This window comes from Dama dama, chromosome 11 (assembly GCF_033118175.1).
Source record: "Dama dama isolate Ldn47 chromosome 11, ASM3311817v1, whole genome shotgun sequence".
NCBI lineage: Eukaryota > Metazoa > Chordata > Mammalia > Artiodactyla > Cervidae > Dama > Dama dama.
In genome coordinates this window covers 56,724,169-56,796,257 of record NC_083691.1, presented here as the reverse complement: position 1 = coordinate 56,796,257, position 72,089 = coordinate 56,724,169, and the positions used below count along the sequence as shown (strand labels likewise).

General features: G+C 45.4%; 1 protein-coding gene and 1 pseudogene across 5 annotated transcripts; both read right to left on the bottom strand.

Moving 5' to 3' along the window:
* Positions 1–32,830: 32,830 nt before the first annotated feature.
* Positions 32,831–33,297, bottom strand: LOC133065541 (ubiquitin-ribosomal protein eS31 fusion protein-like; annotated as a pseudogene).
* A 19,369-nt stretch (positions 33,298–52,666) lies between these two features.
* THNSL2 (threonine synthase like 2) lies at positions 52,667–71,666 on the bottom strand. Of its 5 annotated transcripts, XM_061155305.1 has the most exons (10): positions 71,540–71,666; positions 69,887–70,115; positions 69,544–69,778; positions 67,059–67,253; positions 65,865–66,017; positions 62,384–62,614; positions 58,635–58,783; positions 58,411–58,536; positions 55,421–55,572; positions 52,667–54,916 (listed from the first exon to the last, which is right to left on the bottom strand). In XM_061155305.1, the coding sequence occupies exons 3-10, from the start codon at positions 69,764–69,766 to the stop codon at positions 54,691–54,693; spliced, it is 1,455 nt and encodes a 484-aa protein (XP_061011288.1). In that variant the 5' UTR covers positions 69,767–69,778; positions 69,887–70,115; positions 71,540–71,666; the 3' UTR covers positions 52,667–54,690. The 5 variants fall into 5 exon arrangements, with proteins under 5 accessions (XP_061011288.1, XP_061011290.1, XP_061011292.1 ...); XM_061155307.1 differs by lacking the exon at positions 58,411–58,536; XM_061155309.1 differs by lacking the exon at positions 62,384–62,614.
* Positions 71,667–72,089: the final 423 nt, after the last annotated feature.

Here is a 72,089-nt window from a genome sequence, read left to right as displayed (position 1 = left end):
TGACTACTGAGTCCTTGCACCCTAGAGCCCGTGCTCCGCAGTAGGAAGCCTGTGCACCACAACTGGAGAAAACCTGCACACAGCGACAAAGACCCAGCACGGTCAAAAATAAGTAAATAAATAAATAAAAATTAAAGAAAGTGCTCCTGGTTCTCTTTCTCTACGGACTCCCTACCCTATCTGCTTACAACACAGGTATATGGTTTTCTTTCTTATTTCTGTTTTTATTTTATTGAAAAAAATTAATCAGGATCATGTTTTTTTCTGTTTATACTATAAAATTTAGCAATGAAAGATGACTTGCTTATCAATCAGGAATTTATTTTTGTCAGATTGAATCATACTGACCAAATCTTCTAATATTATCATCTTTGTTTTGTGATTTTATTTTTACCAAATCTAATTTTCCTAGTGAGAGTCTAAATTTTTCAATTTTGCCAGGAAAGTTTAATTCTCCTGTCAGTTTTTAATCCATAACAAATTTCACCATATATGGCTTTATCTGTTGACAGTTTAAGCACATGTTGAACATTCTTACATAGACTAATTTTTCTTGGATTAAATTTTTGCAGTTCTGATGTTTACCCACAACATGTGTGTGACTTTATGATATAATAAGCAACATAAGCAATAAGACTAAAATATATTTAGTCATCGTACCCTTGTAATTTCCTAAGTTATTAGGGTGATTAAGAGCGTCTTTTGTTTTAATACTTGGGTTTTGTCCTCAGTTCCTAAAATAGCTTCAGAGAGCTAAAGATAAATAGATGTCTTTTATTTGTGATAACTACTGCCCTTCAACCACACCTGAGTTTATGTTAATAAGATAATTTTTAGAAAGCCCCTAGATAACCGCAGATGGGGGCTGGTTGCCAGAGGAGCCAATCGAGTGATTACAGGGTTGCAAGTTCAGCCTCTCCTCCTATCTCTGAGAGAGGAAAGAAACCAGTTGTTGAATTAATCATCAGTGGCCAGTGATTTAAGCAACCATGCCTACATAATAAAGCCTTTATAGAGACGTCCCTGATGGTCTAATGGTTAAGAGTCTGCCTACCGGTGCTGGGGACATGGGTTTGATTCCTGATCCAGGAAGATTCCACATGCCACAAGTAAGCCTGCGTGCCACAGCTAGTGAGCCCACTCCCTAGAGCCTGTGCCCTACAATAAGGCAAGACACAGCCTCAGCCCTGCAACTAGAGAGTAGCCCCCACTTGTTGCAACTAGAGAAAGCCTACATGCAACAGTGAACACCCAGCACAGCCAAAAACAAATAATTAATTTTTTTAAAAATCCTCTATAAAAACTCCAAAAGATAGAGTTTGGCAAACTTCTGGGTTGGTGAACAAGAAACATCCATGTGACACAAGAGGGATGAAACTTGACTCCATGGGGACAGATGCCCCTGTGCTTAGAATCCTTCTGGACCTTGTCTTGCAAGTTATGGGAGACATGGGGACCCACCACTTGTGACTAGTGTTTGAAGTTGGAAGGAGGCAGGCTTGTGGGACTGAGCCCTTAACCTGGGGAGTCTGCACTAATTCCAGTTAGCATCAATATTAAATTGAACTGTAGAACACCGAGTTGTAGGTGTTGCAGATCGTTATTCTGTAGGGGTTACAGAATTGCTTGGTGGAAAATCCACTTATGTGGTGCCCAGAAATGAAGCATTCTGTGAAGTGTGTTGCAGTAGAAGAAAACAGAGGAGTTGTTTTTTTGTTTTGTTTTGTTTTTTCCCCAGTGTCATGGTTCAGTTTTTAGAGTTCACTGTTTTGGGGCTTGCCAGGTGGCTCTAGTGGTAAAGAATCCACCTGCCGAAGCAGGAAACTAAGGTTCGATCCCTGAGTCAGGAATAGCCCCTGGAGGAGGAAATGGCAACCCACTCCAGTATTCTTGCACGGAGAATCCTATGGACAGAGGAGCCTGATGGGCTACAGTCTATGGGGTCGCAAAGAGTCGGACACAGCTGGGCACATATGTGTTCTATTTTAGTTGATGTCAGATTTATTTCTTGGTTATAACTTGTACAGGTCAATTCTACCAGTAATCAATTCAATAAGTGAATTAATTGTATACAGATCAACTCTTTGCATGGTTTCTTAATTGAAGCAAAGTACATCAGAACAAAAATGTAGAGGATGCATGGGCATAGTCAGCTCATAGTATTCCTATCTTCAAAAAAATTCCTGCTTGTCTGATTTCCTTAACTATATAACATACTTGTCCTGAGGATTAAGTTAAACAATAGGTCAAATGCTTAGCACTATATCTGGAGCAGTAAGCGCTCAATAATAATCAATCCCTGTTATACTAACTCTAAGTGTTTGTGAGTTAAAAATAAACTTGGAATCCTGTGAGAAGAATGCTATTATAATCATCCCCATTTTACCATGAGGGAGGATAATGGAGAGGTGGTTGGGTCACGTGATTCTAGAACATGAGACCAGGTCTCCTGACACTGGTTATCAAATCCTTTCTCCCGCCCTACACAGTTCTGCAGGGGAAGGAATGGTTCTGTCCCAAGAGGAGGCAGACAGCCCCGTGTTGTGCCAAGTAGACACAATGGTGGTATACATGTCAGATCATTGCGGGAATTCAAATTGAACACTAACAAGGACTTCCTTGGTGGCTCAGATGGTAAAGTATCTGCCTGCAATGCAGGAGACCCAGGTTCAATCGCTGGGTGGGGAAGATCCCCTGGAGAAGGAAATGGCAACCCACTTCAATATTCTTGCCTGGAGAATCCCATGGACAGAGGAGCCTGGCAGGTTATAGTCCATGGGGTCCCAAAGAGTTGGACATGACTGAATGACTAACACTTTGGATAATGCAGGATAATCTCTCTATTTTAGGGCTTCCCTGGGGGCTCAGGTGGTGAAGAATCTGCCTGCAATGTGGGAGACCTGGGTTCGATCCCTGAGTTGGGAAGATCCCCTGGAGGAGGGCATGGCAACCCATTCCAGCATTCTTGCCTGGAGAATCCCCATGGGCAGAGAAGCCTAGTGGGCTACAGCCTGTGGGGTTGCAAAGAGCTGGCTGTGACTGAGTGACTAAGCACAGCACAATCCCCCTATTTTAAGGTCAGTCAACGAGCAGCCTTAATTCTATCTGTGCCTTAATTCTGTTTGGTCATCTAACCTAACATATTCACAGGTTCTGGGGGATTAGCACATGGACATCTTTGGGACCCAATATTCTGCCCACCCAGCTTCCCTTGAAGCTCAGTCGGTAAAGAATCTGCCTGCAGTGCAGGAGACCCCCGGGTTTGATCCCTGAGTTGGGAAGATCCCCTGAAGAAGGAAATGGCAACCCACTCCAGTATCCTTGCCTAGAAAATCTCATGGACAGAGGAGCCTGGTAGGCTGCAGTCCATGGGGCCGCAAAGAGTCGGGCACGACTGAGCGACTAACACTTACTTATTCTGCCCACCACAAGCCTGTAGAAGCCTCCTTGGGGGAAAGTAAGGCATAAGAGGGCCCATCATTATGGAAAATTGGTCAGGTCCCGCATTTCATTCTAACTGTTGGGCAAATTCCTGGAAGATGGTGTGATGTGGCTTTGGTGTCAAGCAGATCTGAATTAGAAGTGTGGGTTTAACACTTACTGATTAGTTACTCAGACACTGAGTTATCTTCTCATCTTCAGGGTGACAACAGTAATACTTGAGGCACATATTTTTAGCAAGAGTTCAATAAGACAACACCTGTGACTCTGCCTAACACATTCCAAGTGTTCAATATCCTTCTACTGTCACCCACTTTACGATATGTAGGATCTCTTATCACCTCTTGACACTTATTTACTTAGCAAATATCTATGGAGCATGAACTATGTGTCGAGTATTGTATTAGGTGCTGAAGGGTAACCAGCACCTGGATCTGCCTTATGTGACCTTCAAAAACACAGCGGGGACAGCGCTGGGTGATGGATCATGCAAGGAGCAGCAGCAGAGAAACCAGAGGGTGGAGATGCTTCCTCCAAGATCTATGTCTGTCACCCTTTACTAGGCAAGGCCCAAGAGACCCCTGAATTACAGGGCAAGGCTGCCAGGAATGGGAGAGAGTAGGTGTCAAGAAAATGAGGTTTGAATTCAGACCTAGATTTTTTTTAAATACTTTTCATTATGAAAATTCCAAATATTAACAAAAGAAGAGAATATAAAACTGTGTTGTTTGATTCCACAGCCACTAACCACATGTGGCTATGGAGCACTTGAAACATGACTAGTCAGAAATGAGATGTTCTGTAAGTGTAAAATACCCACCAATTTCAAAGAATTAGTTTTTAAAAAACATAAAATATCTCATTAATAATTTTTTATATTAACCACATTTGGTATGGTGGAGCAAATTGTATTTCTGTAACTAATAACACATTTCATTCCTTTTTACTTTTAAAATAATTTTTTAAATTTATTTATTTTTGGCTGTGCTGGGTCTTTTTTGTTGTGCAGACTTTTCTCTAGTTTTGGTGAGCAGGTGCTACTCTTCATTGTGGTGCACAGGATTCTATGGTGGTGGCTTCTCTGCTACAGAACATGGGCTCTAGAGCATGTGAGCTTCAGTAGTTTCAGCATAGGGACTCAGTAGTTGCGATTCCCTGGCTCTAGAGCACAGGCTTAATAGTTGTGGTATACGGGCTTAGTTGCTCCAAGGCCTATGGAATCTTCCTTGATCAGGGATCTTACCTGTGTTTCCTGGGTTGGCAGGTGGATTCCTTATCACTGAGCCACCAGAGAAGCCCCATTCCTTTCTTTTTTTTCCCTAAATATTTATTTGGCTGTACGAGGTCTTAGCTGCAGCATGCGGATGCTTAGTTGTAGCATGTGGGATCACTTTTCCTGACCAGGGATTGAATCTGGGCCCCTGCATTGGGAGCACAGAGTCTTAACCATTGAACCACAATAGAAGTCCTACCTCCATTCCTTTTTAAATGTAGCTAAAATATTTTTAAATTATGTATATGACTCACCTTAAATTTCTATTGAGTCAAGCTGATGTAGAATAAATCCCAATTTTGAATGAATCATTCAACTTCAACAATTACCAATTTCTGAACACTACTGTTTCATCTATATCCCTACCAACCTCCACCCCACTGAATTAGTTTGCAATAAGTTCCAAATATTATTCATATGTAAATATTTCAGTATGTACCTCTAAAATGACTATTATTTGAAATAGTCTCATTATTACACTTAATAAAAACTAACCTATATCAATTATATCTCACTAAAGCTGGAAAAAAACTGACAGTAATTCTTTAAGGTTATGATACAGAGATTTCTGGTTTCAGTAAAGATGGAATAGACTGATTTCTTCCTCTTTCCAGTATAGCTAAAAACCCTGGGCTTAATTAAACAAATTGGGCTTCCCTGGTGGCTCAGTGGTAAAGAATCTGCCTGCCAATGCAGGAGATGCAGGAGATGTAGGTTTAACCCCTGGGTAGGGGAAGATCCCCTGGAGGAAGAAATGGCAACCCACTTCAGTATTCTTGCCCGGAAAATTCCATGGACAGAGGAGCCTGGCGGGCTACAGTCCACAGAGTCACAAAGAGTGACTGAGCACACATGTGTTTGTTTGTGTTAACATGCAGTTGGAAGCATACTTGAAGCAAATGAAAAACACCTCAGCAAAGAAACAGAAGATGTATATAATGAAGAACCAAATGAAAATTTTAAAACAAAATAAAATAACTAAAAGAAAAAATCACTAGATGGACTCAATAGCATAATGTTGTGACAAAGGAAAAAACATCAGTAAACTTCAAGATAAAATGAATTATCCAATAAGAACAACACTGAGAAAATAGACTGAAAAAGAACAGAATTTCAGGAATCCCTAAGACAATAGCAAAAGATTTAGCATTTGATGTCATTGGAGTACCACAAGAGAAAATAGACTGAAAATAGACTGAAAAAGAACAGAATTTCAGGAATCCCTAAGACAATAACAAAAGATTTAGCATTTGATGTCATTGGAGTACCACAAGACGAGAACGAGTAGGGGGCTGAAAAATATTCTACAAAATAATGTCTGAAGTTGTCCCAAATTTGGCAAAAGACATAAACAGATTCAAGAAACTGATTAAACCCCAAACAGTACAAGCCCAAAGAAGTTAATGCCAAGACTCATCATAATTAAACTTTTGAAAACTAAAAGCAAAGAAAAATATTGAAAGTATCAAGTGAGAAATGGCACCTTCAACAACAGATTTCTCATCTACAATGATGAAAGAAAACTCAGAATTCTATGTCCACAGAAATATCATTCAATAATAAAAGGGATATTAAGACTTTCTCAGATGAAGAAAAACTAAGAGAATTTGTCACCAGCAGACCTGCCTTAGGAGATAGCTTACCTATGTTCTCTACAAAGAAAGGACTCTTAGAACACAAGAAAGATGAAAGAATATGGGAAAAGTAAAATGTGAGTAAATACAAAAGATTTTCTTCCCTCCTTGAGTTTTCTGAACTATTTCATGGTTGAAACAAAATTATAACATTGTGTGATCTGTTTCTCAAAGTATGTATAATAAATATCTAAAACAATTATACATGCAAGAAGGTAAAGGGACCTAAATGGACATAAGATTTCTACATTTCGCACAAACAAAACAATAAAATGCTTGCACTAATAGACTGCAATATTACATATATATGTATATATGTGTGTGTGTAATATGAAGAGCAACTACAAAAAAAAACTATACATAAAGATACATCCCAAAACACCGGTGATACATGAAAATGAAATTCAAAAAATATATACACATAATCCATAGAGGGGCAGGAAAAAGGACACAGAAGAATGGAAAACAGAGGGAATAAGCAAAAAAAAAAAAAAATGATTCATAAGCCCTAATATATCAATAATTACAATAAACGTAAGTGGTCTGAATACACCAGTTAAAAAAGAGATTGATCCAGGGGATTAAAAATATATATGACCCAACTATATGCTGTCTACAAGAAACTCACTTCAAATATAATGATATAGGTAGGTCGAATATAGAACAATACCCTGGGAATTCTTTGGCAGCCCAATGGTTAGGACTCCTTGCTTTCTCTACCAAGGGTGCAGGTTTGATCCCTGGTTGGGGAACTAAGATCCTACAACCACTTGTTATGGTTAAAAACAAAACAAAAACAAAAAAGGGATACCTCCAAAATACCATGCAAACATTAACCAAAAGCAGGGCCATGTGGAAATCTTGACTTCAGGCTTCTAGTCTCCAGAATTATGAGGCAATGTAGTTCTCTTAAGCAGCCCTGTTTGTGGTATTTGGTTATAGCAACCCCTGGAAACTGACAGACTCCCCCTTCAGAGCTAAGCATACAACTCCCCCTGGGGAGCCTTCCCCTGCACCACCTTGCCAACCAAACCCCAACTGTGCTTGTCTCACTCACTTATCCGTCTCCTCCACTAGTCAAGGGGGTCACTTCCACAGGGGACACAGCAGAGGCTTTGTGAGGGCAGGGAAAATGCCTCCCTTTCTTCTGCCATTCATTCCTTCACAAACTAGTTTTTGATCACCTGTTTCTGGCCAAGTATTGTTTTAAGCCCAAAGGATACATCATTGAACAAGACAAGCAAAACTCCTACTTTCAGGGAGCTTGGGTTCCAGTGGCACAAGGGAGACAAAAGCTTCCAAGCATGTTAATCAAATAAAAAAATGTCACTTCAAAAAATGATAAGTTTATGAAGGAAAGTGATAGGCAAGAGAAAGATGACTCTGGAGAAAGGAGAGGTGGGGACTTAGGGAGAAGGCTTGCGGTGCCCTTATAAAGGCAGCAAGAGAGACTTGAATGGAGCCAGCCGTGCTGTGTAAAGCCCATCTTCCTCACGAAGGTCTGCATTCCTTGAGACTTGGGATGGTGTCTGTAGAGCTTGTCGCTTTGTTCTTAGCATCTGTGATGTATTTAAACTGGCACTGACCCCGACCTGGAGCAGGTGCCCAACAAAATCATGTCTTGTTGAAGGAATGTCTGAATGGGGGATGTTATGAGAAAAATGTTAGAAACCACAGAAGGGTCCTGGTATACCTTGGGTGTTCCGTAAACACCCCTGCCCCCGCCCTTGTCTCTCATTGTTAGCAGCACACATGAACTTGGAGCCCATTGGCCCCATACAACTTGACCGTCACATCACCAAAGATGCCCCTTTCCAAGAGACTGCCAGCCAACATGACTCCATTCTGCAAACCCCACATGCAGGTCAGAGCAGACTTACTGCCTCCTCACAACACAAGCATTTCATCCTGGCAATAAGCAGTCATACTGATACAAGTGTTATAACTTTACAAAACCCTCTCACATCCACCATATCTCTTCAGTTTTTCCAAATCCCTTTAATGCAGAAGGCACCATCTCTGCCATTTTTATGGACAAATATCCACTCTCAGAGAAGCAAAGAGATTCCCCAAAGTTCACCCACGGAAAGTTGGGGGAGACTCTGACTTCAAATCTCTCACTCCTCTGGCTACACTACAAGGCCAGGCTGGGAAGAAAATCTAGTTCATGACTCACCAGCTGAGGGAGGTGTCAGAAAAAGGAGACACTTTGTTGTGCAAAATCAGACTATGCAATCCAGGGACTTCCCTGGTGGTTCAGTGGTTAAGAATCTGTCTTCCAAGGAGAGAGAAGAAGGTTTGGTCCCTGGGTAAATAAGATCCCATGTGCTGTGCAACTAAGCCTGCGCATGAAAAAAAGACCTAGCAGAGCCAAAGAAAATGAGAGAGAGAGAGAGAGACTATGGGGTCCTGAACCACATATTGTCAGCAAATGTTATTATTGTTATTGATGGCAAAAGCTCCAGAAGCAGTGAAGTCCTTTGTTGTCTAGAAAGATACTGCCGAGTTAGGGGTCAGAAGCCCTGCAAGCAAGACACCGCTCCCCCCTCCCCTGCACAGCCACACCCCCGCTGCCCGCCAGCTGGCTAGGTAACCTCAAGCACATCAGTGAACCTGTTGCTTCATTGGGCTTCCCAGGTGGCACTAGAGGTAAAGAACCTGCCTGCCAATGCAGGAGATGTAAGAGACAAGAGCACGCTTTTGTTTATAAAACAAAGTAACAAATTAAAAAACAAAAGGAAAAACAAACAACAACAAAAAACAAAAATAAACAAAATAAAAGAACTGAGTTTCCTTCCTCTCCTCCATCAGAGGGTGACCATGAGGGTAAACTAAGGAAAGGAAGCGGTTCTCAAGCTGTGAGGGGAGGCCTATGAGCCCCTGGAGTTTTGCCCAATATTTGAGTAAAGATTTCCATCCAGAGAGAGGGAGAAACAGACAGACAGGCGAGAGATCTCCCTTCCAGACAGCCCAGAGATGAAAGGCAGATGATGGGCTGGTTCTCAAACCCTGTAGCTGTGGCAAAAATCAGTGGCCCACTACATTGCAGTTCCTCCGGGATCCTCAGTCAGGGGACCACGGGGCAGGGGATGGGAGTGGTTCCTCTCATTGTCAACTCTGCTGATCCACAGCCAGCATTTGGCTTCCCACCTCCACATCTCTGGGCCTTGCTGGTGAAGAGGTGTCAGTCCCCAGGGGGAGATGTCCCACAGGAGACACGGCACAGGGGCCACTGAAGAGGAAGCCAGGATGGCCACCAGGCCACGTTGCCTCCTCCCTCCAGTGAATCAACAGGAAAGGAGGTCACTGTACTGTCTGGAGTGATTGATCCTGACTCTCAAGAGGTAATCAGGCTGCAGCCACATAGTGGAGGTCAGGGGGAATATGTATGGAATGCAGGGGTTTCCCTGGGGTCCTCTTAGGCCTCCTGTAGGCTGTGATAAAATTCAGCAGAAAACCACAACAGCTCAGTGCAGGTAGATTTGCTATCCGCCCAGGCCCTTGAGGAAGAAAAAGGTTCACGTCACCCTCCCAGGGTTTTCCCAGGTGTTTCAGTGGTAAAGAATCTGCCTGCCAATGCAGGAGACACAGAAGACCCAGGTTCATTCCCTGGGTCGGGAAGATCCCCTCGAGTAGGAAATGGCAACCCACTCCAGTATTCTTGGCTGGAGAACCCCTTGCACAGAGGAGCCTGGCAGGCTACAGTCCACAGGGCCGCACAGAGTCAAACATGACTGAGCAAGTGAGCAATAACAGCAACAATATCCTCCTAAGCAAGGAGACTCAACCACCCAAGGTATTTGCCCAGGGTGGATGGATATGGAATGGGCAGTGGAAGAAGAGAATTATGAACACCAGCTATTACAAAACCAGTTTCAGAACAAGCACTTTAATATTTGCACAGCTTACCTGCCTCCTGAGAAACCTGTATGCAGGTCAGGAAGCAGCAGTTAGAACCAGACATGGAACAATGGACTGGTTCAGAATTGCAGAGGTTCTTGCACAGGTCTATGGGGTGGCCCCTGAAGGAGTGAAACTGCAAGCCAAGTTAAAGGACATACAATGGCTAAGGATGTGGGCACACTGGGACATGCCCATGAGTCTCTATCTGGAGTTTGGGCAGGAAGGAGCCAGCCTGCCATTAGGGACCCTCTGGCAGCCCCGCAAGAGAGAGGGAACATAGGCAGAGGTCACGTGAGTAGATTGAAATGGGCATGTACCCAGTCCATTGAACAGATGCTGGTGGCCCCATCTGCAAGCTGCCAGGCTCCATGCAAGATCAAACCCCAGCCCCAGCACCTGTGAGCCAGGCAGCTGGCCCTGCTGCGACAAGTAGGGACCCAGGAGCCAGGTGCTTCCTCCCACGTGACAGAGCCCAGAGCCTACAGCTGTCAGGGATTAGGGTGCACTGCCTTGGGGCACTAAGGGGTTAAACTCCAGGCAGTTTCCTTCTTCTGCACCCAGCTGTCTCCTCTGCCTTTTTGTCTGCTGCCTTCCTGCTCTCCCTGGCTGATTGGTCCATTGGAGGCTCTGGGATTGCTACGGCCTTTTCATCGGGCTGGTGATACCTTTAGGATTCATTTCTAATGAACACAGTCAGCCTCCAGGGTTTTGAGCATCCTGACCCAGGAGGCCAGAGGCCTGATGGAGAAGCAGAAACAAGAAAGAAACTCCTGTGTGCCAGACTCAGTATAACTGTTATTAGCTGTGCTCCTGCTATGTGCCAAGTGGGTTGACAGTTACAGTCTCAGCAACTCTATGAAGCTGGTCTTAGCATCCACATTTTCTAGGGACTTCTCAAAGGCTCAGAGGAGTTAGGTAACTTAACAAAGTTCACACAGGGACTAAAAAGCCAATAGGAAAATCAAAACCCAGTTAGTGTGACTTGAAAGTCGTTTCTCATCTCAATCCCAGAGGTTGCTGTTGGTTAAATCTCCCTCTTTTAGTCCAGATGGGGCTTGGGTGGGGAGCAAAGGGGGAGAAGCATGATGTATCACAGTTGTTCTCAAAGTGTGGTACAAAATTGGCAGCCTCGGCATCACCTGGGACCTGGCTAGAAATGCAGAGTCTCAGGCACCCTCTCCACCGTCGACCTCCTGAGTCAGACACCTGGGATGGGACTTAGAAGTGCACATTTAATTTCCAAATAAATGGGGTTTTTTAAGTACCTTTGATATTAATTTCTCATTCTGAGATTAATTTCTCATTTAAATGCATTTTTCTCTGCAATCACCCTCTATGTTTTTTCAGTCTTTTTAACTTTATAGAGGCTTTCAATGGCTTAGTCAAAGATCTCTCTTGGTAAATGTCACACTGCACTTGAAAATATGTGGGTTATTTTTCAAATATCTTTTGATATTGATTTCTAACACAATTCCAGTGATAGGAGAACAAACTCTGTATGATTTCAACATCTTTAGACCATGAAATTTTTGCACCTTGTTTTGCACCCTGGTTATGTTCCAGTGTCTCCTGGTTTATAGTCTATGGGAACTTGAGTAGAATCTATATCCTGCTGTTGTGTGAAAAATTGTATAAATCTTAATTATGTTGAATTGTTTCATAGGACTTTTCAGGTCTACTATATCCTACTTTTCTGTCTACTCATTCTAGCAATTTTTGAGAGTTTGATATTGAAACTCCAACTAAAAAAGCTTAATTTACCTACTTAAAAAATAATTGTAATCTACAGTGGAACTACATGTAACTTTGTTCTGTATTTTCCAAGTCTTCTGTAAACATGTTTTCATACTTCCATAACTTAAAAAATAAAAAAGAAAGAAGAAAAAAAGAAACCTTGGGGTGGGGCCCAGGCATCGCTGTGTTAATGAGTCCTGCAGGTGGTTCTGATGTGTGCTGGAGTTGGAGAACGTGGGTCTAACTAAGGCTTGTGGCCCTGTAGGCCTGGGCTGGGGTGCCCTGGCTGAGTGGGGGCTCCCAGGTTGGGAGGGCTGAGTGCAGGCCCAGTGGCAGGACACTAACCAGAATGAGTGGTCCAAACCACCTCATGGTGATTCATTCACAAACCACCTCTCCTGACCTCAGCTATTTTAGCCTCTGACCAACCACAAGGATGCATATCATCTCCCTCTTGCTTTTTTTTTTTTTCTTTTTAACTTTTTATTTTGTATTGGAGTATAGCCAGTTAACAATGTTGTGATAGTTTCAGGGGACCAGTGAAGGGACTCAGCCATACATATACATATATCCATTCTAAAAGATGGGAATACCAGACCACCTGACCTGCCTCTTGAGAAACCTGTATGCAGGTCAGGAAGCAACAGTTAGAACTGGACATGGAACAACAGACTGGATCCAAATAGGAAAAGGAATACATCAAGGCTGTATATTGTCTCCCTGCTTATTTAACTTCTATGCAGAGTACATCATGAGAAACGCTGGACTGGAAGAAGCACAAGCTGGAATCAAGATTGCCAGGAAAAATATCAATAACCTCAGATGTGCAGATGACACCACCCTTATGGCAGAACGTGAAGAACTAAAGAGCCTCCTGACGAAAGTGAAAGAGGAGAGTGAAAAAAGTCGGCTTAAAGCTCAACATTCAGAAAACTAAAATCATGGCATCTGGTCCCATCACTTCATGGCAAATAGATGGGGAAACAGTGGAAACAGTGGCTGGCTTTATTTTTCTGGGCTCCAAAATCACTGCAAATGGTGATTGCAGCCATGAAATTAAAAGACACTTACTCCTTGGAAAGAAAGTTATGACCAACCTAGACAGCATATTAAAAAGCAGAGACATTACTTTGCCAACAAAGGTCCATCTAGTCAAGGCTATGGTTTTTCCAGTGGTCATGTGTGGATGTGAAAGTTGGACTATAAAGAAAGCTGAGCACTGAAGAATTGATGCTTTTAAACTGTGGTGTTGGAGAAGACTCTTGAGAGTCCCTTGGACTGCAAGGAGATCCAATCAGTCCATCCTAAAGGAGATCAATCCTGGGTGTTCATTGGAAGGACTGATGCTGAAGCTGAAACTGCAATACTTTGGCCACCTCATGTGAAGAGTTGACTCATTGGAAAAGTCCCTAATGCTGGGAGGGGTTGGGGTCAGGAGGAGAAGGGGACGACAGAGGATGAGATGGTTGGATGGCATCACTGACTCAATGGACATGGGTTTGGGGGTACTCTGGGAGTTGGTGATGGACAGGGAGGCCTGGCCTGCTGTGGTTCATGGGGTCGCAAAGAGTCGGACACAACTGAATGACTGAACTGAACTGATTCTCCCCCAAGCTCCCCTCCCATCCAGGCTGCCACATAACATTGAGCAGAGGTCCATGTACTGTACAGTAGGACCTTGTTGGCTATCCATTTTAAGTATAAGAGTTGTACACATCCATCCCAAACTCCCTAACTATCCCTTCTCCCTATCCTTCCCCCCAGTTGCCCTCTTGTTTTTGATGACATTTTGGGATAAGCACTGGCTGCAAATCCTGACTCCACCACTTCCTGGCTGTGTGACCTTGGCCAAGACACATCCTTGATCTGAGCCTTATACTCCTTCTCTGTAAAATGAGATGATTGTGTCTCTACCTCTGAGAGATGAGTGCCAGGAGCTCAGCGCCGTGCCTGGCATGTTGTTGGCATATGTTACTGCTGTGGCTGCTCAGGGTTCTGATGACTAGCCCAGGTCTCCTCTCCAACTGTTGAGGTCTGACCCCCTAAGAAGCCCGAAAGAAGCAGAGTCCCACAGCCCTACCTCTGTTCCCAGCGACTAGAGCATTACTCCCTCAGGAATCCTGGAGAGGACTTAGGTCTGGGAGGCTTTGCTCATGCCTGCTCTGGCGGCATGACGCTGGATTCATTACTCACCTGCTCTGGGCCTCAGTTTCCCATAAAGAGAAGATATGCTCAGAGGTTTTTTTTTTTCTTTTTGTTTTGTATTTGGTTATTGCTGATTAACAACATTGTAATAGTTTGAGGTGAACAGCAGGGGACTCAGCCACACATAGACACATATCCATTCTCCTCCAAGCTCCCCTCGCATCCAGGCTGCCACACAATATTGAGCAGAGTCCCCTGTGCTGTACAGGGTCCTTGTTGATCATCCACTTTAAATAGTGTGCTCAGAGTTTATCCAGTTGATTTCAGGACTCCCTGGGCTCTGTGTGGAGAGGGGCTGCCAGGGGCATCTGGGCACTGATGGAGACTGATCCATCATTCCACAGAAAGTACAATGTAGAAGACAGACCACACCAAATGCCCTCATGGATTGCAACATTTCAGAAACAGTAAAGTGTGAATTTCCAAAGTGAGACAGTACAGCAGTGCTGAGCAGGTTGTTGGCAGAGCTTTTGGCCACCTCCTGAGTAAGACTGATAGCTTCTCAGAGAAGAAGTTCCATCACAGACTCCTGGAGGCAATTTTCCCACTGGAAACCTCTCCTGTGAGCCCTACAGGGGTTCATCTGCCTCTCTTTGAATAAAGTAATTCCCCTGTATACAAACTGTAAGTTGTGAACTTTCAAAGATGCGAACATGCGTTCCATCAGCATCAGGGATCAGTGAAACTGCAGCTTGCCCTCCATCTCTTATTGCTGACGACCCTTCAGCTCTACCATCTCCCACCTCCTCTCCCTCCTCCATCAGTAACTCTTCTTGCCTCTTCACTCGATGCCAGCCCCTGTGTGCCAGCCGTTGTACTAGACTACTGTACTTTTCAAGGTACTGTACTGTAAGACTAAAAACATCTTCTTGTGTTTGTATTATCTGTGTAAAAAGTGTGAGAAACCTATTACAGTACAGTACTGCATAGTCGATTGTGTTGGTTGTGTTGGTCGTTAGGCTAACTTTGCTGGACTTACGAATGCGCTCTCAAACAGAACACATTCATATGCAGGAAACTTATTGTACTTCCAGTGATGGGAGCTCGCCTCTGAGGATAAACTCTTGTCTTTGGTCTCTCATGGCCTCCAAGGCCCCAGGATAAGTCTAGGCCTGGAGCCCTCTGGGTATTTGCAGACAAGTTCCAGAGTCTCCACCAGCAAAGTCTCATGTTTGTCTTGAGTCCTCAGCCCTGGCACCTATAACCATCTTATTCCCAGAATATTCTGGCATAGTCTAAAAAATGAAGTTAATTAAAATCACATAGGGAATTTCATAACCCCTATGAAACCCAGGCTCACACACCAAAAGGGCAATAGTAATAACATCCCCACCCATTCCTATGTGTTTAGTGCTTTTCCTTCAAAGCAGCTCCTCATTATTTACAAACTTATAGGAGTCAAGAAGTGACAGTAAAGGTGGCAAGTGGATTTCACTTGCACACTGAGGCATGATTCCCTGGATTTTGGGGTGGCCCTGATTTGGGAGTTGCTTTGGAAGTTATGTGCTTAGCAAGTCTATCTTGGTTCATCGAGGACTCCAAGAATCTGTCTCAGACAACTTTGTCCCTAAAGTCTAATGGGTGGATCGTATAGAGATAATGGATGGATTGATTCTTCGGTTCATTCACTGAATATCTGAGAATGTGAAGATGAACAGGGTCTATACTGTCAAGAAGCTGATGGTCTGTGGAAGGGAAAAATACCAATAATGATATGTGTGCATGCTCATGCTTATCCTATTCTTTGCAACACCATGGACTATAGCCCACTAGGTTCCTCTGTCCATGAAATTTTCTAGGCAAGAATACTGGAGTGGGTTGCTCCAGGGGATCTTACTCTTCCAGGGGATCTTCCCGACTCAGGGATCGAACCTGTCTCCTGCATTTCCTGCATTGGCAGGTGGATTCTTTACCACTGAGCACCTGGGAAGCCCATACATATACACACATTCTTTAAAAATTTATTTTCCATTATGGTTTATCACAGGATATTGGATATAGTTAGTCCCCTGTGCTATGCAGTAGGACCTTGTTGTTTATCCATTCTATAAATACTAGTTTGCATCTGCTAATCCCAAATTCCCAATCCATCACTCCCCACCCCTACTCCCCTTTGGCAACCACAAGTCTATTTTCTGTGTCTGTCTACACAGCTTCTAAAACAGAGTAAGTGATTCATGTATATTCATAGGAGTCATGTGTATCCTGTTTGGCTGAGTCATGTAGTGTTGAGTGGGAGTGAAATACATTTTTTTATAAGGTAGATATAATTTTCTATTTTAATTTCAGAAATATATGTGTGTGTGTTTTAGATGTGCAAAATATTTATCAACAGAGGTGATCTTTTATTTGTGTGTGGGAAGTAGGGAAGGTCAAGGGTTATGAGTAAAAGGAAGGTTTACTCCCTGCACTTCCCTGATTTTTTTTTTCACAATGCAGAAAGTTAGAAAGATCATAGGAGTCTTTCACTTTTACATTACAGATTTTTATTTTGTAATAAAGAAATGTTTTGCTTGAAAAAATATATATACACCAAAGCATTACCAGAAGATGGTATTGATTTCAAAACCCAAACATTTCAGAGTTCCGGTTAAGTGTATGCTAACTTGGTCTTCACTGAAGTATCTATCTCATTCTCAGAGACTGTACATTACAATTTACAGAGATGCCTCTCTTAGATCCACAAGCAGTCTCACTACGTGGCAGGTGGGGGCTCATGAGGCCTGATGGTTAATCGTGTTAATGGGGAACTCTAACAGGTGTTTGAATTTTAAGAGGAGAACAGAAAAGACAGTTATTGAAGACTTACACTACTAGTTAAAATGAGGGTAACACTCCTAATAACAAAAGATATTATTCCTGCTGTTGTGTGATTTGAGGCTGCCTCGGCTGGTGAGGAAGCACGTCCATTCTGGCTGCTTCTGTCCCTCCAGCATTTAAGGGTGCCTGGAGCTCAGAAGAGGCTCAATGAACTTTTTTGGAAATATCAGTTGAAGAAATGAATGAAAATTCTGTTTAGATTCTAAGTCACACTTACCATAAGCAGTTTGACCTGGTGACGCTGGCTCAGGAGTTTTAAAGCAAAAGGACACAGCGTGCCAAAAATGACCATATACGACTTCCTCTAGATGTTCTGGTGATTGGTCCTGATTCCACTTCCATGGTGATGTTTACTAAGCCCAGGGTTAAGGAAGACTTAGAACTTTTCCTTTAAGAATATCTACCTCATCTTTCATTGTATGTCCTGAATTTCATAATCAAGTCATACTCTGCATCCTGATGTTTGGATGATGTCCTTTAATTTCTAAGTAGAGGCCGGAGCTCCCTACGTCTTGCCCTCAATTTCTCTGGGCTCTGCCTTTCTTCTTTCTTTTTTTAAAAAGCTTTACTGGAGCAGAGTTGCTTTAGAGCACTGTGTTAGCCTCTACTGTACAGCAAAGTGAATCAGCTAAACATATACATACACCCTCTCTTCCACGATTGTCTTCCCGATTAGGCCATCCTGGTCTCTGTTCTCTTGCCTTAGATGGTTCTGAGGTATTGACTTGTCTGGTTGAGGGTGGGCTGGGGAGGGGTTTCCTCTTGATTAAGGGCTGACCACTGGGAACAGATGTGAGCAGCCATGGTGTAGACAGCATGATTCCTACTCCAGCCTAAGACCTATAGTAACAGGCCACATGGGGTCCTCAAGTCTCAGCCCAGCTCACCATTCCAAGCCAAGCGGCCAGAGTGCCTCTGGGCCACAGAACCCCAGGATCCTAAACACATCTAAGGGTTTCACCTTGTTCCATTTAGTAACAGGCTTTTTGGTGATTCATTTAAATGGGGCCATTTGGGATCTCTGGCTGTCCTAGGGTCTTTGGTGAAGCATCTTCATCCACCTGGTCCTCCAACAACTCCAAGGCTGCCATAGCCTGGCTTCACTCCTCTGCTTTGCTCCTGAGGAACTATGTAGAAATCTTGTCTGTGTAGAAGAAATCCCATAGACCATCCATATTTGAGGAAGTCTGAATCCCAGTTTTGTAATCACTGATGGTTGCAAAATGATAGTACAACAGACTTAGCAATTAAAACAACACACATTTGAGGGACATCCCTGGTGGTTCATTGGCTGAGACTCTGAGCTCCCAAGGCAGGGAGGCTTGGTTCAATCGCTGGTCGAGGAACTAGATCCCACATGCTTCAAATAAGAGTTCTCATGCTGCAGCTAAAGATCCCACTTGCCACAACCAAAAAGATCTCACATACTCACATACTACAACTGAAAAACAAAACAAACAAACAAACAAAAAAACTCGCACACCATAACAAAGACCCCGCATGCCTCAACTAAGAACTGGTGCAGCCAAATTAAAAAAAGAAAAAAACTCACACATTTCTTACCTCACAATTTCTGTGGGTCAGGAGATGGGACATAGGTTAGCTGGGCTCTCTACTGTGGGGTCTCTCATGGGGCTGCAAATGAAGTAAGTGTCTGCCAAGGCTGGGTCTCTGAGGCTCCAGGTGGAAAAGATCCACTTCCAAGTTCATGTGGTTGTTGGCAGGATTTAGTTCCTCACAGGTTGCCAGACTGAAAGCTTCAGTTTCCTCTTGGCAGTGATCCAGATAGCCCCAGTTTCTTGTCTCATGGGTCTCTTCATAGCACAGCATATAACACAGCAGCTGGCTTTGCCAAAGGAGAAAAGGGAGAGAGAGAGTCTGCTAGAAAGATGGAAGTCACAGTGCCTTGTCACTCATGGGAGTGACAGCCTTCAATGTATTTATTGGTTAGAAATAAGGTTCACCCTCCCTCAAAGGGAAGGATCCACAGAGGCATGAATACCATGTAGCAGCCAACAAGGTGGGGGGTGGCTAGGGGAGGGAGTCTGTTCACCACAGGGGTGACTAAACCTGTATAAACCCTAGAGAGTACACATTTCTATCACAACCGCTTATCTCTGCCATCATAATGCAAAATCAGCTATGCATGCAAGCATGCTTAGTCCCTCAGTCATGTCTGACTCTTTGAGACTCCATGGACTGCAACCTGCCAGGCTCCTCTGTCCATGGAGATTCTCCAGGCAAGAATATTGGAGTGGGTTGCCACGCCTTCCTCTAGGAGATCTTCCCAACCTAACCATAGACAGGATGTCAACAAATAAACAGGTTCGAATAGAACTTTATAAACACTGAAATTTGAGCTTCTGGTGACTTTCACATGTCGTAAAATACTAGTCATCTTTTGATTCCCCGCCTCCCCACTCCTGAATTATTTAAAAATGAGCATATCAAGTTTTATTAATCTGTGTTGCTCCAGCATCAGATGCTTTTGGATAACCTCTCTGCATGCAGTCAGTTCCTATTGTTGGATTTTAGAGATTGTTTGGTTTAAATCTCTTCCCTTCCACTTCTTCTTTTCTTTCTTTCTTTTTTTGGGCCACCTCACAGCTTCTGGGATCTTAGTTCACTGATCAGGAATTGAACCAGGACCCTAGCAATGGAAGTGCAGAGTCTTAACCACTGGACCACCAGGGAAGTCCTTTCCCCAGACTATTTTAAAGGAGGTTAAATAGTCCCTGAATTTGTTGAGCCTCAAATTCCCTCCTTAATTTTACTCTGGGAAGTCAGAGAAATGCTTCTTTGTCCTGAACTGACTTGTCCTGGGACTGGAAAGCATCCTTTGACCAGAATATACAGGCCACTGATGAGGACCCTAGGTTCAGAGGAACAAAGAGACTGCTCCCCACTTCTGAGGCTGCAATTGGACACTACATGTCCTACCTCCCAGTCCAAGGAACTCTCAAGAGTCTTCTACAGCACAATTGGAAAGCATTGATTCTTTGGTGCTCAGCCTTCTTTAGGTCCAACTCTCACATCTCTACATGACTACTGGGAAAACCATAGCTTTGACTATACAAACCTTTGTCAGCAAAGTGACACCTCCGCTGTCTCAACTCTAGAGTGCTCTTTTAAAATGTTAATGGGATTCTGCCCTCCCTTGCCTGAAAGCCTTAGATTAAAACCCCAATTCTTCCCTGCAGCCCATGGGCCCTGCCTGCTTCTCCCACTTTTCCTCCCCCAACCTCCACGTTTGCTGCAACCTCTCTGGCTTCCTCTTTGTTCCTCTAGCAACCAGGCCCGTGCCCACCTCAGGGTGCACCTGCTGTTCCCGCTGCCTGCTGTCTTACAGGCTCTTTACTGGGGCTTTTGAATTATTGGTTCCTCCCAGTCAGGTCTTGACTTCAGTGTTGCCTCCTCCAAGGGGCCTCTGCCAGCCTCCTTTCTAAAGGAGTCACACGCACTCTGGCTGCCAGTCTGTTTATTCCTTTTGCATTCTTTATCACCCCTGCAATCATCCTCTGTATTTACAGGTTGATCGTCTTTCTCTAATTTACCGCTGCATCACCAATACTTACCGTAGAAGCTGGCACATGGGGCAACTCCTCTAAAATTTATTGAATGAACCAATAAATGGGTTCCCCAGGTGGCTCAGTGGTAAAGAATCTGCCTGCCAATGCAGGAGATGTGGGTTCAATCCCTGGGTTGGGAAGATCCCCTGGAGAAGGAAATGGCAATCCACTCCAGTATTCTTGCCTGGAAAATCCCACGGACAGAGGAGCCTGGTGAGCTACAGCCCATGGGGTCTCAAAGAGTCAGACATGACTTAAAGACTGAGCACACCCATGGGAACCAATAAATGCTTCTCTTCTCTTATCAGGAATAACCGCAACCCAAATTTCCTTCAGAGAGTGAATGCTTGAACAAATAGTGATATACCCACATCATGATACTACCCAGCAAAGAAAAGGTACACACTGTTGATACATGTAACAACTTGTGTGGGAGCTTGCTGCTGTTGCTAAGTGGCTTCAGTCATGTCCGACTCTGTGTGACCCCACAGACGGCAGCCCACCAGGCTCCCTGGTCCCTGGGATTCTCTAGGCAAGAATACTGGAGTGGGTTGCCATTTCCTTCTCCAATATGTGAAAGTGAAAAGTGAAAGGGAAGTCACTCAGTCATGTCCGACTCTTAACGACCCCCATGGACTGCACCCTACCAGGCTCCTCTGTCCATGGGATTTTCCAGGCAATTGTACTAGAGTGTGGGAGCTTAGGGGAACTAAGTTGGGTGAATAAAGTGAACAAAGGCAATTTCAAAAGGTTACATACCATATGATTCCAGTTATATAACACTTGAAATATCAAAATTATAGTGATGGAGAACAGATGAGTGGTTGCCTGGAGATGAGAATTGGGTAGAGGAGAGTGTGAGTCTGTTAAGGGGCAGCAGGAGCGAGCCCTGGTGTGTTAGACCAGTTCTGGATCTTCTTTTTTTTTTTTTTTACGTTTATTTATTTGGCTGCACTGTGTCTTAGTTGTGGCATGAGGGCTCTAGCTCCCTGACCAGGGATCGAACCCTGGGCCCCTGCATTGGGAGCTCAGAGTCAAAGCCACTGAACTACCAGGGAAGTCCCACTGTCTGGATCTTGATTGTGGAGGTGGTTACACAAAGTTACATGTGGGATACAATTATGCAGAACTATTATGCATATACACAGAAGAGTATTTGTAAAACTGGTGAAATAAGTTCCGTGCACTATACCAACGTCAATTTACTGGTTTTGATACGGTACTATAGGCAAGCAAGATGTTCCCCCTGGGGGAAGCTGGGAGAAGGGTGCCTAGACCTGCCTATTCATTTTTTCCCCAGCATCCTATGAATTCACAATTGTTTCAAAATAAGATATGTTCCCTACAATTAAGAAAAAAAGACATGGACTTCCCTGGTGGTCCAATGGTTAAGAATCCACCTGCCAATGCAGTCGACATGGGTCCATCCCTGTTCCAGGAAGATCCCACATGCCATGGCGCAACTAAGCCCCTGAGCCACAACTCCTGAGCCCATGTTACACCACAAGACAAGCCACTGCTATGAGAAGCCCAAGCACTGTAAATAGAGAATAGTTCTCTCTCACTGCAACTAGAGAAAGCCTGAGTGCAACAGCAAAGACCCAGAACAGCCAAAAATAAATATTAAAATAAAAAGATAAGTTAATATGTTTTTAGGGCTTCCCTGGTAGCTCAGCTGGTAAAAAATCTTCCTGCAATGCAGAAGAACCTGGTTAAAGATCCCCTGGAAAAGGTATAGGCTCTTCACTCAAATATTCATGGACTTTCCCTGGTGGCTCAGATGGTAAAGAATTTGCCTATAATGAGGGAGACCTGGGTTCAATCTCTGGGTTGGGGAAGATCCCCTGGAGGAGGTCATGGAGACTCACTCCAGTATTCTTGCCTGGAGAATCGGACAAAGGAGCCTGGTGGGCTACAGTCCATGGGATCACAAAAAATCGGACACAACTGAGTGACGAAGCGCAGTGTACATGTGTGTGTACACTATGAATATGCTTTTAAACCTATTTCCATAGGCAATGTTGCCATTGCAGTATAAAGTATGTGGTATTCAACTAAAAGCTTTTTTCAAAAATAATTCATCAATGTCTTTTGCCTTTAATATCAATGAACAATTCTTTTCTTTGGGGACTGGTATTTCTCCCTGATTAATACTTGACATGGATGGTGCTTTACGGATCACACAGACTTCCACAGGCATCATTTCCCTGGAGACTATCAGTCCTTCGATCAGAATCTCTGTTTTATGGATGAGAAAACAAAGGCTCAAACCTTAAAATCACACACCTTCACTAAGAGGTGGAGCATGAGTGATTCAGGACCCAGTTCTCCTGATTCCAAATTTCCCCTCTTCCCCCTTTCCACCAATGACATACATTTGAACAACTGTTTGGAAATTCTTTGTTGTTGTTCAGTTGCTAAGTCATGTCTGACTCTTTGCAACCCCACGGACTGAAGCACACCAGGCTCCCTTGTGCTTCAGTATCTCCCAGAGTTTGCTCAAATTCATGTCCATTGAACCGGTGATACTATCTAACCATCTCATACTCTGCCACTCCCTTCTCCTGCCTTCAATCTTTGCTAGCCTCAGGATCTTTTCCAGTGAGTCAGTTCTTTCCATCAGGTGGCCAAAGTATTGGTGCTTCAGCTTCAACATCAGTCCTTCCAATGAACATTCAGGGTTGGTTTCCTTTAGGATTGACTGGTTGGATCTCCTTGCAGTCCAAGGGACTCTCAAGAGTCTTCTCTGGCACCACAGTTTGAAGGCATCATTTCTTCAGTTCTCAGCCTTCTTTATGATCTAACTCTCACATCTGTACATGATATCCTAAATTAATCTACGTTTCTGCTGATATTCAGACTCTGAGACCTGTATCCATTCTCTCTCTCCTATAGAGGGCTGTGGCCTCCCAGCTTCCACCAGCTCCAAGAAGCTAATTAGTACTGTTTTTGAAAAACTCAATGTGGACTAAGAGAGAAAAGAAAAAATGTGTTGGTTGTTGCTCATCTGCGGATGTTTCCCTTGCAAAACCACATCAAAGCAGGGAAGCCCACCGTGGACTTGGCCAGAAACCAAAGCTAGCTGGCCAATCTGAGAAGCGGCAAGTTCAGTCAGGCAGAAAACTATTTTATCTTCTGGGCCCAGATTCCTCACTGAAAACTGATGGAGGTAGAACATCCCCCCAGCAGCAAAGCCCTCTCTAAGCCCTGAGTCGGCTTAGGGAGCCCCCCACTTAGGCTTGCCCCACACAGGCCTGATTGCATTGGAAGAAGAGGCTGCAAACAAACCCCACAGAGTATCACTGGGTGCCTACTGGACGTGGAGCACATGGTGAATGTAAACTTGGTAACAGCCTCATCATACTTTGAGTAGTAAAAAATGAAAATGTGTTCCATCTTCCTGAGAGGCATTACCAAACCTGTGTTCATTTGGGGAGGAAGAGAGATATCAGAGGGGTCATCCTATTAGCCACTGAGGGTGTGTTCTACAGGGCATTGCTGGAAACTCACAGTAAAGATGCCCCCTCCCCATATAGCTCTCTGGGGGGATTTCAGCATTCAGAACACATCAAGCCATCTAAGATCTCCCAAGGAGGAACCTAGATTTGATTTTTTTTTTTAGGGTTCACTTTTTAAAATTAATCTTTATTGGAATATAGTTGCTTTATAATATTATGTTAGTTTCTACCATGCAGTAAAATGAATCAGCCGTACATATACATATATCCCCACGCTATTGGATTTCCTTCCCATTTAGGTCCCCACAGAGCATTAAGCAGAGTTCCCTGGCTATACAGTTGGTTCTCATTAGTAAATCTGATTTGAAGGAAGTACAAGATTCACAAGGTACAGGTATGGGGATGGGTGGGGGCCGGGGGCTGCAATCCTGCGGAGGGCATTTCAGCAAGGGGCATCAAGGACAAGCCCTGGGTGCTCCATCTCTCCAAGTGTGATTGTGTTCCTATCTGTCTCCTTGGCTACACCCTGAGTCTCCTGGTGGCTGGACGCATGCCTTTCATCTTTATAGTTCAAGTGTCTAGTCTGGTAGGCTACAGGGGTCACAAAGAGTTGGACATGACTGAGCAGACTAATACTTTCACTTTTCCAGCACTGTACCTGGCACATAATAGGTACCCATATGCTTTGAGTGAATGAATGGATTACCAACTGAGTAAGGAATGGAGTTCTTTTTTATTTTTTTTTAAGAAAGCACAATTTTTAATTAATTAATTTTTTGCTGTGAAGGGTATTAATTGTTGTGTGCAGGCTCAATAGTTGCATCGGTCAGGCTTAGTTACCTCATAGCATGCAGGATTTCAGTTCACTGACCAGGGATCAAACCCATGTCCCCTGCATTGGAAGGCAGATTCTTAACCACTGGACCACCAGGGAAGTCTCTGAGTAAGAGAGATTAATCAAGGATTTCCAAGCTGTGGAGGTAAAATTCAAAATTGTGTGAAAACACAATTTTACCTGTGTTTTAGAACGATCACCTTGACGGCCCTGTGTAAGCCCTGGATATAGGGTAAGAGTTTGGGGATTTTAGCTGGGCATTCTAAATCTGAGAAGATATGGCAAGTCACATCAATCTTTCTTCACCACCACCACCCCAATTTTTTTTAAATCCCCTGTTGGCCATGTTCCTTGTCATGCAGAGTCCTGGTTCCCCGACCAGAGATCAAACCCACACCCTTACAGTGGAAGCACAGTTTTAACCACTGGACTGCCAGGGAAGTCCCCTCACCTCCCAGTCTGACCTCTGGTCATGTAAATGAAGAACCCAGTTAAGACATATAGGAACTGAAAGGTCTTGAGCTCTTTGGAGATCTGAGGTTTCAACTAAATGTGATAGTCACCTTTGCATTCGCTGTGCCTTACAGGGATCTTGGACTTGATAAATATATGTTGATTCATTAAACAAAAAGACCTGGGGAATAGCATACCTATGGAGGTATGGGCATTTTCAGTTCATCGCATCTGTTCTCTCTTCCTACGTTGGAAGAGTTCTCATCCTTGTAAATTTTGATGAGAGAAGCCCACCTCACAACAAGGAAGCAGAAACTCATGAAATTGCTTGCCCAGCTTTCCTTATAAGCCAGAGCACTGGCATGGGACCCAAGCAAGCCAACTAGAAACCCCCACCTTCCTTGGCTTTAATGAGGTGCCAATGACACCATCTCATACTCAGCGATGAACTTCCTACAGGGCACATGTCCCCTGGGTGGACAGGACATCACCAAAGATATCAGTGATGATCCAGAAGGCCGATGACAGATCCAATCCTGCCGCCAAAAGGCCATCATAAATGACAGCCCCACCTCCACACCTCAGAGAGGCCTCCATAAGTGAGGAGAGGAACAGACCCTTCACAGCCATTCAACCCAGGAGCATGGCCTTCGAATGACAAATGAAGATGCCTTGATTCCATATTTTAGACTCTAGACAACGCCTCACTGTCAAAAGCTGAGGGACATTTGAAAGTTTTTTCTTAAACCAATGGTTTCTGAATGTTCTGAAGAGATAAAACTTTGAGCTTATTTCATATTAGAGGGGAGGTTAAAAGCATAATATAGAGGCCAGAAACATAGACCCCAGAATCAAACTAACATTTGGTTCTAAAATCCTGCAGTCCAATAAATAACAAATAAATGTGTAAAAAGAAAAGAAAAATAAATAAAATCCTCCAGTCCAGCAGTGAAAGAAATTATACAAATGAATTTACTTGCAAAATAGAAACAGACTCACAGACTTAGAAAACAAATTTGTGGTTACCAGGGGGGAAGGGATAGTCATGGAGTTTGGGATCAGCACAAACACTCTGCTATATTTAAGATGGATAATCAACAAGGACCTACTATATAGCACAGGGAACTCTGTTCAGTGCTATGTGGCAGCTTGAATGGGAGGAGGGTTTAGGGGAAAATGGATACATGTCTGTGTATGGCTGAGTCCCTTTAATGTTCACCTGAAACTATCACAACATTGTTAATTGGCTATGGTGAAGGAGTTAGTCACTCAGTCATGCTCCACTCTTTGCAACTCTGTGGACTGTAGCCCACCAGGCTCTTCTGTCCATGGAATTCTCCAGGCAAGAACTCTGGAGTCTGTAGCCATTCCCTTCTCCAGAGAATCTTCCCGACCCAGGGATCGAACCCAGGTCTCCCAAATTGCGGGCAGATTCTTTACCACCTGAGCCACCAAGGAAGCCCCTAGCAGGCTACTCTTCAACATAAAATAAAAAGTCTAAAAAAATTAAAATAATAAATAAAGCAGAAATAAAAGAAAATCCTCCAGCTGTGTGACTTTGATGAGTTCAGCTAAGTGTGGCTATTATTATTACTGTCATCATCATTACTATTACTGTCTGGGGAGACGATTTGAGGAGTCAGGATTGGGGAGACAGAGGGAGACAGGTTGACTCCAAGAACTCCGCCTGAGCACCTGGCTAAGCAGAGGCAGATGGGTGTAAAAAGGATTAAATTTGCTCAGTGTGACCCTGGGGGCAGAGGACCAACCAATGGTGGACGCTTCAAGATGACATGTTTGGCCTCAACACAAGACTTTCTAATAATAATCTGAAGATATGCCAGGGTCATTTAGTGGATAGTAAATCTTCAGGATGGGAGGCGTTAAAGCCAAAGTTGGAGGAATACTTGGTGAGCTGTTGGAGAGAGGATTTAAACAGATATTAGATTTGATCAAAAGTTTTAGCAGGGAAACTTCCCTTTTAAATGAAATGTACTGTGAAACCCCAGTCAATGCTATAATTACCCAAAAGGCATACTAAGCATAGGCTCAGAGCAGCAGTAAAGTAGCAAAAGGGAGAGAGAAAAGTTCCACTCAGATAAACACAGTGAAAATGTTTCCATCAGCAAAACAAGAAACGGGCTACTTTAATGTCAGGGACTAAAAACAAGTTCTATGTCGGCATGGAGGCATAGTAGTTTCTCAGTATTTGGGGCCTTTAAAGTCTTAATCTGGTCCTGAGCTGATTATAACAAACAGATCAAAGCCGAAATGCTTTAGAGACGACAGGAGTAAGAGCCAGGAGCCTCCTCCCGACAGGCCTCCCACTGAGGCCCCTACAGGGACTCTGAGGACCCCTAGAGAGTCCTGGAGCCCAGCCTGAAAAAATCCCAGAGCATCCTTCTAGTCCTGGGATTAAGGGCAGTTCTTCCCATCTGCACACAGTGGCTCAAGTCAAGCCCCTCTTAGAGTTTCATCTACCATATTGTTACCAGAAGAGTTGGTGGGGGATGGTGGGGGTGGGGTCCGGCTGCTCATCACTCAAAAGCCAATAAACAGGCCGGGTTGGTAGAAACGAAAGTTTGCTTTCTTTCCAATGCCTGCAACTGGGGTGGGGTGGTGGATGTCTGACCAAAGAACAACCCTGACCTCCACCTGTCCCAACAAGCAGGCAGAGAGAGCTTTCATAGACAGAGTGTGTGTGTGTGTGTTGGGGGGGAGCATTTACATGTAGAAACAACACAGTCATCTTCAAATTGGTCATCAGGGGTCTGACTAGCATCATCTTGGTTGTTTTAGGTACAGTTAATCTTCAATTCCAGGGTCCATTTGTTCCCATTTCTTGGCAGTCAGGTCTTGGAATTGTGGCAGCTCATGTCCCGGGTACAGTCTGGTCATCATGTAGTTAATTTCTCCACCTGGTGTTTTAGTGTCTATAAGACAGCTCACAGGATGTGGCTCAGAATATTATCTGTAGCCCTTGAGAAAGAGCTAAAGGTCCTTGATTGTGCTTAATAACTACATTATTATTATTTAGTCTACTTTGATGGTTTTCCATTGTTTCCACATTTCTTACTTCTCTGTTAAACTTATTCTTTGACTAAAGTTTTCCACAGACAAAAAGCAGGCAGAGGTCACGGGGTGGGAGGGGTGGGCAGAAAAGGACCATAAGGTCTTGCTCCTTTTCAATATTATTTCATTTTAATTTGCTTAGTCATTTTAACTTTTCAAATTCCACCCACCACTCATATCTATTATCTTAGTTTACTCACCCAGTATTTCTTGATGAAGGCTGGAGGATGTCTCTTGTATCTTTATTTTATAGGTAAGGAAACACATCTTGATCACACAACTAATTTTTAGTTGGAGAATTTCTTTTTTTTTTTTCATTTATTTTTATTAGTTGGATGCTAATTACTTTACAATATTGTAGTGGTTTTTGTCATACATTGACATGAATCAGCCATGTATTCCCCATCCCGATCCCCCCTCCCACCTCCCTCTCCACCCGATTCCTCTGGGTCTTCCCAGTGCACCAGGCCCAAGCACTTGTCTCATGCATCCAGCCTGGGCTGGTGATCTGTTTCACCCTAGATAATATACATGTTTCGATGCTGTTCCCTCGAAACATCCCACCCTCGCTTTCTCCCACAGAGCCCAAAAGTCTGTTCTGTACATCTGTGTCTCTTTTTCTGTTTTGCATATAGGGTTATCGTTACCATCTTTCTAAATTCCATATATATGTGTTAGTATACTGTATTGGTCTTTATCTTTCTGGCTTACTTCACTCTGTATAATGGGCTCCAGTTTCATCCATCTCATTAGAACTGATTCAAATGAATTCTTTTTAATGGCTGAGTAATATTCCATGGTGTATGTGTACCACAGCTTCCTTATCCATTCGTCTGCTGATGGGCATCTAGGTTGCTTCCATGTCCTGGCTATTATAAATAGTGCTGTGATGAACACTGGGTTGCACGTGTCTCTTTCAGATCTGGTTTCCCCAGTGCGTATGCCAGGAGTGGGATTGCTGGGTTATATGGCAGTTCTAATTCCAGTTTTTTAAGAAATCTCCACACTGTTCTCCATAGCGGCTGTACTAGTTTGCATTCCCACCAACAGTGTAAGAGGGGTAAGTGGAGAATTTCTAATGTGCAAAAAGTAAGGGACCTCCTTGGCAATCCAGTGGTTAAGACACTGTGTTTCCACCGCAGGGACATTGTGTTCGATCCCTAGTCAGGGAACTAAGATGCCACATGCTACAAGGCATGACTAAACTCCAATAAACATCAAACCATATAGTTCAACCTTATCTGTACCTTATCCATGTCCTCAATCTGGTTTGATCTGAAACAAATTCCCGTCATCATAACATTTCATCCATAAATATTTCTGTGTATTTCATTAAAAGGTTAGGATTCTTCTCTCACTCTTTAAAACATAACCGCCATACCATTATCATATTTTAAATGTTAAATATAATTCTTTAGTATCAAAAAAATATCTATTACATTTTCACATTTCCAATTATTTGATAAATGTCAGAATTATTCCCATTTAAAAAAATCATAATCCAAGTAACGACCTGACTTTACAATTTGTTGAGGTTTTAAGTAATCTTTTAATCTCTGCTCTCTCGGGCACTTAGTCCCTCAGGCGTGTCCAACTCTGGACTGTAGCCCACAAGGCTCCTCTGTCCATAGGATTTCCCAGGGAAGATTACTGAAGTGAGTTGCCATTTCCTCCTCCAGGTGATCATCTCAACCCAAGGATCAAACCTGAGTCTCCTGTATTGGCAGGTGGATTCTTTACCACTGAGCCATCAAGGAAGCCCCCATGCTGTTTCTAATCTTGCAGTTTATTTGTTGAAGAAATTCAGGCATTTTTCCTATGTGTTCCCCACAGTTTGGACTTTGTTGATTGCATCCTTCTGGTGTGATTTAAAGTGTTTTTCTCTCCTCCCTCTTCTGTATTCCCTGGAAACTAGTATTCGGATCCAGAGGCTGGATTGGATGTAGATCACAAAGTTATTTATGGAGAGGAGGGAACTGTTTGGTGTGCTGAAGTCCATGCTACTGGGTCCATGCATGATCTACTCTCTGCACATGAGCCAGTATGCAAACACCAGGGAGGATGAGAACAAAAGTGGGCTGACAGCTTTGACTGAAGTCCTAATCACTCAGTTGTTTATCTCCTTCTCCTGCAGAGAATGTTCTCTGATGGGCATTAATGGGTCAATACAAAGATTCTTACGCTTAGCGACCACCCCCAAAGGTCTATCCACAGGGCTCCTCTCCAAACTTACTTCTCTTTCAGCTTCCAATTTTGCTTTTCCAGGCCCTTGACAAACCATCCAAGCCATTGACCACAGCCCGGGAGTCTATCAGGGCTATCAGGTGGTGTTAGTGGTAAAGAATCCACCTGCCAATGCTAGAGACACAAGGACGTGTATTCAATCCCTGAGTCGAGAAGATCTCCTGGAAAAGGAAATGGCTTCAGTGATTTTTGCCTGGAAAATTTCATGGGCAGAAGAGCTTGGCAGGATACAGTCTGTGGGGCCACGAAGAGTCGGACACGACTGAGGAAACAGCACAAACACCAGGAGTCTATGTTGACACTTTTCTCAGGCAACTTCTCTGTCTCACAGAGGATGATCAAGTGTCCATGGGTAGGTCTTCTTACCATTACTGTTCAAGGCCACCCCTGAGAGAGGCCATGGTGTACTTGCAGTCCACTTTGGGCTGGTAGCTATCATTCAGTTGACCCATCTATGATCCACACCGGGCTCTTTTTCTGCTTTGCCTGTCAGCTGGTCATAAGGAGCACTTCCTCCTTACATAAGATCACAGATGTAAACTAAGGAGGTGCTTTAGAGCAGTAGCAGGAAATGGCGTGGATGTCCAGGCCATCCACTTGTCTCCTCTAAAGCCCAATCCCCAATGTAGCACTTTCATTACGGGATAGATTTCTGCTGCTTCCTTTACAAGCCTATAACTTGTTGGTTCTCTCAGTATCCAGCTTCTGACAGCATGGCCACTTGACTTCCCATGGTCAGAAGCTATATTTCTACAAGAGCACAGGTATATGTCAGGAGTTATTTTTGCAATAAAGGTACATAGTTCTCTGCTGTAAATGCCTCTACCTGTTTCCTGAGCCCTCATATTGTGCTGTCGCTCTTACTGGGATGTACAGAAGATCGACCTGGCATCTTTCTCTATCACAGAAAAGTCTGACGCTGTGTGATCTCCCAGGTTGTACAAACCAGGGAGCAAGGCTACCTGTGCTATAATCTGGAGCTGCTGGAGAATTGCTTTTGCTCTGGGCCCCACTCAAAACTAGGGCTTCCCGCATGGCGCTGTTGGTAAAGAACTCGCCTGCCAATGTAGGAGACATGAGACACGGGTTCCATTCCTGGGCCAGGAAGATCCCCTGGAGGAGGGCATGACAACCCATTCCAATATTCCTGCCTGGAGAATCCCACAGAGGAGACTAGCGGGCTACAGTTCACAGGGTCGCATAGAGTCAGACTTAGCATGCATGTACCGCACCACTCAAAACTACCAGTTTTCTGTATCTCCTGATAAAGGGATCTTAGCAGGATTCCCAAGTATAGAATATGTAGCCTCCAAAATCCAAAGAAGTCTGCCACTTGTAACTTCTAAAACCCAGTCTGCCAAGCATTACGTTTCTTTCTCAGTAGTAGGACTTCGAGATGGAACAAGTTATCTTTGCTTGGGAGAGTTAGCCTCACCATGGCTCAAATCACTGGACCCTTAATAACTGTATCAATAAAGCAGTTCCCTGAATCTTTTCTGTTTTTTCTCCAATATATCTACTAAAAAAATACTGGACGCATTTACATAAGCGCCATTGATAATAGCATGTGATAACATGTTTTTCAAAAATGATGAAACTTATTGAAGGATGACAGGAAACTACCTAATTGTACACATATGACATCTAACACAGCCTCCACTAGTGTTTTGTATTCAACAACCGACTTTTTTAAGTGGTTTTTAAAAATTAATTTATTTTTTATTTATTTATTTTTGACTGTGCTGGGTCTTCATTGCTGTGTGCAAGCTTTCTCTAGCTATGGAGAGCAGGGGATACTCTCTAGTTCTGGAGCAAGGGTTTCTCATTGCAGTGGCTTCTCTTGTTGTGGAGCATGGGCTCTAGGGCACGTGGGCTTCGGTAGTTTCGGCACCCAGGCTTTGTTGCCCCACTGCGTATGGAATCTTCCCAGACCAGGGATTGAACCCATGTCCCCTGCACTGGCAGGTGAATTCTTAACCACTGGACCACGAAGGAACTCCAGGCTGTGGGGCTGGCAGCTTTGGCTTCCTCGGGAAGGTCTTGTTTTGTCAGCGCTCTGGATTTTGCCTTCGTGTCTCCTAAAACTGCCTGTCCTATTCTGCCAAGCTGCCAGATTGCCCCTGGCTTTGCTCCTCTCTGTCTTGTTTTGTTAGTTCGTTAATTTATGTCTTTTATTAACCTGTATACAATTACTTGTCTTCTGGTTTATTGAAACAATAGGTCAGACAACATTTGCCATAATACTGTCTGTCAAAGTGACTGGTCATAAAAACTTCAGCACATTATTCATCTGAAGGACACTCCCCATGAAGGCGACTGATTCTGCCATTCTCCTCCACCTTATAGTATTTCAGGACAGCCAGCTTAACCTTTTATCTCTTATGCTTGTTCTTCTTGGGAGTGGCATGAGACTTCTTCCTTCTCTTAGCTCCCCCATGACGTCTCAACACAAGATGAAGAGTGGACTCCTTCTGAATGTTGTAGTTAGACAAAGGACATCTATCTTCCAGTTTCTTTCCAGCAATGATCAGTCTTTGCTGGTCAGGAGGAACTCCTTCCTTATCCTGGATCTTGGCCTTTACATTTTCTATCATATCCAAGAGCTTGACCTTGAGAAGATGCTCATCCCTGTCAGGGTCTTCACGAAAACCTGCATCCTGGTGACAGTTCCACCACAGATGGTGTACCCTAAAGTGGCTTTCCTCCTCTCCAATGAGCTTCAGGACAACCCAGCTAGGGTCTCCTTCCCGCGTTTGTCTTCACAGAGGCCACTGGTAAGGTTTCTCCAGGGGGTAACTGTCTTGTACTGTTTGGAATTTTTTATGTTTTTTTTTTTTTTTTTTTAATTGGAGTATAGCTGCTTTAGGGCTTCCCAGGTAGCTCAGATGGTAAAGAATCCGCCTGCAATGCATGAGACCCTGGTTGGATTCCTGGGTTGAGAAGTCCTCCTGGAGAAGGGATAGGCTACCCTCTCCGGTATTCTTGCCTGGAGAATCCCCATGGACAGAGGAGCCTGGAGGGCTACAGTCCATGGGGTCGCAAAGAATCGGACATGACCAAGAGACTAAGCACATCACAGCACATAGTTGCTTCACAATCTCGTGTTAGTTTACTCACAGCAAAGCAAATCCGCTATAGGTATACATTATCCCCTCTGTGGGGGATTTCCTCCCCATTTAGGCCACAACAAAGCACTGAGTAGGGATCCCTGTGCTCTCCAGTAGGTTCTCATTAGTTACCTGTCTTATACACAGTATCATTAGTACCTACACTTCATTCTCGGTCTCCCAACTCATCCCATCCCCCTTTTCCTCCTTGGTGCCTGTACATTTGCTCTCTGCCTTGTTCTGCTTTTAGACTTTGGCCTTGGTGAGCTCCAGCAATCCAGTCTGTCACCCTGGCTGTCTGTCTGTCACTATTTCTCTCATACACACACCCTGGAGGACTGAAGGGCACACAGTCTACACCCCAGCTGTTGGGAGCTCTACTACAGACAACCCTGAACCCTAAGCTTAAGCAGAAATTGTCTCAGTGGAAAGGCATCACCTCACCAGTTTCCCTCTTCCTGGGGCTAGCCTATAACCAATGACTAGTTGATACAGGGGATAAACACCACCCTCGCCTGCATCTTTCCCTTCCCTTCCTCTGAAAAGGCCACCCTAGAATAACCCTTCTGTTGCTCACCCACTACACCCCTCCCCTAACCAGGATCTCCAGCTCAGAGCCCCTTCCTTTAGGCTGCTCCTCTAGCACCTCTGTTGGAAAGGTTCTTGAACCCAAGTCTCCCTACCTGACTTTCATATGTCAAGGCTCCTGTTTTGTTTGGGTTTTCACTGGGAAGAAAAAAAAAGGGAGACTTCCAGAAAAGAAGAGAGAAAGAACAAATAGAGAGGGGTGAGGATAATAGACATGCACCTCGTGAAGCCCAATCCAGTTGGCCAAAGGACTTTTTCCACATTGTTGCTGTTCATCTGCTAAGTCGTGTCCGACTCTGCGATCCCATGAACTGCAGCACACCAGGCTTCTCTGGTCTTTTCACACTATCTTAGAGAAGAGGAAAATGTACTCTTGCTACCTTCAGACAGTGAAACTACAGGTGATCTTTGCTTTTTTTTTTCTATATTTTCCAAATTTTAAAATTTTATTTATTTATTTTTGGTTGTGTGGGTCTTCATTGCTGCACGCAGGTGTTCTCTAGTTGCAGCTCACAGGCTTCTCGTTGCAACGGCTTCTCTTGTTGCGGAGCATGGACTCTAGGGTGTCTGGGCTTCAGCGGTGGCAGCATGCGGGCTCAATAGTTGCGGCACACAGGCTTAGTCGCTCTGCAGCATGTGGAATCTTCCCAGACCAGGGATCAAGCCTGTGTCCCTGGCATTGGCAAGTGGATTCTTAACCACTGGACCACCAGGGAAGTCCAGAATTTTTTTTTTTTTTTTTTTTTTTTGCAATGAACAAATAATTATTTTAAAAAATAAACATACAATGAGGCTCTTTAGAAGAAGGAGGGGGCCTGGAGGGCTTCATTCCTCTCCTCCTCCATTCTCTACCTTCCTCTCCCAAGAGGATGTAGTCCAGGATGGCTATGGGCAGAGGAAGTCAGGCCGCAAATCTCCGAGGCAGCTCAAAGCCAGGATTTCTGGCCCAGCAGATTTTCTCATTCTTTGCTTCCAGCCCCAAATCCCACGCTTACTCACTTCACAGCACCTACTTTTAACCTGCCAAATGCCACTAAATCTGCAAATTAAACCTCTGATTACAGAATTCTTTTTGATGTAAAAAAAATGTGGGGATTTTTAAAATGTAATTATTCATACACTAAGATTTTAATTGTTCTGCTTTTCTCGCTCTCTCACCTTTTTTTTTTTAAAGGAGGGTGATTCCCGCATGTGGGCCTGCCCAGGCAGCTCCATGGGCCAAAGAAGGAATTCCTGGGAGGCTGTGAGGGGTCTGAGCAGCAGCTGGTGGCCCAGGGCCACGCCCCCTCCCCCTCCCCCGCCCCTCCCCACAGCCTTCCACCTCGGCAACAACGCAGCACCAAAGGCCAGAGCTCAGTGTGATCCCCATGTGGGGAGCCTTGGATCCAGGCTCAGCGTCTATGGCACTGGGACTGGTGAAGGTTTTGGAGTGGGAAACCTGGAGCCAGCCTGGTTCAGAGAGATGGGGAAGTGGTCTGGGCTGCCCGCCCACTTTCTTTCGGTCTGCTACTCTCCCCACCTTGAGCTGCAACCAGACTGGTTTTTAAAACTTGTGATTTTTTTTTTTTTTTCACTTAAAAAAGATTTTTTTAAGATCTTTTCAAATTTTATTTATTTATTTTTCCATTTATTTTTATTAGTTGGATGCTAATTACTTTACAATATTGTAGTGGTTTTTGCCACACATTGACATGAATCAGCCTTGGAAAAACTTGTGATTTTAACCACTCGCTGCCAGCAGTTAAGAATCTGCCTTCCAAAGCAGGGGACTCAGGTTTGATCCCTGGTTGGGGAACGAGGATCCCACATGCTGTGGGGCAACTGAGATCACGCACCACAGTTGGAGAGAAGCCCCCGCTTGTGGCAGCAAAGACCCAGTGCAGCTAAAACAAAAATAATAATAAAATAAAATTTGTGTTAAAATACACATAACATGAAATTTGCCCTTTTAATAATTTTCAAGTGTCCAGTTCAATGGCATTAAGTGCCTCCACAGTCTTGTGTAACTATCACTACCATCCACCTCCGAAACATTTTCATCATCCCAAACTGAAAGTTCTCTACTCATTAAACATTAATTCCCCATCCCCCCCTCCCCTGAGCCCCTGCAACCACCTGTCTCTTTCTGTCTCTATGAATTTGCTATTCTAAGCACCTCACCTAAGTGGAATCATATGGTGTTTGTCCTTTTGTGTCTGGCTTTTTCACTCAGAGTAATATCTTCAAGAATTTATTCATGTTGTAGCAAACGTCAAAATTTTAAGCCTGGATAATGTATGGATATACCATTTGTTTACCTGTTCATCTCTTTTATGGGGTCTTTAAAAAATATATATTATTATTATTGTCTTTTGGCCATGCTGCATGGCATGTGTTATCTTAGCTCCCTGACCAGGGATCAAATCCATGCCCCTTACATTGGCAGCTCTGTGTCTTAACCACTGGACCACCAGGGAAGTCCCTACTTATTCATCTCTTGATGGACACTTGAGTTGTTTCCATGTCTTGGCTACTGTGAATAATGTTACTATGAATATGGGCGTACAAATATTTATTCAAGTCTGCTTTCAGTTCTTTGGTCTTGTTGTTGTTGTTTAGTCACTAAGTCGTGTCGAACTCTTTTGTGATCCCGTCGACTGTAGCCCACCAGATTCCTCTATCCGTGGGATTTCCCAGGCAAAAACATTGGAATGGGTCACCATTTCCTCCTCTAGGGGATTTTCCCCACCCATGGATCAAACCCACATCTCCTATGTCTCTCCTGCATTGCAGGCAGATTCTTTACCGCTGAGCCACCAGGAAAAACCTATTCTTTGGGTTATGTACCCATAAGTAGAATTCCTGGATGATATGCTCCAGACTGATCTTTTAAGCATACAAATTAAACCATTTCATCCCAAGCCTCTCTTGGGGACTACTAGGGTCTGCATGATGGGGTCCCCGCTGGGCTCAGAAGCTCATTCTATCCCATTGTCCCCTTACAGACCTGGCCACAACAATACTTATCTCCTTGGGGATTCTCAACCACCCAAGCAAGCCCCAACCCTAAGCCCTTCCTCTAGCTGTGACTTCTCCCTGAAACGTTCTCCTGCTAGGATATCCAGTCCTCACAGCTGGGGTGGCTCAGAGACCATCTGCTGACCACCCCACCAAAACCAGCCCTGCTCCTCTGATCTTCATCACGTCTTCACCGTCTCTGTTCACTTTCCTTTTCAGCCTTATCATACTCTGGACTTACCTTGCTTATTTATTTATTCCTCTATTGCCTGCCCCCTGCCCTCCCCCAAATGAAAGTTCCAGAGGAGCAGGTACTTTATCTGTTATAGCTGCATGTCTAAACCCATGCTTAAGCCCATACCTAGCTTACAACCAGCACTCCTTAAAAATGTATCAGATGGGGATTTCCCTGGTGGCTAAGTGGCTAAGACTCTTTGCTGCCTATGCAGGGGTCCTGGGTTCAATCCCTGGTCAGGGAACTAGATCCCACATTCTGAAACTAAGATCCCGCATGCTGCAACTAAGACCCAGTTCAGCCAAATAAATAAATATATATTTTTAAATGTATTGGAAGAATGAATGAATGAATGAGTGCAAGCCCATGACTTTCCAAGTGGGTGAACTTAGCCCATAGACGAAGTATGTATATCCTACAGGAACATAAAGTTTACTTGAAGATAGGGGGATGCTCTATTTATATGTATTTTAATAGGTATTTTGGGACTTCTCTGGTGGTCCATTGGCTAACACTCTGAGCTCCCAAGACAAGAAGCCTGGGTTTGACCCATTGTCATTAAGATAGAGCCCACATGCCACAGCTAAAGATCTCACATGTTGTGATGAAGAATGCAGATCCCACGTGCCGCAGATGAGACCTTTTGTTGCTCGGTCACTCTTTGCCACCTCAGGGACTGCAGCACAGAAGGCTTCTGTGTCCTTCACCATCTTCCAGAGCTTGCTCAAACTCATGCCCATTGAGTTGGTAATGCCATCCAACCATCTTGTCCTCTGTCACCCCCTTCTCCTCCTGCCTTCAATCTTTCCAGCATCAGGGTCTTTTCTAATGAGTCAGTTCTTTGCATCAGATGGCCAAAGTACTGGAGCTTCAGCTTCAGCGTCAGTCATTCTAATGAATATGCAGGGTCGATTTCCTTTAGGACTGATTGGTTTGATCTCCTTGCTGTCCAAGACCTGGTGCAGCCAAATAAATAAATAAATATACATATATATAGTAAAAGGTGTCTAACTCTTTGCAACCCTGTGGACTAGAGCATGCCAGGTTCCTCTGTCCATGGAGTTCTACAGTCAAGAATACTGGAGTGGGTTGTCATGTCCTCCTCCAGGGGATCGTTCCAATTGAGGCATCAAGCCCATGTCTCCTACATTGCAGGCAGATTCTTTACCCACTGAGTCACCTGGGAAGCCCCTTTAAAAGCTATATTAAGGTATATATTAGGACCATAAGTAAGGACAACAAACTGAGTGGCTTAAACAACAGAAACTATGTTTCACGACTCTGAACACTGGGAGTTTGAGATAAGGTGTCCACAAGGTTGGCTCTTTCTGAGGATCACAAGGTCAGAATCTGTCTCATTGGCTTGAAGATGATCATGTTTACACTGTCTTCATGTCATCTTCCTTCTGTACGTGTCTGTGACCTAATCTCCTCTTCTTATAAAGACACCAGTCATAGTGGATTATAGCCCACCCTAATGACCTCATCTTAACTTAATTACCTCTTTAAACACCCTGTCTTCAAATACAGTTACACTCTCAGGTCCTGAGGTTTAGGACTTCAACATAAGAATATCCATCTGGTAAGGGGGGAGGGCAATTCAGTCCATAACAGTTGATAAGAATTCCCTTCGCCCAAACCCCAAAATTATAGGCTTCCCAGGTGGCACTAGTGGTAAAGAATCTGCCTGCAATGCAGAAGACTCAGGTTCGATCCCTGGGTTGGGAAGATCCTTTGAAGAAGGGAATGGCTACCCACTCCAGTATACATGCCTGGAGAATTCCATGGACAGAGGAGCCCGGCAGGCTACAGTCTACGGGGTCTCAAAGAGTAGGACGTGACTGAGTGACTTTCACTTTCAAACCCCAAATGTATTTGACTCACTCCCTCTAGAAGATTCTTTTTTTTGGCTGTTCCGGCTCCTTGTTACTGCTTGCAGGCTTTCTCTTGTTATGGCAAGTGGAGGCTTCTGTCTAGTTTTCGTGTGCAGTCTTCTCTAGCTGCACGTGGGCTCAGTAGTTGCAGGGTGCTGCCTTAGTTTCCCCCATGGCATGTGGGGTCCTAGTTTCCCGACCAAGGATTGAACCTGTGTCCCCTGCATTGGAAGCTCAGAGTCTTAACCACTGGTCTGCCAGGAAAGTCCTCCTCTAGAAGCTTTTACTAATTGTCAACACTGCACTAGTGACTTCCCCTGTTCTCAGAACCACCACAGAAAACTACCCAGGCTCCCAACACTCTGTGTGTGTGTGTGTGTGTGTGTGTGTGTGTGTGTGTACAGACAACTACTGGAGAGTGGGGTCGATCTTCTTCTGGATGCCTCCTCATGCCTTGCATGGTATTGAGCACATAGTAGGGACTTTATAAATGTTGTACGTTCACTTGGCTGCTGATACCAAACCAGACACTGAGAACAACTTTTTATTCTGAGGAACTCCATCCTCTCCCTATGAAGGATCAGTGAAAGTAAAAGAGGCAGCCCAATGGAGGGACATGGAGACTGGGAAGGAACACAGAGTATAGGAATTGGGGGTAGGGAGAGAGGACCAAACCCACCATGCACAGCACCAAGAAGGGATGGGATACATCTGAGACCACCAGCTGGACAGAATATACCCTGTGGCAGAAACAGGAGCAGGAAGAGGGACTCCTGACTCCCAGGCCACTCCCACGTCCACCACAAGGACCACTTCTGTCCCCAGGATCGGCTTGGATGCCTGGAACAATCTGGTCCAACTCCTTGAGTCAATTACACACAGATCAACACACCCAAACACAGCAAGTTTTTGTTTATCTAAAAAAAGAGAGGGTGTATTCTGTCACGTTGAGAGGAACCACTTAAATTGTAGAAAGAGGAACTTCCTTGGTCGTCCAGTGGTTAAGAATTCACCTTTCAATGCAGGGGCACATGTTCAATCCCTGGCTGGGGAACTAAGATCCCACATGTTACAGGGCAACTAAGCCCAAGTGCCACAATAGAAGAAGGCCCACAGGCCATGATGAAGACCCAGCACAGCCAAAAGATAAAATAAATTAAAAAAATTTTAAACATCATTGAAAGATTGTGTGTGTGTGTGTGTGTGTGTGTGTGTGTGTGTGTGCGGACACATACTCAGTTGTGTCTGATTCTTTGCGATCCCATAGACTGTAGCCCCTCAGGCTCTTCTCTCCATGGAATATTCCAGGCAAGAATACTGGAATGGGTTGCCATATCCTACACAGGGGATTTTCCCAACCCAGGGATCAAACCTGAACCTTGCATTTCCAGGATCAAACCCAGGTCTCCTGCATTGCAGGTGCTTTCTTTACCATCTGAGCCACTAGGGAAACCCAAGAATACTGGAGTGGGTAGCCTATTCCTTGTCCAGGGGATCTTCCTGATCCAGGAATTGAACTGGGATTTCCTGCATTGCAGGCGGATTCTTTACCAGCTGAGCTACCAGGGAAGCCCCTGGGAAGCCCTACCAATTTTCAAAGAATTATGTAGACTAGAATGCAAGATTCCTGATACTAAATGGCAGTGGGCAGACTGACCCTTTCTTTTGTGTCTTCTCTCTCTCTTTTTTTTTTTTTTTTGGTGGGATCTTAGTTCCTGGACCAGGGATTGCACCTGGGTCATGTCAGTGAAAGTGCTGAGTCCTAACGACTGATCCATGAGTGAATAAACTGACCGACCCTTTCATGATAATGCTGATGGCCTGGTCCTGGCAGGACCTCAGGTCACTGTCCTGAGCATCCTCCCCACAACCTGTCCTCTCTGAGGTCTGCAAGATCGGATCCACCCCATGGTGGGTCCCCTGGAAGTTGAGTTCTACCATAAATTTCCAATTTCAACATGTTACTTACTCCACTTCTCTTCTTCCTCAAGATGAAAGCACAGCAAGACCCCCACCCTTTGCTTATTTACTATCTTTGCACCATTTTATTAAACATTTACACTCTCCCATCCCCCACACCACTTCCAAAGTATACTTTCTAGAACATAAATCACACCATTTCAGTCCCTTCTTCCAATCACTTAATCACATAACACCCACCCACACACACACATCACCACCTCTAGGGAAAAACCACAAGCTTCTTAGAAGAACATGGAAGTCTTTCCTGATTCCATTCTTTTCACAAACACCTTCTTTTTAGGATGCCTTTAGCCACAATGCACATAAAACTCAACTAAAGTGGATTTAAATATAATCAGCCTTGTTATCTCCTCTAACTAGAAATCCAGAGGTGGGAAGCTAAGCTGTTCAGCCCAGAGGTTCATAGCGCCTCTGAGGGCCAAGGACCCTGTCTCCTTTCTATTCTGCCACCCTCATGAGGGCAAAGTGGCTGCAGTGGCTCCAAGTGTCCCCACCTCCCATTCCAACGTCAAGAAGCAGAGCCAGTCCTGGATGAGCTTTCCCTTGCATCTCACGGGCCAAAGTCAGGTGACTAGCCCGTTGTGAAACTGTCATGGGGAATGGAGGACCATGATTGCTTTATATCAGCTTGCATTTCCCCAAGTCCCAGGGCTCTTCTTAACTCTCATTTTTCCTTTGAAGCATTTCCTATCCCACCCTCGATGTCTTCTCATCTAGTCATTCAACAAACATCCACTGAGCATCTAGGCAGTGCCAGGCATGGGGGATACAGTAGTGAACAAAAACAGATACTGTATTACCCTCATTTTGTCTCTATTTCTATTACAGTTGTTGTTGTTCAGTCTCTAAGTTGTGTCTGATTCTTTGGGAACTCATAGACTGCAGCATACCACTCTTCCCTGTCCTTCCATTGTCTCCCAGAGTTTGCTCAAACTCAAGTCTACTGAGTAGGTGATGCCATCCAACCATCTCATCCTCTGTCATCCCCTTCTCCTCCTGCCCTCAATCTATCCCAGCATCAGGGTCTTTTACAGTACTAGACAATATATCTATTATAGTACTGCACATATTATATTTTGTGAAGTGAATGATATTAGATACCTCTCTGAGCCTCAGATTCCTCATGTATAAAAGAGGAATGATAACCTCCTACTCACTGTTGTAAGATTAAGCAATAATGTACTGTATAAAACCAGGAATGTGCCTGATTTATAACTGATGCTCAAGAAATCATAACTTTACAGGTTTTCCACAAATATAGAGTAATTCTCTTGTGCATGAATTTCTAGAACAGCCTATTTTTAAATGCACAACATAAAATGCATGGGATAAAAAAGGAAACCAATTATACTGAGAGACAGTTACCAAAACACTTTTAAGTACATGTAATATGCTGCACTCAATATGCCAGCAAATTTGGAAAACAGCCACAGGACTGGAAAAGATCAGTTTTCATTCCAATCCCAAAGAAAGATAATGCCAAAGAATGTTCAAACTACCACACGATTGCACTAATCTCACACACTAGCAAAGTAATGCTCAAAATTCTCCAAGCTAGGCTTCAACAGTACATGAACTGTGAACTTCCAGATATTCAAGTTGGATTTACAAAAGGCAGAGGAACCAGAGATCAAATTGCCAACATCCGTTGGATCATCCAAAAAGCAAGAGAGCTCCAGAAAAACATCTACTTCTGCTTTATTGACTATGCCAAATCCTCTGACTGTGTGGATCACAACAAACTGTGGAAAATTCTAAAAGAGATGGCAATACCAGACCACCTTACCTGCCTCCTGAAAAATCCGTATGCAGGTCAAGAAGCAACAGTTAGAACTGGACATGGAACAGCAGACTGGTTCCAAATCGGGAAAGGAGTATGTCAAGGCTGTATTTTGTCAGCCTGCTTATTTAACTTATATGCAGAGTACATCATGTGAATGCCAAAAGCTGGAATCAAGATTGCCAGGAGAAATATCAATAACCTCAGATATGCAGATGACACTACCCTTATGGCAGAAAGTGAAGAACTAAAGAGCCTATGATGAAAGTGAAAGAGGAGAGTGAAAAAGTTGGCTTTAAACTCAACATTCAGAAAACTAAGATCGTGACATCCAGTCCCATCACTTCATAGCAAATAGATGGGGAAACAATGGAAACAGTGACAGAATTTATTTTCTTGGGCTCCAAAATCACTTCAGATGGTGACTGCAACCATGAAATTAAAAGACATTTGCGCCTTAGAAGAAAAATTATGACCAATCTAGACAGCATATTAAAAAGCAGAGACATTACTTTGCCAACAAAGGTCTGTCTAGTCAAAGCTTTGGTTTTTCCAGTAGTCACATATGGATGTGAGAGTCAGACCATAAAGAAAACTGAGTGTCGGAGAATTGATGCTTTTGAACTGTGGTGTTGGAGATGACTCTTGAGAGTCCCTTGGACTTCAGGGAGGTCAAACCAGTCCATCCTGAAGGAAATAAATCTTGAATATTCATTGGAAAGACTAGATGCTGAGTCCGCAACTCCAATACTTTGGCCACTTGATGTGAAGAATTGACTCCTTGGAAAAGACCCTGATGCTGGGAAAGATTGAAGGCAGGAGGAGAAGGGGATGACAGAGGATGAGATGGTTGGATGGTATCACCGACTTGATGGACATAAGTTTGAGTAGGCTCCGGAAGTTGGGGATGGACAGGGAGGCCTGGTGTGCTGTGGTGCATGGGGTCGCAAAGAGTCGGACATAACTGAGTGACTGAACTGAACTGAATATAGAAATATATGTTTTTATTAATAATTAAATAATATAGTGTCAGATCTAATATTATTTTAAAGTAGTTATGAGTGTTAATGATACTTCAAGACACCTACAACTGCTTCTACAATGCCATGTGAAAATGTCTGCAATTTTTCTGTTTCAGGTGCTACTAGAGTTAATTGGTTTGTTGTCAAGATTTATATTTCAAGGAAGTGCTAAATTTCAGGTACAGGCTGGGGAATATAAAGATGCAGTTTTTTCCCATTTGGTTTTCAAAGCCTCAGAATTCTATCCATGGACACTTTGAGAGCTGTTATTGTACAGTTGCTAAATTGTGTTCAATTCTTTGTGACCCCATGGACTGTAACCCAACAAACTCCTCTGTCCATGAGATTTTCCAGGCAAGAATACTAGATTGGCTTGCCATTTCCTTCTCCAGGAGATCTTCCCAACCCAGGGTTCAACCCATGTCTCCTGTATTTGCAGACAGATTCTTTATCACTGAGCCACCAGGAAAGCCCCCTTTGGGAGTTAGTAGACCTCAGATTAAAAATCTGCCCCTGGAGCTGGGGCAATGATAGTCCGCTTCCCCCAAGCCCTAACCATAGTATCCAATAAGGCCTAAATTCCTGAAAGACTTAATAAGTACATATTTTGTTCTTTCTATAAACTTCAATGTGTGTGTATGTGTGTGAGAAAATGAAAACATATAGACAGGTGCAGACTGGGCCTTCAATGCAAGCCCCAGAGTCTAGAAGGGCTCTAGACAAGTTCATTCTGTCTGTGGCAGTTTCTGAATATGTCTAATTTCTTTCCTGTTCCAAGCTTTGAAAGATGGCTGCTTGAAATGTGCAGGAAATTACCTGAACTGCAATGGTTAATTCCTAAGAGAATTCCTCAAACTCCTTTCCTTGGGTCCAACCCATAACAGGAGGTATTGCTTTGCAAAGTGAGAGAAACCCAGACCTATCAAGCTTTTATTTAATTAGCTGTGTGACCTTAGCTAAGCCAATTCTCCTCTCTGAGCCTGTTCATTCATCTGTAAAAAGCAAGGGTTGGGGGAGAGGATGTTTGTCAATCAGGGCTCCAGACCTGCATTCTTTTTAAATTTTATTTATTTTTTAATTAAAGTATTGTCGATTTGCCAATATTATATTAGTTTCATGTATACAGGATAGTGGGGGGGGGGGGTTCCCCACATGGCTCAGTGGTAAAGAATCTGCCTGCCCACGTAGGAGACACCAGAGACACAAGTTCGATTCCTGAGTTGGGAAGATCCTCCAGAGGAGGAAATGGCATCCAATCCAGTATTCTTGCCTGGAAGATCCTAAGGACAGAGGAGCCTGGCAGGCTACAGTCCATGGGGTCACAAAATGTCAGACGTGACTAAACATGCATGCATACTGCATAGTAATTCAGTATTTTCACAGACTACATGCCATTAAAAGTTATTACAAGATAATGACTATAACCCCCTGTGCTATACAATTTATCCTTATTGTGTATCTGTTTTATACATAGTAGTTTGTATCTCTTAGTCCATACCCCTAATTTTTCCCTCTGCCTTCCCACTCCCCTCTGGTAACCACTCGCTTGTTCTCTGTGTGTGTGATTCTGTTTCTGTTTTGCATATACATTCATTTGTATCAGTTTTTAGATTCCACATGTAAGTAATATCAAAGAGTAAATATTCTTGCTGTTTAAGAATTCTTGATCAGTAGTATATTTGCGTATGTGATTTCATTTGATAATTTTTAAGACATTTTTGCACCATCTGTCCAGCCACCTTAAAAGTAAGTCAACACATAATTTTACTGTCTGCATTTGTACCTGTATTTACAGTTGCAAGCAACAATATCACAATTATCACAAACCAGTAAGGAGAGGCAAACAGATGTAAAGGTTATATGACATCACAACGGACTGTGCTTGGGATGTGTCCCCATGTGTAATATACAAAAAGTGATGGAGGAGGAAGTTATTCCACCTCAAAAGGGAAGTAAATACACTAAACGAGCGACAACAATCATGTCTAAGGAGTGCAGTGCCCCCGTCACAGGACACCAGAAATTTGAGTGCAGTACATAAGAGATCACATACATCAATGGGATTACTTTGAATTTTATTGATTTTGTTTGTAGATTTGTTCTCGTTTAATTGGAATGTTCATTTCTGTTTCTCGTTGTATGGGCATTATCAGCACAACAGGTTCATAGGCAGTTTTACCTTTGTATATGTTTTAGTAGCATGATTACAAAAGAAAAACCATGTAAGACAATATTGGGAATACATGTGATACACACAAACACAAACACATATACATATTTAACTTTTAAAGAGGGAGCTCCCAATATTAAATTTGAGAAGCAATGAGCTAAAAATAAAAATCTCTGGGGCCCATCACCCCTCTGACCTTCAGGGGCTCTAATTTCTAGAGAACAAAGTCAAACCTGCATGCCTGTGGGGTGTGCGGGTGGGACTGGGGCTGGGTGGGGAGATGTCAGTCATCTTTGGAAGGAGAGACTTTGGGTGTGTTCTGCTGCCCTCTGCTGGCCATATGAATAATCGGCTGGGCTCATTCCAGACTTGGAGAAGAATTTGGAGGGCTCTTTAGTCCAGAGATGGCGAAGGACAGGGAAACCTGGCGTGCTGCAGTCCAGGAGGTCGCAAACAGTTGGACGCGACTTACAACTGGACAACAAATTGGTCCAGAGGTTGAGGGGCACAGGGGAAGGGGGCGAGAATGCAGCTCGAAAGGACCTGCATTTTCAGGAGCGGTGCCCAGAGCTGGGTCTTGACTGTTCTGAACGCTCAAGACCTAAATTGCGTGGGTTGTACAAGTTAGCGCTGTCTCTGCCTCGGGATGAGGTCTGGCTCAGGAATGGTGGAAAACTGTGATCCCGGAGACTGAGGAGACCAGGGGGACGCAGGAGAGCTGGCGCTCAGTGGGTCCCCCTAGCGGCCAAATCAAGGAGACTCCAGGGGCTTCATCCTGACAGGACCACCCAGAGCCCTGCCTCAGTTCTTAGCTCTGTACACTCCACAGGACCTTGGCCTTGGTGACTTAGGTTCTGCTCATTCATTTAGTGGGAAGGAGGTCCCCTTCCCAAGGAGCAAGTACACAGATTCTTTCGCTACAACAGGAGGTCCCTCACCTTCTTGTAATAGAACTCTGTGATGGCTGAGGCGTCCCAAGTGGTGCAGTGGTAAAGATCTGCCTGCCAATGCAGGAGACGCAAGAGATGCAGGTTCGATCCCTGGATTGGGAAGAGCCCCTAGAGTGGGAAATGGCAACCCGCTCCAGTATTCTTGCCTGGGAAATTCCATGGACAGAGGAGCCTGGTAGGCTACAGTCCGTGGGGTTGCAAAGAGTCAGACACGACTGAACAAGCAGGTACTCTGATGGCTAAACCTTTGAGGAGAAGGAGCTAGTCCTGAGTCTAGGAGCATCAAACCCTTGGAGACCCAGCCCAGCCTTCTTCACCCCACCCTACTCTCTCCAGCTTAGTCATCTTTCCTCCTCTGGGCCCTGCAGCGCCCCAGCTGTTCTGTTCCACACTGAGTATGAAGCTCTATTCAGGGAAGGCTAGGAGTGGAGGCCAGGCCCTGGCTTATGGGGTACTTGACAGCAGCCCTTAAGGAATGTTTTAGTAATTGGGGAGCAGGCCCTAAACCAGTCGCTGTGACACAGGTCAGGGCAGGTGGAGGAGGAGGAGGCTGCAGGAGGACGCCTGGTCTCCTGCACTGGAGAACCAGTAACCAGACTTCACAGCCTTAGGACAGCCCCTGGGGGCTCCCACAAACTTTACCCTTCTCCATAAGTTGACCCCCGCCCCATCTTTTCCTACCTATTCTCTCTCTGCAGCAATTGTTAGGAAGCCAGCACACTGGCCCTCAGCATTTGCCAAGCAGGCACCTGGGAGATGCCCAGGTTGTGGAATATTATTCTTTTATTAACTGATGGGTAGGGCCTAAAAGGGAATTCTGGGAAGATGCTTTCTTGGGCAAAGGCCGTGAGCAGGACAGAGAAGGGGGCCCTCTCCTCTTTCTAGGAAGCCAGTGGTCCAGCCCTTCTTGTGCTGCTCACCCTTTGTTTATTTGGGGACACAGAAAACTCAGCAAAAGCTCCCCGACTTCATCCATCTGAGTCTTTCCAGTGGGAGCCACTAGGCTGGGCCTCCTGGCCAGCGGCTGACAATCCCACCGAATGATTCTCACCTCCCTCTGGTCCCACGACCACAGCCACTCCACTCAGCAGACACCAGCTCCAGGCGTCCCCAGGAGGAACCCAGCTCCAAGCTGGAGCCTTAGCCGGAGGAGAGCTCCCTGCAAAGGCGCTGGCTCTGTGCACCACCACCACCACCACCCCTTCCAGATGGCCCTTCTCCTAGTGATGTGCTTTCTTCTCTTCTCCTCCACCCTCAGACGTGGCCCTCGCCCCATCAATCCCGCAGGCTCTGATTTGAAGTGAACATGGGAGTCATTAGGCCCAGAGCTCCTCTCCTGATCTAGCTCTGAGGTTAAGCTCACAGACCTTGCACTCAGCCTCACATCTTTCCTCCAGGACTCACTGACTGGGTGGCCTTAGGCAAATTACTTAACCTGAGTTTCATTCCCTCATCTCTAGAATGGTGCCCATAGTGATACTTTCTTATTCAGTCCTTGTCAGGACTGAAGGGGCCAGTGTCTGAAACATGCTTTACAAGAGGCTGAGCCCACCAAGAAATGAAAAGATGCTTGCTCCTTGGAAGAAAAGTTATGACAAACCTAGACAGCATATTAAAAAGCAGAGACATTACTTTGCCAACAAAGGTCCGTATAGTCAAAGCTATGGTTTTTCCAGTGGTGAGAGCTGGATGTGAGAGTTGGATGTGAGATCATGTGAGAAGGGGGCCCCTCTCCTCTTTCCAGGAAGCCTGAGCATGAAGGCTGAGCACCGAAGAATTGATGCTTTCAAACTGTGGTGTTGGAGAAGACTCTTGAGGATCCCTTGGACTGCAAGAAGATCAAACCAGTCCATCCTAAAGGAAATCAACCCTGAATAGTCATTGGAAGGACAGATGCTAAAGCAGAAGCTCCAATACTTTGGCCACCTGTTGCGAAGAGCTGACTCATAGGAAAAGACCCTGATGCTGGGAAAGACTGAAGGCAAAAGGAGAAGGGGGTGGCAGAGGATGAGATGGTTAGATAGCATCACTGACTCAACAGATACGAATATGAGCAAACTCCAGTAGATAGTGGAGGACAGAAGAGCCTGGAGGGCTACAATTCATGGGGTCTCAAAGAATTGGGCATGACTTAGCGACGGAACAACAACAACAACCCATTATGATTGGAATCATCCCAATTATCTTCATCAATGCAAACTAACAAGACTTGTTAGTGGCCCAGCAGAGCCCCTACTGACATTCAGTCTCCCATTGACACTCTCTCGCAGAGACTGTGCTGGGCACGCTGATCAAGCCTGAACAACTCTAACACTGCACCCAGATCTGTGCCAACTCCATGGGGCCACGAGGGAAATTTATTCTCCAGGAAGAGGCAAGAGAAGACAAATTTGGGAAGCAATTAGTAAAAAACACAAGACAGCTTAGAAGTGCTAAACTGTTCAGGGCAGACTAAACTATGTTAATAAGAAGAAGCATTTGTATGGCATTTTAACATTTACCTAGCTACTGGAAATGCATGATCTTATGTAATTCTCAAAATAAACCAGCAAGGTAAGTGTTATAATTAGTAGATGAGGAAACTGAGACTCGGGGAGATGAAACGGCCCGTGTGTGGTCACACTGCCAGCTAGTGGATGACACAGAAGGACAACTTCATCCTGCTTATAACTTCTTTGGTAACAGGATCCTTGCTTTTGCCATTGAGGGGGATGCATGTAAGTACGATTATGTATATGTAGGTATGTGTCTGTGTGTGTGTCTGTGTGCCTTTGTATGTGTTCACAAGGGTAGATGTTTCTTCAGACCCTCATCTCACTCATATCCTTTCCTCCAATCAACCCCAGAATATGGCCAGAATATCCTGAAGTTCCTGTTTCATGCTATTTGTGCAGTGTCCAGTGGCTTTATTCTGGGTCCCCTTTCATAGATATACAGTGACCTCTCAGTGCTGGACAGGTCTCCAAACCATCCAGAAGGTGAGGGGTTTTGTGACCCCGTGAAGTGACTAAGCATGCATGCACACCTTATTTAGGGCTTCCCAGGGTGGGTCAGCAGAGAGGGCAATGGCACCCCACTCCAGTATTCTTGCCTGGACAATCCCATGGACGGAGGAGCCTGGTAGGCTGCAGTCCATCGGGTCGCGAAGAGTCGGACACAACTGAGCGACTTCACTTTCACTTTTCACTTTCATGCATTGGAGAAGGAAATGGCAACCCACTCCAGTGTTCTTGCCTGGAGAATCCCAGGGACGGCGGAGCCTGGTTGGCTGCCGTCTACGGGGTCACACAGAGTCGGACACGACTGAAGCGACTTAGCAGCAGCAGTGGCAGCAGGGTGGGTCAGAGGTAAAGAATCCACCTGCCCTTGCAGGAGACACAGGTTTAATCCCTGGCTCAGGCAGATCCCCTGGAGGAGGGCATGGCAACCCACTCCAGTGTTCTTACTTGGAGAATCTCATAGACAGAGGAGCCTAGCAGGCTGCAGCCCATAGGATCGCACAGAGTCAGACACGACTGAAGCAACTTGGCATGCACACGTGACTCCCAACACTGCCCTGAGGGCCTCAGAAATATGGCAGCAGAGAATAAGGAACCACTGTCTCTGGCCACACACAGCAGGTCCTGGGTGCCGGGGTGGGGGTGGGGTGGGGGGTGCTGCAGGCAGAGACCTGGGAAACAGGTTTGCAGAAGCCCGTAACAGGCCTCCTGGAGCAGTATGGCTGTGCTGCTCCCATGTAAGGGAGGGTGGAAGAGGACCCAGCAGAAGGGCCACGGTCTGGGGCAGGATGGAGAATGGCAGACCAGAGCAGAATGTGACTAGCTCCTTATGACCTGGGGAGATGAAAAATGCATGCTGAACTTGAAGTTACATGGGGCTCAAGTCCCACCCCTCTGCTTCCTCTTGGTGCCATCCTGACAAGTTACTTCAGCTCTAAAACCTAGTTGATAGTAACATGCATTTCACAACTTGCCATCAGGATTAAATTAGTTGATTTGATGAAATATCACCTGGTGTACAATAGGTCCTTTCAGGGCTGCATTATGACTTTGGTGGGCCCCGGGCACTTTTGCTTTGAGTGGGCAAAAGTATTAAAAAATTTTTGTACTGCTGTGTTGGCATAAACACGAATACAATCCAAGCCAGATTATATTCATTTGTTTCCTTTTGTATGCTGTGCTTAGTCGTTCAGTCATGTCCAACTCTTTGTGACCCCCGTGGACTGTAGCCCGCCAGGTTCCTCTGTCTATGGGGATCCTCCAGGCAAGAATACTGGAGTGAGTTGCCATGCCCTCCTCAGCTTTTAAAAGAAATTAAAATATCTTCATGGGCCTCTTAAATATCTCATGACCCCGAAGTATCAGGCCTGTTATGCCTGATGGATAAATGGGTTCAGGGGGCTTCATCATGTTTGCTCTTTAAGTGTCTCAGAAGCTGTCAAGTGCTGAGGCTGTAAGGGTCATGGTCATTCTTTTAGGAGGCTCCCCCACCCTCCTGTGTGTCCAGCATTCCTGCTCTCTCTGCGCTGAGGGTCATGCTTCAATGTCAAGTTTTTCAGTAAGAGGATGCCCTCTGGCCTCTCCCTTCAAGCCCCTGGACACCACGGAGATGCAGGCCTGGAAGTTCTGATATCGGGTGGCAGGCAGAGATCAGCCTGGGCGACCAGGAGCTCCTGTAGACCTCAGGGAGAAGGAAGGCAGCTTTTTAACTTTTAATCTTAGATTATAGCTGAATAACAATGTTGTGACAGTTTCAGCTGGACAGCAGAAGGACTCAGTCGTACATATACATGTATTCATTCTCCCCCGAGCTGCCCTCCCGTCCAGGCTGCCACATAACAGTGAGCAGAGTCTCCTGTGCTATACAGTAGGACCGTGTTGGTTATCCACTTTAAATATAGCAGCGTGCACATGTCCATCCCAAACCCCCCTTAACTATGGGGAGAAGACAGCTGTGGTGGCTAGATGGCCACTGGGTCCTTTCACAGCAGCCCTCATAGTTGCAACAGTGCCCTCTAGTGGTCAAAATCTCTCCACACTGCCTCACCTGCCATCCAAAGGGGCTCCCAGGGTCCAGGGTCTGAGGGTTGTGTTGGTATTGGAGTCTTTGTGTTTGCCTAACCCCCTCCCTAAATCCACACCAGAGTTGAACCCAATAATATAAGTAAATCCACAACTATCTGTGGTGTGTTCATGTACACACAAAGCCAAGGTTAAGCTCTAGATCACTGCTGTCTCCAGAAATACACTGGGAGCCACAAGGGCAAGCCCCATATAAAACTTTAAATGTCCTTAGAAAACAAAAAGGAAAAAGATGGAATTAATTTGATATTATATTTTATTTAACCTAATACATAAAAACACCATCCTTTCAGCAGATCATTGATATAAAATTACTAATGAGATATTTTAGATTTTTTTCATTAGGTGTCTTTGAAATCCAACATGTAATTTACACTTGTGGTCCATCTCAATCAGAACACTGAATCTTCTTGAAAAAGAACAGGCACATGTATAACTGAATCACTTTGCTGTACAGCTGAAACTAACACAACATTAATCAACTATACGCCAAAACAAAGTATTTTATGTACTTCATAAATTTCATAGCTGAAAAAGCAGATCCACATTACCTGCATTTTTCCAGTCATACTTAAAAGTTTTCCAATAACTGAATCAAGTAAGAAATTTTGACATTTAAATGTAAATTAATTAAAAAATTTTAAATTCAGTTCAGACTTCACATTGCGAGGACTCAACAAATGTTTGGTGGTTCCTGAATTGGGCAGTGTAGGCTAGATCATAAGAACAGTAGCAGGAAGAAAGCATGCCCTTGTGGAAACAAAGCATATCTCCCTGTGGAAGACAATTATTTATAAACTTAAAGCCCTTGGCCAAGGTTTCCTGAAATTAGAGGGCGGAAACTTACATGGGGGCATTTGTAAGAACTGAAGACACCCCACCCATGTCCACAGGTTTGCTGTGCTCTAGGGTGGGGGCTGTGAGTTTGCATTTTGGGGAAACCCAAGGACCACACTTTGAGAGTCATCACACAGTATCTGGTAGATGTGCAATCACAGGGGAGCTATGTCCCTGTTCCTGCCGGTTCCAGAATGCACCAGGCACGGTGCTCAACCAGGACTACCAAAGACAGGCCCACAGGCAATCCACTGGAGAGGGGGGAGAAGAGATAAATATAAGTGCTGTTATTATTGCTTCGTGTCTATTTTAGCACACAGTTTGTGTAGTTTATATATATGTGTGTGTGTCTTTTTTTTTTTTTTTTTTGCCACACCATATGGCATGTGGAACTTCCCCAACCAGGGATTGAACCTGTGCCTCTGCATTAGAAGCATGGAGTCTTAACCACTGAACCACCAGGGAAATTATACATAGTTTAGTACACATATGTTGGGCTTCCCTAGTGGCTCAGATAGTAAGACTCCGCCTGCCAATGCAGGAGACGCAGGTTCAACCCCTGGGCTGGGAAGATCCCCTGGAGAAGGAAATGGCAACCCAGTCCAGTATTCTTGCCTAGAGAATCCCACGGACAGAGAAGCCTGACAGGCTACAGTCCATAGGGTTGCAAAGAGTGGGACACAACTTATCTACTAAACAACAACAAAGCTTCTGACAAGGCAGGTCAAGGCCTCTGGATCTGGTGTGGGGACCAGATAAACTAAGACTCAAGCCAGACCTGTGCTAACGGAGTCAGCGGTCCCCACCTGCATAGGTTTTAGGGCCTGGGGTCCAAAATCTTGGAGCCAAAGTTGACCCTGAGCCCCAGACTTTCCTTTTTAAAATTTTTATTTATTTATTTATGTATTTACTTATTCTTCGTTGCTTTGCTCGGGCTTTCTCTAGTTGCTACAAGCGGGGGCTACTCTTCCATGCAGTGCACAGGCTTCTCATTGTGGTGGTCACTCCCGTTGTGGAGCACAGGCTCCAGGCACGCAGGCTCAGTGGTTGTGGCACAGGGGTTTTGTTGCTCCCTGGCACGTGGGATCTTCCTGGACCAGGGATCAAACTGGTGTCCCCTGCACTGGCAGGCATATTCTCATCCACTGAAACTTTCAGAGGCAGCAGCTATGCTCCTGCACTGTCAGGCGGTGAGTGCATCCCCAGCCACGTCTACAAGAGCCCTCCCCACCTCCCAGGGATCAGACGCAACACCAGGCGGTGACAGTTCTGAGCATCCCGGGAACAGAGCACAGACCCCCCACCCCTAGAGCAGCCGCCTGAGAACCTCCTGCTCAGACTCTGAATGGGGAAAAGGTGCACCAGGCAGCTCACAGGGGACACCTCCCGGGGTCCGAGGCCTAAAGGAACCCATATCCAGCGGGGCTATGCAGGGAGATTCTGGACGCGCCCCTGCCACTGCTGGCTCAGGTCCTCTATCGTGTCCCGGAGCATCCGAGTCCAGTCATCGCCCTTCCGCATTGGGGTGCAGCGTGTCTCCTTGTGCTCCAGGGCGAGGATCTCTGCCGGGGTGTCCAGAGTCAGCCTGGCAGCTCGCACGGCCTCTGGGAACTTGGCTGCAGAGGCCGGAGCCAGACAACAGCGGGGAGGGCTGGGGGGACAGGGGGAGGTGAAAACAGGGGGTGGAAGACAATAGATAGTGGGGCAGGTACCGGAAGAAGGTGAGGAGGGAGAAGAAGGAACAGGGGAAGGTTAGAGGTACGGTGGAGAGAGAGAGGAAAAGAAACATGTTTGGTCCCTTGAATTCATCTCTGCAATGACTCTGCTAGCCAACTGCTCCTCCTTTTTGGAGTTCCAGCTCCCTCTTCTGGGACCACAGTCTTAGGACACACCTTCACTCAGCACCCACTATGCTCATAAAACCCATCTGTGGGACTTCCCTGGTGGATCAGTGGCTGAGACTCTGTAATTCTACTGCAGAGGGCCTGGGTTCGATCCCTAGTCAGGGAACGAAGATCTCACATGCCATGTGGGATACGCCCCCCTCCCAAAAAAAAGCAAGTTGTTCACATTCCTGTCCCTCCTGCTTGGGGAAGAGGATGGGCCCAGAGAGGTCTGAAGGGGTGCCCCCTCCCCGAAACTCAGGCGCCAGTACCTGGGCTGCTGCCTGTCCACCTGCCGGTAATGGCAGCTCACGGCCACGGCCGAGTGAGGACACAGCAAGTACTTGTTCTCCTGCCAGCAGCGGCCCATCGTCTGGGTGATGGCCTCGTCCGACACCGACTGAGATGTTACTGCCTCCGCAAGCTGAGGGGAGTGGGGAAAAGGTGACGAAAAACCCACCACCCAATACAACCATCTGGATACACATCAGAAATTCAGATTGAATGGCTCAGATTCAGCTCAGAGAAAAAGCTAGTTTCTCATGTTTCCCAGCTGTAAACAGATTCACTCAAGTTAGAGGAAGGACACGTTTGAGTTTCAGATCAATACATTGAGTTAGAATTCCACTCTGAATCAGCAAAATAGCACATATGCTTGTTCAACCACCAAAGGAAACACAGGCTAAGGGCACTCAAGGATTCCTAGTGCTTTGCTGTTAGTGCGCCCCCTCCCTGTAGGTGTGGGAATAGCTTCCCATCAGTTTCCACCCAGGTCTCCAGCTTTGCTTTAGGAAAATTGCCCACTACCCTCAGAAAGAGGAAGACTCCCTTTGCAGTGCTCCCTCGGTGTAGATGGTTTATTTGATCATTCTCTGAAAATGCACTGCATGTGCCAAAAACCATGAATATAATCAACGTCAATCAATAAAGACCATGTTGCTGCTGTTTATTTGCTCAGTCCTGTCCGACTCTTTGTGACCCCATGGACTGTAGCCCGCCAGGCTCCTCAAGTCTATGGGATTTCCCAGGCAAAAGTACTGGAGTAGGTTGCCATTCCCTTCTCCAGGGGATCTACCCAACCCAAGGATTGAACCCATGTCTCCTGCATTGGCAGGTGGACTCTTTATCACTGCGCCACCTGGGAAGCCCAATAGAAACCACAGGTTATTATAAATTGTTTAAACATCTTCCTGACCCATTATGGTTCACAGCAGACAATAAGTGTTTTATTTATATTTGTATCTCTAGCACCAAGCACTGTTCCTGGCTCATGGTCGATAAGTAACATGAATGAATGAATGAACAAATGAATGAATGTTGTTTCAGCAGATGGAGTACCTTCTACATGTACAGCCAGAGAGAGAATGAAGAACTAGGGGATATGGTGTCTGTCTTCACATAGCATCTCATTTGCATGAGGAGAAGGAATATCAAAACAAACCATTAAATAAGCTTAACGTTAGTTGTATTATGGTCTTCATAGTCGTGTTCCCACCAAATTTATATATTAAAGCCCTAATCCCAATATGATGGTATTTGTAGGTGAGGCTTTGGGGAAGTAATTAGGTCATGAGGGTGGAGCCTTCATGAATGGAATTAATATCTTTATTAGTGTCTCATACTCCCCCATATAAGGATACAAGAAGGAGGCCTACTACCACCCAGAAGGGGACCCTCACCAGAATCCAACCATGCTGGCACCTTGACCTCGGTCCTCCAGTCCCTGGAACTGTGAGAAATACATTTGTATTGTTTATAAGTCACCAGTCTGTGGTACTTTGTTATAGCAGTCCAAACTGATTAAAACAGGTTGCATCAAAGAAGCATAGGGAGACTTCCCTGGTAGTCCAATGGTTAAGACTCCTGGATTCCAATGCAGCGTGGGGGCAGGGTTGATCCCTGGGGGGAACCACAGGCCATGGCCAAAAAAAAGAGAGGAAAAGAAGCATAGATTCCAGGAGACAAATTCCACACCAGTCTGTATGAGTGACTGAGTCCACAGAACTGTATCTAGTTCTGGGAACAACTCTTTAAGATGGACATTAACCACTCAAAATTACACCATGTAAGGGACAGCTAAAGGAACCAGGAAGGCTTAGCAGGTAAAGGAAGATTCTCTTCAAGTAAGGGAATCAGCTCACCAGTATTCAAGCTAGAAGGAACAGATTCTGGCTTGACATAAAGAACTTTGTAACAACTATAGCTGATGTGAGGTAGTGAGGTCCTTGTTTTTGGGGGTATACACAGTCTAGATGACCGGTTGGTAGGAATGTAGTAGAGAAAATTAAAGTCAAATTCAATATATGAATTCTTTTTTTGATATTAAATAAGTTTCCATCACCAGGTTACATTAAAATAAGAGTAATCCCTCCCTAGAGGGTTTCCTAGTTGTTCAGACAGTAAAGCATCCGCCTGCAATGCAGGAGACCCAGGTTCAATCCCTGGGTTGGGAAGATCTCCTGGAGACAGAAATGGCAACCCACTCTGGTATTCTTGCCTGGAGAGTCCCATGGACAGAGGAGCCTGGAGGGCTACAGTCCATGGGGTCACAAAGAGTCAGGCACAACTGAGCTACTGAGCCCTAGACTCCTAACCATCTAGGAGACAAAATTTCTCCTTATTCTTTATTTTTTTAATTTAATTTTTTGGCAGTGCTGTGACTTGCAGGATCTTAGTTCCCTGACCAGGGATCAAACTCAGGTCCCCTGCAGTGGAAGCACAGAGCCCCAACCACTGGACTGCCAAGGAATTCCCTCTCCTTCTTTATTTGTTTTTTAAAAGTTAATTGAACAATAGTCTCTGCACATACTGGATGGGGAAAGTGGCTTCCAGTTGTTATTATTGGAAATCAACAACAATAATGAATAAAATAATGATACTTAATATATTAAGCCCTATACTGCCAGGCAGTATACAAAGTGCTTGATGGACTAAAATCTTCAACAATGCCATGAGGCAGGCATTCTCATGATTCCCATTTTACAGATGAGAAAATTGAGGCACAGAGTTTAAGAAACTAATCCAAGGGCTCATCACTGGCTTGGAGTTATATGCATCTAACTCTAAACCAATAACCTCTAAACCAACCACCTCTCCCCATTCAAAAAATAAATCCTCATAAACTGACTGCAGAAGTGTGAGGCTCATAGCAGGACTTGAAAAAACACCCAAGCACCTCCTTTCCTTGAAAAGATTTTCAAACCCCAGGTCTGGTCTTGCGGCTGTACCCTTTCCTTTCTCCATGGTGTGAGTGGTAACTGACCTTGCTGTGTAGCTCCTTGGGTAGACCCACACTTTTTGTCCTTTCAAACTGCTCCATGAGGGCCCTTATCACCTGGCTGTCAGAGCCAGATAGCAGCCAGAAGATCCTCTCCATGTTGTAGGGAACCTGAGCAGAGAGGCAGGGTCCCAGGGGTCATGCTGACCTCAACCCTTGTCCACCTCCACCCAACCAACACCTGGGGCAGACCTGCAGACACATCCCACCTGAATGTCCATGGCTGACGCCAAGGTTGGTTTGACCGCTTTGGACAGAGAGAAGTCTCCCCATTGGACGGCCCTGTGGATGATGTCATTGCTGTTCACTGCCACGACCAGGTGAATGGGCAGCCCCATCTTCTGAGCGATGCACCCAGCTTATGAGAGGAGAACAATGGTTTCTTAGACATGACAATGGTTTCTTAGACATGACACCAAAATCACAGACAACAAAAGAAAAAATAGATGAATTGAACATCATCAAAATTAAAAAACTTTTGTGCTTTTTGAAGCTTTTGTGCTTCAAAGGACACTATCAATATATCACTATCAGTTTATCACTATAAAAAGACTATCCACAGAATAGGAAAAACCATTTGCAAATCGTATATCTAATAAGAGACTTGAGCCGAGAATATATCAAGAACTCTTACAACTCAACAATAAAAATACAAATAATCCAATTAAAAAATAGGCAAAGGACTTGTGTAGACATTTCTCCAAAAAAGATATACAAATGGCCAATGGACACATGAAAAGATACTCAACATCACTGATGCTGTTGTTTAGTCACTAAGTGGTATCCAACTCTTTTGCAACATCTGTAACCCACCAGGCTCCTTTGTCCATGGGATTTTTCAGGTGAGAATACTGGTGTGGGGTGCCATTTCCTCCTCCAGGGATCTTTCTGACCCAGAGATTGGCAGGTGGATTTTTTACCACTCAGCCACCAGGGAAGCCCACTCAACATCATTAGTCATCAGGAAAACACAAACCAAAATCACAATGATACACCACTTCACACCCACTAGGATGGTTAGAATCAAAAAGACAGATGATAACAAATTTTTGTCAGGATGTGGAGAAACTGGAACCCCCATACACTGTTAGTGGGAATGTAAAATAGTGCAGCCACTTTGGAAACCTGTCCAGCAGTTCCTCAAAAAGTAAAGCACAGAGTTCCAGTATAACCCAGAAATCCACTCCTGGTTTGTATATACTTAGGATGACTGAGAACAGATCCACACAAAAACATGCACACAAATGTTCATAGCGGCATTATTCATAAATAAAAAACTGAAGCAACCCAAATGTCCATTAACTCTTAAATGTATAAACAAAATGTGATACATCTATACAATAAAATAGTATTCAGCCATAAAAAGGAATAAAGTACTAACACATGCTACAATATGGATGGACCTTGAAAATGATATCCTAAGTGAAAGGAAGCTAGACATAAAAGGCCACATATTGAATGATTCCATTTACATAAAATGTGCAGAATAGGAAAATCTACGGAGATGAAATAGATTAGTGACTGCCTAAAGGTGGGAGAGATGAGGGAATGACTGCTTAATGGAAACAGGGCTTCCTCTTAGGGTGATGAAAATGCTCTAAAACATTATGGTGATGGTTGCATAAATTTGTGTGCACTGAAAATTATTAAGCTGAATACTTTAAACGGGTGAGTTGTATGGTATGTGAATCATAGAGCAATAAAGCTGCTACCAAAAAAAAAAAAAGGAGGAAAGAGTAGGAGGGGGTTACTGCGCCCTGATGCTGTTCTCCATGCCAAACCCTGCCCCCACCAGGTACTGACACGCATCATTTGCAGAAGAGAAAATGGAGGTTCTGAGAGGTTGAAAGACCCACCCAAAGCCTGATTTGGGCTTCCCTGGCGGCTCAGATGGTAAAGAATCTGCCTGCAATTCGAGAGACCCAGGTTCAATCCATGGGTTGGGAAGATCCCCTGGAGAAGGGAATGGCAACCCATTCCAGTATTCTTGCCTGGAGAATCCCACGGACAGAAGAGTCTGGAGGGTTACAGCCTATGGGGTCGCAAAGAATCGGACACAACTGAGCTACCAATACTTTCACTTTAGAGCCTGCTAAGCGGCAGAGTGAGGATGTGAACTTAGAGGTCTGTCTAAGTCTGGAGCACACGCTGAGTCCCCAGACCAAGAGCCAGCGCTTTCAGGCTGAGTCTCCTGGAAAGGGGCTGAGGGAGGACAGAGCAACAGCCACTGTCCACCCTAACAGCAGCTCCTGTTTGCATGAAACCAATAAGGAATGCCTCAGCCCAAGAGATGGAGAGCCCAGAAAGGTAACGTAGTTTAGGAAGGTTCCTGTTTCCATGAATAGTTTATCTCTGTGAGTAAGTAAAAGGAGTTAGGGATACCCACACCACCCAATGTCACTCAATTTTGCAAAGCACTTTCACAGTCTTATTTCATGGGATCCTCAGTAAATGCCATGATATCCTTGTATGACAGGGAAACAATGGAGGCTTAGGAGGTCCACGGGCTTAAAGTCGAGCAGCTAGTTCTTGATGGACCAGGGCTAGATCAGAGATCCCTCTGCAAACGTTGCTTTTGTGCCAGGCACTGTGGCAGATACAGGGCACAGGCAGGTGGTACCATTCCCTGGGGAGTGATGCAAATGGGCAGTGTGGTGGGCTTCACTCCATGGACAGGTAAGAAGGCTGAGCCATCCTGTCTAACAGCGAACTCATTCTTTCCATCCCTGTGTTAGCTGAAGTCAGAAAGATTCCTGGGCACTAAGATGCTTTCATGGTCTCACCTAAGCCAACCTGGGCACCCATCAGAAGCGATGCCACTAACAGAACCATCAGAAAAAAGTCACGTCCATCAAGAGGCACCCTCACAAGCTCAAGAGGGCGAAGACTCTGAAGCCAGCTCGCCTGGGCTGCCATCCTGGCCCTGGGACTGACCAGTGCATAACCAAGGACAGGCCGTCCAAGGAGTTCTCTGTGCCACAGCCTCCTCATTGTAAAATGAAAGTAACAGTATCGTGCCCCTCACAGGCCCATGTGAGGATTAAATGAATTGATATGAGGGAAGCATTCAGAGCACTCCCTGACACATAGTCAGTGCTTGATCAACGTTCCTATAATTATTACAGGAAATGATTTTCATGCCACGCAGCTTTATAGCACTCGACCTTCACAAAGTTCACACACACACAGAATCTAATTTGAGCCTCACGTTCATCCTGAGAGATATGATAAGCGGTCTAATCTCCCTTTGATAGTCAAGGAGCTGAACCTAAGAGACAGCCGTTCAGCTAGTAAAGGACAGAACTGGAGCCAGAAGCCCAAGTCCAGGACTCTTTCCACATCACACGGTCTCTGAGGAGAACACGCCATGCCAGGCGAGCCCTTATCCTCAGAGCAGGGAGCTGGCCAGGGCTGGGAGGAAAGTCCACGTTCCTGGCAGAGGGCTCTGCCATCCGGGAACGGCAGCTGAACCTTCACCTCATCTCCCCACACTCTGCTGAGCGACACATCAGATCAGGCGGCTGAGCACATTGGGGTTAACCCATTGCTCTCCCCCTGTGGCAAGAGGCTGGGATGTCCTCCCAGGAAGTCAGGGGAACATTTTCTGGAAGGTTCTTTTGTGTAGTTCCCCACCACCTAGGACCCAACCTGGGCTTCCGTGGTGGCTCAGTGATAAACAATCCTCCTCCCAATGCAGAAGACTGAGGTACAATCCCTGGATCAAGAAGATCCCCAGGAGAAGGAAATGGCAACCCACTCCAGTATTCTTGCCTGGGAAATCCCATGGACAGAGGAGCCTGGTGGGCTACAGTCCCTGGGGTTGCAAAGTGTTGAACACGACTAAGCGACTAAACAATAACAAAGGACCCAACCTAGGTGATAGCCAAAGGGTGGCTGGGAGGACAAGGACCATGGGCATTTTTCTGGAAAGCCCATTTCCGTCCAGGGGTCTCCTCACCTGCAAGGTTACCAGCAGCCCCTGTTGGCACGACCACCTCCACAGGGGGCAGGGGGTGCGTATCTAAGGATGGTGCACACCGGAAATAAGCGAAAAAGTGGTGGGCTATTTGCACGAGGACCCGGGACCAGTTGATTGAATTCAGACTCATCAGGTTGTGCTTCTTGACAAAGGCCACATCGGCAAACACCGTCTTGATGGGCTCATCCAGCTCATCGCTGTTACCCTCCACTGTCAGGGGAGAGAGGAGAAGTTGCTGTCAGGAGCACGGAGAACCCCCAGATGGTCAGCATGTGCCCACAAGGCCTTTCAGACTCAGCCCATCCCACTGGGACCGTCACTCAACCCATGGCTCATATCCTTATGGTCGAATGTTTCTACCATTATCGAAAATTAGATATTAAATGTCAGCTTTCCGGGACACTGGGGAAGAATTCCTCTTTGTAGTCCATGCCCTCTTCCCCAGGCTCTGGGAACAAGGACAGGATAGTTTATCAGGTTGTAAGATGGTGAGAGGCTGAGCTTTACTCCATGGTTCTCCATCAGGGGCTGAGGGGAAAGAGCTGCTCTTCCTGTGGGGTCTGCCCTTGTTCCCTCATTTAGATCAAAGGGTGGATGTTCTGCCCTTGACACCTACGTGGCAGGGAAGCTAGCAAGGGCAGGATTTCTCCTTAAGCTGGGTGTGTGTGCACTTTAATTTATGGATGAATTATTGGGTAATTGCTGGGCAAATTAGCGCCTAGTCCAAGTTGCACCCCTCAACCCAGTCCAACCAGCAATCAAGCCAACATTAACTTCTTATCTAAAACCTGGGTCTATTTCTCCATTGAATCCAAACTTGGAGGCCGGAGGGGAATAAGATTACTGGGGGTAAATGCCAGAGTAAGCATGGAGGTTACCATTCATTTCCCCTTTCATCATGGAGTAGCACTGAGACTGCAGGACTAACTCCAGATCCATGTTACAAGGCGGATATTTGCTGGGGTTCAAGGAAAAGATTCACTGCTTTCAAGAGACAGCCACAGGAAGAGAGACCTGGTTACCTTCAGTAACCATCATGAACCACAGAAAGCTTGAGAACTGGGGAAGATGGAACCAAGATTACTTGGCTCCCAGAAGGCAGTGAAACAACCAGTCAGAAGCCCGTTCCATTTCTAGACTTACAAGTACATGAGCTAGAAAATATTCCTGTTCAAGTCAGTCTGAGTTAGGTTTTCTGTTACTTCCAGGCAAAAAATATCCCAAATAATATATAACTAGCATTGGCTGATTATTCTGTGCTTAAGAAGAATCGAACAAAAAAAAAGAAGAATCGAGTATATAATGTACAATGGATGTTAATGACTTCAGAAAACATCAGTGTCTAAGACACAACAATCCAGGTGACCCATCTCTGCTCCCTGAGCTCCCTAGTCCAGGAGAAAACACACACCCACTGCTAGCTCCCAAACTAACGCATATCCTCCTGGAAACCAAATCAGAAGATTCCAGAAAGGAAAGGAAGAACTTGAACGGTACTGTTGTGAAATAAAAACTAATTTAGGCACACTTATGACATACTGTATTCATCACCATCCACATGTCTGCCACATTTTTCTAATGTGTACTGTTTTCCAACTCATGATCAGGAATGATGCTTCTATACATGCCCTTAGATAAAAGACTTCCAACATCTGTATACAAGGAGAGAAGGATGCAGGTCCAGAACAGAGGCACAAAAAGCTATTCTCTGATCTGATTCTAGGGGCAAAGGCAGTCGCAGACCCATAAATAGCAATTCTGGTGCTTAGGGTTTAACAAAACCCCTTAGGAACCTGAATCTTGTGCGTTAAACCCTTGCCATGACTGCAGGAAAATGTAGCCAGATGCTCTGCTCAGTCACGTCCAAATCTTTCTCGACCCCACGGACTGCAGCCTGTCAGACTCCTCTATCTATGGAATTTTCCAGGCAAGAATGCTGGACCGGGGTGCTGTCTCCTACTCCAGTGGATCTTCCTGACCCAGGGATCAAACCCATATCCCTTGTATCTCCTGCACTGGCAGGTGGATTCCTTACCACTAGCACCACCTGGGAAGCCCAATATGTGGCCAGATATGGGCAATGAATCACCAAGGTTAATTCTGCCAACACTTGCTTTAGCTAAACAATAAACTTTTCACTGGAATGTATATGGGTTTGTTAAAGAAAAGAGTAGAAGAGGCTTTTTGTTTGCTCTTGAACAAATAGACAAAGAATACTCATGCTACTCCCTTGGGTAACGGTTGTTTTCACTGTGTTTTTGGTCCTTGACAAAACTGGTGTTATATAAAACATCATCTATGGGATTATAACAAGAGGCCAGGTCAGCTATAGAAGGAGGGTTTTCTGTTACCACATTTGTTGTCCTGCTGGGTGAGTGACCAAACCAAGTCAGGCTCCCTAGACAGATTGCTCTAGGCCACACTGCACAAAACTTCACCAAGATCTCTATTTTCCTACCCCTTCCTTGGGGCTCCCTGGAGTGCAGTGGGGTGTGACAGGTAGAAATAAACAAAAAAGTATACAAGTGTGTGTTAGTTGCTCAGTCAGATCCAGCTCTTTGCAACCCCATGGACTGTAGCTGGCCAGGCTCTTCTGTACATGGAATTTTCCAGGCAAGAATACTGGAGTGGGTTGCCATTCCCTTCTGCAGGGGATCTTCCCAACCAAGGGATTGAACCTGGGTCTTCCACACGGCAGGCAGATTCTTAACTGTTTGAACCACTAGGGAAACCCACAATAAAAAGTATGGCTCCACTCAAACTCACCCTGCCTTCCTACACTCTTGGGCTTCATAATGATTAAATGCACTCAGAATAGATGGCCAAACATAAAGATTTTTTTTGCCTTTCTGCAAGCATAAAATGCTATGATTCATGATGCGGTTCAGGAAGTAGGAGTCACAAGCCACAGATACCACTGAGTAGCTTCCTATTTTCAATACTTAGACCTGCTAACCAAACACATTAGTTGATTCAACACTGAAAGGGAGGGTGTGAGCTGCCAACACGTAACAGCACATTCTCTCAGAGGGCAATGTGCTTTTGCCCTCTGAATTTCAGTGCCCTGGAAAAAAACCCAAGTCATCTGGCTCAGGCTATGGGTCTGGGTGGCTGCCTTGCAGACAGGGCACAAACAGGTTGAATGTACATGGAGGTGGCATTCTTTGGGGTATAGGTTTAAACCTGCACTTCCTTGGATGTACTATTTATTAGTAATGGTTTATGCACCAGTCACCTCCAATAGTTTCTGAGACTGTGTAACCACTAGCCTACTTAGGGCTAAGTCAGGGCATATACCAACCTTAAAATATCACTGATGAAGGACGGGAAGGAGAGAGAAAGGAGAGGAAGAAGGATGCTCAGTTAGACAATTGATTAGTTTGGTTCCAGTCCACCTCCCAACATAGAGCCACTCAAGGCAGGGCCACGCTGCCCCCGGAACCTCAGTCCCAACACTCACCTCCGAACACGTGGACGTTCTCTCTTAGCACTGTTGTCATCTGGAGCTCCTGAATCTTTGTGCAGTGACCCTTGGGCAGCAGAACAATGAGGTCCACATTTTTTGCCCCATGAACACTCTCAATGGCAGCACTTCCTGTATCCCCAGAAGTTCCTGGATGGGAAAAAGGAGGAACACTCCTCTTTAGACAAAGGGAGATAGAAAGAAATGGGCCCCTAAAGCACAGTTGCCAAGTGAGGGGATACCCTGGAGGGTAGGAACCCAGGGTCCTTGAACCTCCAAGAGACCCATGGATAGAAATCAAGGCACCTGTGAAGTTGACACCATATCATCTATGTATTTTATTTATTTAAATTATTATTCTGAGAAGATTCCATGGCCTCCATCAGTCTGTCAAAAGGGTCCACAGCACAAGAGAACATTAAGAACCCTGCTCTTAAATTAGGAGGTTGGGATTAACATATATATACACATATTTAAAACAGGACTTCCCTGATGTCTCAGTGGGTAAAGAATCCACCTGCAATGCAAAAAACACAAGAGATACAGGTTTGATTGTTGGGTCGGGAAGATCCCCTGGAGAAGGGAATGGCAACCCACTCCAGTATTCTCGACTGGGAAATCCCATGGACAGAGGAGCCTGGTGGGCTACAGTCCACGGGGTCACAAAGAGTCAGGCACAACTGAGCACTTCACCTATATAAAACAGACCACCACCAAGGACCTAGTGTATATCACAAGGAACTATACTCAATATTTCGTAATACTGAGAAATCCCATGGACAGAGGAGCCTGATGGGCTAGAGTCCGTGGGGTCGAAGAAGAGTCAGACACAACTTAGTGACTAAACAACAACAATAGATACATATAACTGAATCACTGTGCTGCTGCTGCTGCTAAGTCGCTTCAGTCGTGTCTGACTCTGTGTGACCCCACAGACGGCAGCCCACCAGGCTCCTCTGTCCATGGGAGTGTCCAGGCAAGAACACTGGAGTGGGCTGCCATTGCCTTCTCTAATCACTGTGCTGTATTCCTGAAACTCAGAGGTATTATAAATCAATTTTTTTTTTTAAAGTTTCTCTAAAAGAATCAGAAACACACTCCCCAAGAGACATCAGTGGAGGGCATCCCATGGGCGGACACCGGCCAGCCGAGGTGCTGTGGGGCTCCAGGGCACGTGCCCACGATGCCCACCTACAACCACGGTGATGTGCCTCTTCCTCTTCTGCAGGAAGTACTGCAGGAACTGTGCTGCGCAGCACAGGGACATGTCCTTAAACGCATAGGTGACCCCGTGCCACAGCTCCAGCACGTTCAGCCCGTTCCTCAACCTGGACAGGTGCACCACCTCTCTGTGGCGGAATCTGCTGAAGGCACGATCAATCAGATCTGCAGGGGGAAGGAAGGGAAATCGTGCAGTGAAAACGGCATTCTCTCGTCCTCCTCTAGGGCTTCCCAAGTGGCACTAGTGGCAAGGAATCTGCCTGCAAGTTCAGGAGACGCAAGAAATGTAGGTTCGATCCTTGGGTTGGGAAGATCCCCTGGAGGAGGAAATGGCAACCCACTCCAGTATTCCTGCCTGAAAACTCACATGGACAGAGGAGCCTGGTGGGCTACAGTCCATGGGGTCACAAAGAGTTGGACACGACTGAGCACACACACACACATACACACACACACACTCTCTCGTCCTCCAAGTTCATTCTTAGTCTCTTCACACTTTTAAATTTGAATTTTCTATCTTGCTACCAGATAAAAAGACCTGAAATTTTTATCATAAAAGATACCGTGTATGAATATAATTGTATAACCCTAGGGGGAAAAGTTTGGAAAAACATGAACTGAACTGTTCATGGATTCCTCACAGTGATTCTCCCAGACAGCAGAATTGATGCTGTAAGACTTTCATTTTTTACTTTATAGGTTTCTTCACCATTTGGATTTCTTGTGTGCATGTATTCCAGTAGAGATTCAATTAAACAATCATGCAACAAACAAATCAAGTATCTCATCTCTTCTAATTTTCCTTCCTAAAGACAGAGAGTTATTTCTTTGTTTTTGCATTACTTAATCTCACACCTGTGATGCCAGAAACTTGGGATCCTACCTAAAGCTAAGCCCATCTAGAGTAGCATTTCTCAAACTTTAATTGGCAAACTCGTCACCTGGGATCTTAAAATGCAGGTTTTGGATCAGTAAGTCAGAGGAAGTAATGAGAATTCTAACACATATCCAGGCAATGCCATCAGTGCTGGTCACTGAACCACATTTAAAATTTTTTTACTTATTTTTATTACACCCAGAGTAGCTGTGGGTGGGCTACTCTCTAGTTGGGGTGAGTGAGCTAGTCTCTAGCTGCACTAGCAAGCTTCTTATTGCAGTGGCTTCTCTTATTGCAGTGGCTTCTCTTATTGCAGAGCACAAGCTCTAAGTGAGCCGGTTTCAGTAGTTGTGGCACACGTGCTTAGTTGCCCTGCAGCATGTGGAATCTTCCTGGACCAGGGATCGAACCTGTGTCTCCTGCACTAGCAGGCATATTCTTTACCACTGGATCACCAGGGAAGTCCCAAACTACATTTTGATTTCTTTTCAGTCTCAAACTCTCACCATTAGGCTATGGATTATATTATACAGTTGGTCCATGGACCAGCAGCACTAGTATCATCCGGACGCTTGATGCATGCATGCTCAGCTGCTCAGTCATATCTGACTCTTTGTAACCCTATGGGCTGTAACCCACCAGGCTCCTCTGTCCATGGAATTTTCCATGCAAGAATACTGGAGTGAGTTGCCATTTTCTCCTCCAGGGGATCTTCCCCACCCAGAAATCAAGAACCCACATCTCTTGAGTCTCCTGCATTGGCAGGAAGATTCTTTACCCCTCTACCACCAGGGAAGCCTGGACGCTTGACAGGAATGCAGAATTCTCAGGCCTGCCCCAGATCTACTGAATCAGAATCTGCATTTTAACAAGATTCCCAGGGACAATCTGTGGGCACATAACAGTTTGAAATGAGCTGGTCCAGAACACTGTCAAAGTCCCTTCTGGAATTACCATTTGAGGAAATAAACTAGCAATCTGTGGGTCTGGGTGCTTTATATACTGTGCTGTGTTATGTTATATATGTGCTGTGTTATGCTGTGCTTAGTCGCTCAGTTGAGTCCAACTCTTTGTGACCCCATGGACTGTAGCCCGCCAGGCTCCTCTCTCCATGGGGATTCTCCAGGCAAGAATACTGGAGTGGGTTGCCATTCCCTCCTCCATGGGATCTTTTCAACCCAGGGATTGAACCCAGGTTTCTCGAATTGCAGGCAGATTCTTTACCATATAGCCACCAGGGAAGCCCAGGAATGCTAAAGTATATGCAAGAAGGAAATACTCAAACATTCAAGCATCTCATTCAAGGTCAATGGTGAAATCTCTAGTCTTGAAAAGGTTTTTTAAAAACAAATTCTCTGCTGATCACTTTGGCATTCCCCACACTGGGGGTGCGAGTTGGAACGGATGAAACTCTTTGAGGATTTTTCCAATTCTGGGATTTCAGGGCCTGGGAAAAACTCCAAAGTTTGGGAAAGATGACTAAGGATCTCCTAGGGGTTAAATGATGGATTTGCAACTCTGGGGGCTGGGCTGGCAGAATAGTGAGGTGGGAGAGTAGAAAGGTAGAGGGGTACTCACCATTTAGGTCATCTCTAGGAATGAGCTCAGGTCCAATGAAGAGGCTGCACAGCTCCTTCACCAAGCTGGGGTAGGAGAGCGTGCTCCACTCACGCAGGGTCTCTCTGCCCAGCTGTGGAAGCTCCTCAGGCATGTAGAGGCCCCCGTCCGGAGCATAGCCAGAGAAGAGCGCCCCCTCGAAGTCGATCCGTGGGGCGATCCCCCGAGTGCTGACATACCACATGATCCCGGGGGCCTGCAGAGGGACCAGCCCCAGAGGCACTTAATCTCCAAGCTCAGTACCCCATAGGGCAAAGCCCAAGTACACCCAACTCCCTCAGCTAACCCCTGGGCCATCACTCACCAGGCACGCATGTGTGCTAAGTCACTTCAGTGGTGTCCAACTCTTTTGCAACGCTATGGACTGTAGCCTGCCAGACTCCTCTATTCATGGGATTCTCCAGTCAAGAATATTGGAGTGGGTTGCCATGCCATCCTCCAAGTGATCTTCCCAACCCAAGGATCGAACTTTGAGTCTCCTACGTCTCCTGCATTGGCAGGTGGGTTCTTTACCCCTGGCACTACCTGGAAAACTGACAGTCAAATGGTTTGACTCTGTTGTTTAAGCAGTTAAACGTGTTTAACTTTAAACATGGTTTTTCAAGAAGTCATGTAGGGGTGTGAGAGTTGAACCATAAAGAAGGCTGAGGGCCAAAGAATTGATGCTTTCGAAGTGAAAGCTGGAGAAGACTCTTGTGAGTCCCTTGGACAGCAAGAAGTTCAAACCAGTCCATCCTAAAGGAAATCAACCCTGAACATTCACTGGGAGGACTGATGCTGAAGCTGAAGTTCCAATACTCTGGCAACCTGATGTGAAGAGACAACTCATTGGAAAAGACCCTGATGCTGGGAAAGATTAAGGGCAGGAGGAGAAGGGGGTAGCAGATGATGAGACGGTTGGATGGCATCACAGACTCAATGGACATGAGTTTGAGCAAACTCTAGGAGATAAAGAAGGACAGGGGAGCCTGGCCTTCCGCAGTCCATGGGGGTTGCAAAGAGTCTGAACAGCAACAACAAACCAGAGAGAAAAGCCCAGAAGCAGAAGCAGCTGCCACGGGACGTGGTGAACTGGTGAAGTTAACCAAGAAAACCAAGCACCTGGGTTGAACTGCTGAACGGGGACTCCAAGCATAATAAGGGGACTGGACTAATGACCCCTGGCGCATGATTGTATAATTTGCCCCTGTGACTCTGCTGGGCCTTAATTCCAGGGTGGAGACGGGTCAGAAAATATCCGACCAATAATCTGGATGAAGAACAAAGGAAACAAGAGATGGCCGCCAGGGAAACATCTCAAGAAGGGCTCCTCCTCCAGGCCAAGAGATTTTCTGAGCAAGGATGTGGGCAGGGCGGAGACTTAAACCCGGGCGGCCGAACCCCGGGCGGCTATCCGTGCGCCCCTGGAATGGCGGCCAAGGCAGGGCCATGGCAGGCGCCGCCAGCCTCTCCAAAGTCACTGGCACCAGTCCTCCGGGTGGCCTGGCCCCGGGCCAAGGCGTTTTTGATCAGGTCTGCGGGATAAAGTTCCACTCCCAGCCTAGGAAAACCCAACAGGCTTCTTAGTGTCGGGGCTCTCCGAGAATTGCAGAAATCCCGCAAAATTTTCGAAGCGTCGGGGACCCTCAACCCTCCCAGGTTTCCTCCAAGTCGCAGCGCCCGAACTAGAGGCTGAAAAAAAGGGGGAAGGGAGGCCGACCCAGCCACGCTGAAGACAGGGTTGAGCGAAATCGCGAGACGTTTCGGAGCTCAGAAGTCTCGCTTCTGATGAGCTCCGAGAGGGCGCCGCGATCGCCGGGAGGCGAGGCGGGGAGGGGGACCCGGGGCCGGCGCGCCCGCCGGAGGCTCGGCCGCTGGGACGGCGGCTCGCGTGGGGCGGAACCCCAACCCCCACCCCGGAATCGGCCGGCTAGGCTGGATGGTGCAAGGGCGGCAGGGGCCGGGGCGGAGTGGTTACCCGGTCCCAGGCTCCGGAAGCGGCGGGGCTCGGCCCGGTAGGCGGATCGAGCGCAGCGGGCGTGCCAGGCTCCGGTCTTGCGGGCGGGACTCGGCGGGCAGCGTCCAGGCTTCGGGTCGGAGGATGCATCGCAGGGCCTCATGGGTAGGGGGCCGAGGGCGGAATAAGTGGAGGAAGGGACGGGAGGGAATGAACATGAGACGGAACCTTGTATTCCACATTTGGCCTTTTTAAAAACCACGTTGCCAAACGTTTTATTCAGCCTCTTAATCGTCACTGCAGCCCTGGAAGTACCATATCGCCGCATGTTTCAGATTAGAAAACTGAGCGCCAGGTGGAAAGAAGGAAGGCCCTTAGCTTCGCTGGGCTTCACGCTTCCCACCTGCAAAAATCTCATGGTTGACGAGCTATTTCTCAAACTAGAGCTAGTGCGTCAGGAATTCAGAATCCACGAGGATTCATGACATCGTTTGGTAGGAAAACACTTTCTATTAGGCATAGATCTATTCTAGGGGTTTCCCTATAGCTCAAGGGACTAGATCCGATAGAC

Excerpts from the sequence above, each read along its gene's own strand:
- THNSL2 (XM_061155305.1), bottom strand. The coding sequence starts at position 69,766 with ATGTGGTATGTCAGCACTCGGGGGATCGCCCCACGGATCGACTTCGAG. Across the intron at positions 67,254-69,543 it reads TCCTAGAGATGACCTAAATG|ATCTGATTGATCGTGCCTTC; the intron begins GTGAGTACCCCT and ends TTCCCCCTGCAG. Across the intron at positions 54,917-55,420 it reads GTGGACAGGCAGCAGCCCAG|CCCTCCCCGCTGTTGTCTGG; the intron begins GTACTGGCGCCT and ends CTGTCCCCCCAG.